At 35.2% G+C, this 72,089-nt stretch overlaps 2 protein-coding genes and 2 pseudogenes across 2 annotated transcripts; all 4 read left to right on the forward strand.

Annotated features, from left to right (window-relative positions):
- Positions 1–17,258: 17,258 nt before the first annotated feature.
- Positions 17,259–17,802, forward strand: LOC116889370 (annotated as a pseudogene).
- Positions 17,803–20,668: 2,866 nt separating this feature from the next.
- On the forward strand, positions 20,669–21,175 carry LOC116889374 (high mobility group protein B4-like). The gene has a single exon (XM_032890476.1). The coding sequence runs from the start codon at positions 20,669–20,671 to the stop codon at positions 21,173–21,175; it is 507 nt and encodes a 168-aa protein (XP_032746367.1).
- A 2,962-nt stretch (positions 21,176–24,137) lies between these two features.
- On the forward strand, positions 24,138–24,644 carry LOC116889373 (high mobility group protein B4-like). The gene has a single exon (XM_032890475.1). It carries the CDS (start codon positions 24,138–24,140, stop codon positions 24,642–24,644), a length of 507 nt encoding a protein of 168 aa, XP_032746366.1.
- A 1,972-nt stretch (positions 24,645–26,616) lies between these two features.
- LOC116888028 lies at positions 26,617–28,172 on the forward strand (annotated as a pseudogene).
- Positions 28,173–72,089: the final 43,917 nt, after the last annotated feature.

Raw genomic sequence — 72,089 nt, forward strand, 5'->3', positions numbered from 1 at the left:
TTTCAGTTTTATTCTTTCAATCTACCAGTTGAATCTGATTATTTTCAATTCATGACTCTCCAGAATTTTTTGGAAAAAAGAAAAAATTAAAAAAGCAGGTTATACAGTTAAAATAAAAATGGATACAAGATCAACCAACATTGAATTTTCTTTCTGCAGCTTTCCTTGCAGTTTCAAATCTATTTTCTTTGTCTCATCCAAGTTGATACAGAAATGTTATCAGCCAAGTTTTGAAAATGATCTTTTAAGCCACTCTTTTATAGGACATCAGAATTTCCAAGCATCTCTAATTTAAAAGTCTCACATTATTATTTCAAATAATAATTAGTACCTAACTGGGCCTTGTAACTCATACCTTTAGTCCTAGCTCTCAGGAGGCAGAGTTAGGAACACCTCTGTGTGTCTGAGGCCAGGTTGCCCTGCATGGAGAGTTCCAGGACAGCCAGAGATACATAAGACTGTCTCAGAAAGGGGAAAAAAACTAAAATAAACCAAAAACCAAACCAACCAAAACAAAGCACCTAGTCCCTAAAATAATAAATGGCACCAAGCAACCAGAGGAAATATGCAATAAATATAAAAAAAATGAGAAACATCATAAATATATTTGGCAATATTTTGGAGAGAATTATTTATTTGATATCTATCTATCTATCTATCTATCTATCTATCTATCTATCTATCTATCTATCTATCTATCTATCTATATGAATCTACTGTAGGTGTCTTCAGAAACACCAGAAGAGGGCATTTCACTGTGTCTGTTTTTTTCTGTTTCAATGACCCGTCCATTAGTGAGAGTTGGGTGTTAGTCTCCCACTATTTTTGTGTGAGGTACAATGTTTACTTTGATCTTTAGTAAAGTTTCTTTTATGAATGTGGATAGCTTTGCATTTGGGGCCTAGATATTCAGAACTGAGAGTTCCTCTTCGTAGATTTTCCTTTGATAAGTATGAAGTGGCCTTCCCCATCTCTTTTGATACCTTTTGAGTAAACGTCTGTTTTATTGGTTATTAGAATAACTCCAGCTTGTTTCTTGGGACCATTTTCTTGGAAAACTTTTTCCCATCCTTTTACTCTCAGGTAGTGCTATCTTTATTACTGAGGTGTGTTTCTTATACACAGCAAACTGTTGAGTCCTGTTTATGTATCCAGTCTGTTAGCCAATGATTATTGGTTCCTGTTATTTTTGTTGTTGCAGGTGTAATTGTTTGTATGGCTATCTTCTTTTTGGTCTGTTGTGATGTAGTTAATGTGTTTTCTTGGATGTAGTTACCCTCCTTGTGTTAGAATTTTCATTTTAGTATCTCATGTAGGGCTGAATTAATAGAAAGATATTGGTTAAATTTAATTTTGTCATGGATTATATTGGTTTCTCCATCTATGGTGATTGAGAGTTTGGCTGGGTATAGTAGACTGGACTGGCATTTATGTTCTCTTAGAGTCTGGATGACATCTGTACATGATTTTCTGGCTTTTAGAGTTTTTGTTGAGAAGGTTTGATAAGTCTGCCTTTATATGCTACTTGGCCTTTTTCCCTTATCACTTTTAATATTCTTTCTTGGTTCTGTGTATTTAGTGTTTTGATTATTATGTGACTGCAAGATTTTCTTTTTTTGATAGAATCTATTCGGTGCTCTGTAGGCTTCTCAGAAGAAAAGGGGATGAAAAAGATTTGGAATGTAAATAAATAAAATAATTAATAAAATAAAACTTAATTTTGGCAGCTAGACATATTTCTATGAAAAAAAAACCCTACCTATTTGTCCTTATGAGATAGCCAAACCCTAGATGGAGAAAAGCCTTAAAGGACTGTATGTCTAAATATTACCTCTAGACTAGTTAATTTTGAATGTTTTGCAAGAAACTGAAGTTTTTCTTTCACAAGAGTTTGTTTAGTAAACTCAGGAATATGTGAGAGCTATGTAAAACAACAAATGCATGACCTTCTCAGTGTCTCTTCTTGTATGTCTGTAAATATTTCTGAATCACTTCTTGTTTTATACCATTGTATACTTTCTTTTATTCAACCAACCCTGAGTCACACAATGATGCTTTTTTTACTTGAATTACATAACATAGTATTGGAAGGGCAAAAAGAAAGGTATAAAAAAATTATGTTCATTAAAAGACTATATCTTTAATTTTGGATGGCATTAGTAGCTATTTTATTACTAATTCATTTAACATTGATGAATTCACTATGGATGTCAGTTATCCTTTATGATATCATTTATAAAATGACTGAATAGGAGCACATTTTCTGAGTTGAAACATTTAAATAATATTATACAATTCTTTACTCACTAGGGATTTGATGAAAGTATTAGACATTAACCTCTGAGTTGTGTATTAAGAAGTGAAGGTTACATTTGCAGTGGGTTGGAGAGAGACTTAAGAATACAGTATGTAGTAGCACTTCATAAAGTAATTAATTTTGAATATTCTAAAGGACATGTATATCATGTGACCTATAGAATTAGTATTCAGAAAACATGAAAATTTTCTAGTAACATATGACATAGACATTACCTTAGACCTTAGTGTGCATCAAAAGCACAGAACATTAAAATAGATTTGTTTTCCTTAATATGTATTAGCTTTTAAACAGTTAACATTGCAAGAAAAGGGACCGTTAAGTGGAGATGATTTCTGTAGAATTGTATTTAAATTCACATACATGCATACACTTTTACATGTTCATGTACAGTCACATAAATTTTTAAAAAGCCTTCTGGCCATCTTTAAAGATGCCTACCAGTGTTTGTTGAAAATAATATAAGGCATAGTTAGTTTTCTGCCATATTCATATTAATAACATACAAATTTATATGTAAGAGGATATTTGCTCATGGCAAAATTTGGAAAAATACTTTTTTTTAATCTTCTCTTTTTTTTCTTAATTGGCCATTTTTACTATATTAATCCTGCCAATCCATGAGCATGGGAGATCTTTCCATCTTCTGAGATCTTCTTCAATTTCTTTCTTCAGAGTCTTGAAGTTCTTATCATACAGAACTTTCACTTGCTTAAGGATTAAAGTCACACGGTATTTTATATTATTTGGGACTATTATGAAGGGTTTTTCCCTAATTTCTTTCTCGCATTTTTTTTTTTGTGTTGGAAGGCTACTGATTTATTTGAGTTAATTTTATACCCAACCACTTTGCTGACGGTGTTTATCAGGTTTAGTAGTTCTTTGGTGGAACTTTTGGGATCACTTAAATATACTATCATATCATCTGCAAATAGTGATATTTGACTTCTTCTTTTCCAATCTGTATCCCCTTGATTTCCTTTTGTTGTCTGATTGCTCTGGTTAGAACTTCAAGAACTATATTGAATAAGTAGGGAGAGAGTGGGCAGCCATGTCTAGTCCCTGATTTTAATGGGATTGGTTCAAGTTTCTCTCCATTTAGTTTAATGTTAGCGACTGGTTTGCTGTATATGGCTTTTACTATGTTTAGGTATGGGCCTTGAATTCTTGTTCTTTCCAGGACTTTTATCATGAAGGGGTGTTGAGTTTTGTCAAATGCTTTCTCAGCATCTAATGAAATGATCATATGGTTTTTATCTTTCAGTTTGTTTATATAATGGATCACATTGATGGTTTTCTGTATATTAAACCATCCCTGCATGTCTGGGATGAAGCCTACTTGATCATGGCTGATGATTTTTTGATGTGTTCTTGGATTCTGTTTGCAAGAATTTTATTGAGCCTTTTTGCATCGATAACCATAAGGGAAATTGGTCTGATGTTCTTTCTTTGTTGGGTCTTTTGTGTGGTTTAGGTATAAAAATTGTGGCAACATCTTAGGACCATCTTCAGTTCCCCATATTTCACTCTCACCCAACACCACCTTTGACAACTGAAGCAATGTAGGGACAAAGGCTATACTAAGTTCTTGTGTTTTTTATTTTACCATATCTTCCTTGCTTCTTCACAAGAGAGGAAAAGGGAGGGAGATATTATGCCTTCAACAATACTATCTTGAATATCCTACATAAATTTCAAAGGTTATTGCCTCCCACAGCTGTCTTTATCATTTCTATTCACTGGTGCTCAATTATTTTACAAATTTATTTTCTGTTGCCCTTGAAACTGTACAAATAAACAAACAAACAAATCAAAAACACAATAAACAAAGGAGGGTTGTCCCTGAATCTGCTGCCTGCCTGCCCTGGATCTCTTTCCCCTTGTCTGACTTCAGTGGGAGATGATATGCATAGTCCTGGAAGTGACTTGACATAGGTAATATGTGTGTGTGTGTGTGTGTGTGTGTGTGTGTGTGTGTGTGTGTGTGTGTATGTGCGCTGCGTGTGTGTTTATATGTTTGTAAATGGGTTGAAGAGGAGTTACTGGGAGAGGGGCTGATATTGGGATGTAAAAGTGAATAAATAAATAAATTTAACAAACAAATAAGCAAGGATGTAAACAATCAAACAAAAACTTATTTAAACATGGATGGGGCTGTTAAAAAGCGGCTCCTGGATTGTAAAACATCATTTCACACACACAGCAAAACTGTCCTAGTGTCACCTTATTGCCTTGCTGCCATGCCATTTTGCCACAGATTTAGCCTGGGATCTCTCATTCCTTTGGCTATGACATGCAAAACTTTGAAATGTTAGTTTGTGGGGTAGTGAATTTCTAATGCCTTTGGATGGTCTTTCCCATGAGTCTTTAACAAATTGTGAATTGATCACCACCATCCTTTCAAAAGGCCTATTCTCACAGCTACACAGTCATTTTTTTGTTCTCTAAAGTAAATATCATATTACCACATTTGCATTTCTTCTTGACAGTACAGTGTGCACTTTTTTCTTTTAAATTCAAAAACACATACAACTATGGGTCCTTTTTATATTGAAACAATGAAACATATTAATTGATACATTAAACACATGATCTTACCTTGTGGATAGCAAAACAGTCACTATACAACAGGGCACTTGAATATAGTAGCATACAGAATGCAATTTCTGAAAGGATAGCTTCATGTGGTGTTTATATGCAACAGCATCCTTTATTAAAAAGGGCAGCTATAATAAACACAAATCAGAGTGACAGCAGGAATGGTGCTATCAGCAAACTCATCAAAATGGAATCAAACATCATGAGATGAACACCATCATGGGGATACATACAAGTACTTTTTCCCATATGGGATTCTCTGCTATTTCATTTGAAAGTGCAGAAAATAGGGCAACCATTTCTGCTATATATCTATTCATGCCATTTTTCAGTGTTATTTCTTTCTCAATAAATGGATCACAGATGTATTTTTCATGTTGTAACATGAAGTTCTTTCATATTGATCATGCCTTCATGCAGTCACACCTTAAAAAGTGCTACTGTAATTATGCAAGCTCAGCCAGTTATTTTTATATTAAGTAATTTTGCTTATGAACTACTTTAGAATGCTATGCTACTTATGTAACTAAATAATGTTTACACACTGATAGTGTTTGAGGCATATTTGTGGTTCATTATAACTAGATCGTAGGATCTGAAAGCCATACTATTGATTCATCAACATTAACTAACTTGGCGAACATTAACACAGAACTTCATACTATCCTCAAATCTTAGTATAATTAATGCATATTTTTATTGAATGTGTAATAACTAAAAGCACTCTATTTTTTTTACACTGAACTTTATAATTTTCTGCCAATTGCAACTTCTAAAACATTCCTGTTTAATTTTTATTTCCCCTGGAGGATATTTCAATGAGGATTTCCTATAAGCAAAGAATCTCTCTTATAAGGCTTTAAGCATTTTACAAAAGCATTTTTATATTTCTGTTAAGCATTCAGCTTTACTAAATTCTGCAGATAAGAAAAAATAAAGCTTGGGAAGCCAGGTGTGGTGATAAATACCTGTAATCTTGGCAAGGCAGATACAGGAGGATCTCTGCAAGTTTGAGAGATCAACCTAGGCACAGGAAGAGATCAAGATAGCTAGAGCAGATAAATTCAGACCATGTCTCAATAAATAAATAAATAAATAAATAAATAAATAAATAAATAAATAAATAAAATACCTTAGTTGTGTATTTCAAAGTACATGCTGTTCAGGAGATATTAATAATACACACACACACACACACACACACAGAAGACATGGCAGAATATAGGCCATTGTTCTATATTATATTATTAGAAATTTAAAAAAAAACATAGTCAATTCTGCAATAAATACAAATCTATGTCTGTATTTAACTTGGTATATACAATTTATTTACTCTGACTTCCATATCAGTCTCTTCTTTTAAGCTATTTTCACATCACAAAGGCAGAACAATATATATAGGTAGAGTTTGGCCAAAAGCACTAAACCCAATAAATAAACAATATTTCATTATGGGACTAATTTAACGAAATTTCAACATCTCAAAATAGCAAGTTATCATAACCTTTTCTGAAAGGAATATCAGAACTGATACGAATAATGCTATACTACCAAACAGAGTATATGCACAAAATCTAATGTACAAAATTATAGTCGTTTTTAGAAAAACCAGGTCACCTAGTATTTGCAGTATTTAGGTGCAGGTAGAAAAGTAGACACATTTGAGAAACAGACTATTTCTTCTATACCTCCACCTGCACTAACAGTGGATCAACTTTGTTCCTCTGCTCCACAGCAAAAAAGATCAAATGAAAAGGAAACATAACAAAAGTAGAAACTGAGTAAATGTTTGAAATCATCAGGTCTTATTTCCAAAGTCTATACTTGACAAAATTGGAAAATCTAAATGGAATGGATGACTTTCTAGACAGATACTATATACTAAAAAGTTAAATCGAAAGTCACATCAACTATCTAAACAGTATGGCATAACCCCTAAGGAATAAAGAAGCAGTCATTTAAAACCTCCCAAACAAAAAAAAAGTCCAGGGCTAAACGATTTTTTCATGCAGAATTTTACCAGAATTTCGGCGATGAGCTGTTTTAATAGTCCTCAAACTATTCCACAAAATAGAAATGAAGGATCACTACCTAATTCAGTCTATATTACTATATATGTTGTTCATATGTGTCTAAAATATCATAAATAATATATAAAGTATAATGAATATATATGTAAATATGCATATGCACACCTAAAACTTCTTTGTCTCTACTTGTGTTTGATAGATCCTTTATACTAGTCTTTAAGTACATGGGTCCAAGAACATTGAAAATGGCGAAAGTCTATCATTTAAGCTTTCTTAAGTTATACTTCCTGTTAATTGATTCAGACAAATAAGAAATTCAAACTATGTAATTTTAGTATAGGACAAAGTGTCATTTTCTTGGAATATTTTTCTAGTATTAGGGATGGAGGCTAGAAGTCTCACTATTACTACTATACTACTTAAGTGCTCTACTATTGATCTACATACATTAGCATATTTTCCTCATTTATTTTTTTATTTTGAGACAATGTTTCATCAAATTGTCAGGCTTACTGAAAAATATCGATCCCCCTATATGTGATATTCTGAATATCTAGTACTGTAGCCATGACACACACACTGCTAGCTATTTCTAATATATTTTACCAATGCCCTCCGAAAACGAAACATTTTACTATGTCTTGAAGGTAATCCTCCTGGGTTCCTTTATCATATTAGCCTAACTTATATATTTCAAAGTACGTGATTTCTTCCACTAAAGTATAATAGCATCCACATTACCAATTTTTAACATTTCTATTATTGTATTATGAAATAAATCAAAACTATAGCCTTGCCTAACTATGTACCAGATAATATACGATGTATATGTATAATCATAGTAAGATAATACATTATATATTATCTTAGTATATATATCTTTGTTTCCATTATTTTTCTATATATATATTTCTTCTTTGCTGAGCTCAAAAGGCATTTTAAGTTTTATTACAATTAATTAAGTCCCACTTCTCTCTGATTCTCCTTAAAAAAATGTGGAAAGCGGCTTCATAGCACGTGGGTCCAGCAAACAAATATCCTTCAAATTTATGATACAGGCACAAATCTACACAGGGGAGGAAGCACATGTGACCTCTCTTTATAGTAAATGTGAAAAAATAGTCTCAAACCTGTAATTTTTAAATTCATCTTTCTCCTGAATTGTGTTGTGACAAAAATTTAAACTTGTGAGTATTTAAGTAAGATATGAAAACATGACTTTCAAATATATTCATTTTCTTTTAACAACAAGATTCTAAATTGAGTTAGCTGGGTATGTTTATCACATAGTAGATCCATTTAGATATTACAATCAAAAGTACAAAAAAGGATACAAATAGTTCCTTCTTATCTACTAAATATAGTAATGTGAGATATATCCAATTTAAATGTTTATCTTGAAGAATCTCCCTTCAACAAAGAAACTGACAAAAACAGAACAAAACCCAGATTCAATTATAAAACTGGCCCCTTTTTATTCAAACTAAAAAGGTTTTCCTAAAGCTAGGAAGCATTCATGTCAATTAAAAATCAGGAATGGGTCTCAATTTTCACAACAAAATCTACCTCAAATTCTATCATAGTAATGCTTGTATTGATCATTTATTTGTCTAAATCACTGTAGCAATAGCAGTGTCCCCTCATTCTCTGTTTTAGTACAACATAGAGACAGAAAGAAAAAAATCAGCAAACTACAATCAACACTAAAGTAAACTGGCAGAGCTGTTGAAAGGGGTGGATACTTTCCTCACACTGGCTCTCTTTGGCCTGAGTGGGATTTTCATGAATAAAAATCTAAAGGAAAGTTGACAAATACATATTACCCGCAGATGGTCTGAAGCCTTTTTCTATATAAATCTACATTGTATAAGAAAGAAAATAGTGTTTTAGGGCGGCATCCCTGATTTTCAATCTCTACAACGGTTACTTTATTGTTTTTCCCCTGTAAAATGGAGCAATTCCACAATCAACAATTTTATATAATCTGCTAAATGCAGGTCTGAAATTTGATATGCTTTTTATGGAAATTATTTCCCACTAGACTTTTCTTACCATTCTTTTTCCTCTTATTATTTATTTTGTTTTTTCTCTATGTCAAATTTGTTAACTCATGGTCTAATAGAGGTCAAAGGTCATGAGTCTGATTTTTATATGAGCCAGTTAGTTTTGTACAAAGGAAAAGAAGTATATTTGATCGCTACTAAAGCTAGAAACTGCAACTGTAGGCAGACAGGATAAAAATTTATGTCCTTGGCAAGAATAAAAACCACAAAAGGGGCTCTGGAAAAATACCTAAAAACACTTGTCTTGATAACAACAAATTCTTACTAGAAAGGATTTCTTTTTCCTTGTCAGAAGATTACTCTTTCTAATGAATTCACACAACAAACTAGGAGATTAAAATGGAACATCAAATCATGCCAAATTATACATAGGAAATATTTTCAGAATATTAATAACACAGGTTTTGCGTGTGAAATATCTTTAATGCTTCAGAGGAAAAGAAGCAATATATACATATAGTGTAATTACATGCTCCAGTTATGTGTGGACAAAAGGTTGGTGTGTTATGCAGATAGTTATAAAATCTTAAGGATAAATAAGAGCAAAAATCTATCAATTTCAGGGACAGATGAATCAAAGTATAACAAAAAGTATTTCAGCAAATGGTGGTTTTTGCTTAGAGCACATGCTAAGTGGTGATAATAGGGAAATATTATGTAGCCCTAATGAGTTTGGAGATGCTCCAATTTTGCTTTAATGTTTCTGTTTTGTTTTTTGTTTTGGTTTTTGGTTTTGAAGAAATCTCGTTTTTCATGCAGAGATTCATCTGAGGACAGTATAGAAATGGACTGGGGCAGGGGTAGGAGAGTCTGGAGAAATTGTGTAGAAGATGACTAGTAAGCAATACAGAGAGCCTGGCATGGTAGCACATAATCATTAATCTAAGCACTTAACAATAGGGAAGCAGAGGCAGGAGCTGTTCTCTGTGAGTTAGAGGCCATCTTTTTCTACAGTGTGAGTTCCAATATAGCCAGGACTGCACAGAGAGAATCTATTATGGAAATACAACCTAATTTAATACAGAGATTGAGTCTCTATTATAAAACTAATTGTATGGATTTGAATCATAGTTCTTTCATTTACTGTCCTTTGAATTTATATACAGTTATTTAATTTACCTGCATATCCCTGGGCCCAACTTGAAACCTGAGGTCAACAACCATAATTAATAGGATGGTTCTGCGGATAATAGCCTGCCATATGCTAAGTGTTAAACAAATGGTGAAGATGGTATCACCATAGTAACGTTATCACTGAATGTGTTGATACGAAGAAGCATCAACCACTACTGAATGAAACTACATAACTCCTAAGAGTAGTGGTAGGAAGTTTAGAGGTCTAGTGGAGTGTGTGGGGTGGGGGCATCATTGTGGAGACTAGGGAGGGGAGAGGAGGTATGGGATATGGAACAGTCGGGGCGGGGGTAGCCCGGGAGGGGAATAAAATCTGTAGTGTAAAAATAAATAAATGTCCTTCAACAGAAAAATGAATACAGAAGATGTAGTACATTTTCACAATGAGTACTACTTTAAAAACAATGACTTCTTTTGTGTAGAGGAAAGATGCCCCAACATATAAAAAAGACACGTGCTCCACTATGTTCATCGCAGCCTTATTTATAATAGCCAGAAGCTGGAAAGAACCCAGATGCCCTTCAACAGAGGAATGGATACAGAAAATGTGGTACATCTACACAATGGAATATTACTCATCTATCAAAAACAATGACTTTATGAAATTCGTAGGCAAATAGTTGGAACTGGAAAATATCATCCTGGTGAGCTAACCCAATCACAGAAAGACATACATGGTATGCACTCACTGATAAGTGGCTATTAAGCCCAAATCTTGAATTACCTAGTGCCTAGAACAAATGAAACTCAAAGGCGGATGATCAAAATGTGAATGCTTCACTCCTTCTTTAAAAGGGGAACAAGAATACCCTTGGCAGGGAAGAGAGAGGCAAAGATTAAAACAGAGACTGAAGGAACACCCATTCAGAGCCTGCCCCACATATGGCCCATACATAATCTGCCACCCAATTAGACAAGATGGATGAAGCAAAAGAAATTGCAGACCGACAGGAGCGGATGTAGATCGATCCTGAGACACAGCCAGAATACAGCAAATACAGAGGCGAATGCAGCAGCAAACCACTGACACTGAGAACAGGACCCCGTTGAAGGAATCAGAAAAAAGAACTGGAAAGAGCTTGAAGGGCTTGAGACTCCATATGTACAACAATGCCAAGCAACAGAGCTTCAGGGACTAAGCCACTACTAAAGACTATACATGGACTGACCCTGGACTCTGACCTCATAGGTAGCAATGAATATCCTAGTAAGAGCACCAGTGGAAGGGGAAGCCCTGGGTCCTGCTAAGACTGAACCCCCATTTAACTAGACTGTCAGGGGGAGGCGGCAATGGGGGAGGTGGGGAGGAACACACCCATAAGGAAGGGGGAGGAAGGGGATGTTTGCCGGAAACAGGAAAGGGAATAACACTCGAAATGTACATAAGAAATACTCAAGTTAATTAAAAAAAAAAGAAAAAAAAGAAAAACAAACAAACAAACAAAAAAAACAATGACTTCATGAAATTCACAGGCAAATGGATGGAACTAGAAAATATTATCCTGAGTGAAGTAACCCAGACACAAAAGAACACACATGGTATGTACTCATTGATAGGTAGATATTAGCCACAAAGTTCAGAATACCCATGATACAACCCACAATCCACATGGAGCTTAAGAAGAAGGAGGACCAAAGTGTAGATACTTCAATTTTACATAGAAGATGGAACAAAATAGTCACAGAATGTAGTCGGAGGGATCTAGGAAGGAGAGAGGAGGGGGAGGGGAAAAGTCAGGGCAAGATCAGGTATTTGAAGGGACAGGAGAGAAGTACAAGGGTCAGGAAATTGAATGAAAAGATGTAGCAGTGGGGTTGGGGAATGGGGGGGGTACCCACTAGAAATTCTCAGACTCCAGGAAACCGAGAGGCTCCTAAAACCCAACAGTGATCACTTTAGCTGAAATATCCAACAAAGGGGCCTGTAGAGCCCACCTCCAGTAGATAGGCACAGCCCCTAGAATTTTTTTTTCTGTCCAAGGGAAAGACAAGGACAAAAAATGGAACAGAGACGGAAAGAAAGGCCATCAGGAGATGATCCTACCTAGGGATCCATCCCATCTTCAGACACCAAAACCCTACACTATTGCTGATGCCAAGAAGTTCTTGCTGATAGGAGCATGGTATGACTGTTCCCTGAGGTGTTCTACCAGCACCTGATCAATACAGATGCAAACACTCGTAGCCAACCTTTGGATGGAGTCCCAGGATCCCAGTGGAATAGTTATGGGAAAGACTGAAGAAGCCGAAGGGATTTGCTCCTTGGAAGAATAATATCAACTAACTGGACCACCCTGAGATCCCAGGGACTTAACCACCAACCAAAGAGTATATACAGAGGAATGCATGGCTCCAGATCCATATGTAGCAGAGGATGGCCTTATCTGACATTAATGGGAGGGGAGGCCCTTGGTCCTGTGGTGGCTTGGTGCTCCAGCGAAGGGGGATGCTAGAGCATTAAGACAGACATCAATGAGTGGGTGAAGGAACACCCTCATAGAGGCAAAATGGGAGGGGAAGGGGAATGAGATGGGGGTCTGTGGAGGGGTAACCAGGAAGAAGGATATCATTTGAAATGTAAACAAATAAAATGCTTTAAAAAATGAAAAAAAAAAGGAAAAAGAAAGAAAAGAGCAGTGGTAACATTCAAAGAACTGGGTTTTAGAAGGATGTAAATGATTTTATTAGTAAAATAGTGAGTTTTCAGAACTGGGTAAGTGTTGGGGGAGATGGTTGTGTTTGTATCTGTATGTGTGTGTAAATATACAGCTAGTGTTTGCGAGATCTTGTTTGTGAAGAGTTAAATAGTAAACAGGGAGATATAAATATAATAATTCTCTGGGTTGAAAGACTAATCGATATTATGAGATTGGTCTAGATGTCCAAGTGAAAGAAGGAAAAAAAGGAAAGAAGGAAATTTCAAAAGTAGATGAAGTGATTCATATCCAAAGGCAAGAGCAATAAAATTAATAGAATAAATAAAAGTCTAATGTCATATACTTGGGACCCCACAAACACCAATTGAAAATTTACTAAATTATCACAACTTTTTCTAGTTATACAATTCCAGTGTATGACCTACCTATTTTTGAGAAAACAGTATAATGATAATAATGACTAAAAAATAGTTTCAAGGTTCAATAAAGTAAGATATATCTTAGTTGTTATGTTGAGCACTATTGATTTTTTGTGTGTGGTTACCTGATATTCCTGTAATTATCTATGGGAAATAAAAGAAACTAGTCTGACCTTAGTAACTAATATGCACAATTATAAAAAATAATTTAAGGAAAATGATTTCTTAAAATGCTTATACGAAGTCGTGGAGAAACAACCTCCAATAAAATAAATATATTAAAAAATTGTTACTCACTTCTTTATGTGCCTCAATTTTTCATACATATATTAAGATCCATATGCTAGAATATTTCTGTATTTTTTATGTACTCTTAAAATGACTTTATTATCATTATAAAAACTCTTGCTTAGTCTGGCATTGGTCAGTGAAGTAAACAAAAGAAAAAGCAAAGCCATAATAAAAATACTTATGGGTAAAAACCAGCACTTTTATATGATTAAGAGTAAAGTGCACCTACCGAATTCCTTCTATGAAGCCACAATTACTCTTATACCTAAACCACAAAGACCCAACAAAAGAAAAGAGAACTTCAGACCAATTTCCCTTATGAATATCGGCAAAAATACTCAATAAAATTCTGGCAAACCGAATCCAAGAGCACATCAAAACAATCATCCACCATGATCAAGTGAAACTTCATCCCAGGCATGCAGGGATGGTTTAATATCTGAGGAAAACCATCAACGTGATCCATTATATAAACAAACTGAAAGATAAAAACCACATGATCATTTCATTAGATGCTGAAAAGCATTTGACAAAATTCAACACCCCTTCATGATAAAGTCCTGGAAAGAATAGGAATTCAAGACCCACATCTAAACATAGTAAAAGCCATATACAGTAAACCAGTGGCTAACATTAAACTAAATGGAGAGAAACTTGAAGCAATCCCACTAAAATCAGGGACTAGACAAGGCTGCCCACTCTCTCCCTACTTATTCAATATAGTTCTTGAAGTTCTAACCAGAGCAATCAGACAACAAAAAGAAATCAAGGGGATGCATATTGGAAAAGAAGAAGTCAAAATATCACTATTTGCATATGATATGCTAGTATATTTAAGTGATCCCAAAAGTTCCACCAGAGAAATACTAATGCTGATAAACAACTTCAACAAAGTGGCTGGGTATAAAATTAACTCAAATAAATCAGTAGCCTTCCTCTACACAAAGAAAACAAGCCGAGAAAAGATATTAGGGAAGCGACACCCTTCATAATAGACCCAAATAATATAAAATACCTCGGTGTGACTTTAACCAAGCAAGTAAAAGATCTGTACAATAAGAACTTCAAGACACTGAAGAAAGAAATTGAAGAAGACCTCAGAAGATGGAAAGATCTCCCATGCTCATGGATTGGCAGGATTAATATAGTAAAAATGGCCATTTTACCAAAAGCAATCTACAGATTCAATGCAATCCCCATCAAAATACCAATCCAATTCTTCAAAAAGTTAGACAGAACAATTTACAAATTCATCTGGAATAACAAAAAACCCAGGATAGCTAAAACTATCCTCAACAATAAAAAAAAAAAGGACTTCAGGGGAATCACTATCCCTGAACTCAAGCAATATTACAGAGCAATAGTGATAAAAACTGCATGGTATTGGTACAGAGACAGACAGATAGACCAATGGAATAAATTGAAGACCCAGAAATGAACCCACACCCTATGGTCATTGATTTTTTTTGACAAAGGCCAAAACCATCAATGGAAAAAAAGATAGCATTTTCAGCAAATGGTGCTGGTTCAACTGGAGGAGTCAACATGTAGAAGAATGCAAATCGATCCATACTTATCACCCTGTACAAAGCTTAAGTCCAAGTGGATCAAGGACCTCCACATCAAACCAGATACACTCAAACTAATAGAAGAAAAACTAGGGCAGCATCTGGAACACATGGGCACTGGAAAAAATTTCCTGAACAAAACACCAATGAATTATGCTCTAAGATCAAGAATCGACAAATGGGATCTCATAAAACTGCAAAGCTTCTGAAGGCAAAGGACACTGTGGTTAGGGGAAAATGGCAACCAACAGATTGGGAAAAGATCTTTACCAATCCTACAAGTGATAAAGGCCTTATATCAAAATATACAAGAACTCAAAAGAAGTTAGACGCATGGAGACAAATAACCCTATTAAAAAATGGGGTTCAGAGCTAAACAAAGAATTCACAGCTGAGGAATGCCGAATGACTGAGAAACAGCTAAAGAAATGTTCAACATCTTTAGTCATAAGGAAAATGCAAATCAAAACAACCCTGAGTTTCACCTCACACCAGTGAGAATGGCTAAGATAAAACTCAGGTGACAGGAAATGCTGGTGAGGATGTGGAGAAAGAGGAACACTCCTCCATTGTTGGTGGGATTGCAGACTGGTAAACCATTCTGGAAATCAGTCTGGAGGTTCCTCAGAAAATTGGACATTGAACTACCTGAGGATCCAGCTATACCTCTCTTGGGCATATACCCAAAAGATGCCCCAACATATAAAAAAAGACACGTGCTCCACTATGTTCATAGCATCCTTATTTATAATAGCCAGAAGCTGGAAAGAATACAGATGCCCTTCAACAGAGGAATGGATACAGAAAATGTGGTACATCTACACAATGGAATATTACTAAGCTATCAAAAACAATGACTTTATGAAATTCGTAGGCAAATGGTTGGAACTGGAAAATATCCTGAGTGAGGTAACCCAATCACAGAAAAATACACATGGTGTGTACTCATTGATAAGTGGCTATTAGCCCAAATGCTTGAATTACCCTAGATACACAGAAAACATGAAACTCAAAAGGCGGATGATCAAAATGTGAATGCTTCACTCCTTCTTTAAAAAAGGAACAAGAATACCCCTTAGGAGGAATAGAGGCAAAAGATTAAAATAGACACGAAAACACCCATTCAGAGCCACCCCCCACATGGCCCATACATATACAGCCACCCAATTAGAAAAGATGGATGAAGCAAAGACGTGCAGGCAGACAGGAGCCGGATGTAGATCGATCCTGAGAGACACAGCCAGAATACAGCAAATACATAGGTGAATGCCAGCAGCAAAGCACTGAACTGAGAACAGGACCTCCGTTGAAGGAATCAGAGAAAGAACTGGAAGAGCTTGAAGGGGCTCGAGATCCCTTATGAACAACAATGCCAAGCAACCAGAGCTTCCAGGGACTAAGCCACTACCTAAAGACTATATGGACTGACCCTGGACTCTGACCTCATAGGTAGCAATGAATATCCTAAATAAGATCACCAGTGGAAGGGAAGCCCTGGGTCCTGCTAAGACTGAACCCCAGTGAATGTGATTGTTGAGGGAGGCGGCAATGGGGGGAGGTGGGGAGGAACACCCATAAAAGAAGGGGAGGGAGGGATTAGGGGATGTTTGCCTGGAAACCTGGAAAGGAATAACATTCAAATGTAAATAAAAAAAAATACTCAAGTTAATAAAAAAATAAAAAAAAAAACCTATGCATGCCTGCATATACAATGTATATAATACATGTATTATATGTTATATATGGATTATACAGAATACATGCATTATGTATGATATATAATGTACATATGTCATATATAATACATGTATTATAAAATGTGTCAAAACATGTATAATATATATGTTATATACATATCATTATATGATGTATAAATAAAATCTTTTTTCCCCAGAAAAACTATTCTGGGAAAAATGTGAAAAAAAAAAGAAAAGAAAAAAAAAAAGAGGGCCCTCCTGTAAATGGCTGAGCTTGGCTGCCATTGGTCAGCTCAGGGATGACGTCACAATTGCCTCCTTTGACCCAACAATGCCCACCAGCACTGAAAAGGCTGGGTCCTGGCTGAGGCACACACACAGGGAACATTTCACCACATAGAGGGCACTATCTAGGTTGCTCATGCTGTGAAAGACCAATCGCTACTATCCAATCATCAGGACCGGAATTCGTGCTTTTATAAACATGGGAAAAGAAAGCAAACTAAGACCAAAGGTGAACGTCTCTCCTTACGTCCATTTTATGATGGACTTCAAAAATCAAATGAAGGAGCAACAGTCAAACACCTATTATGACTTTACCGAATTTTCTAGAAAGTGTTCTGAAAAGTGGAGGACCATCTCGAAGAAGGAAAAGAAGAAGTATGAAGCCCTAGCCAAGCGCGACAAAGATCGGTACCAACGTGAAATGAGAAACTACACCGGACCTAGAAGGGAGAGAAGAAGGAGGGATGTAGATGCACCGCGGAAGCCCCCATCCTCGTTCCTACTCTTCTCCATGGATCACTTTGACCAGATAAAAGAAGAACACCCAAACCTGACTGTGGATGAGAAGGTGGCCAAGGCTGCGGAAGGATGTGGTCCAGGTCTGAAGTGGACAAAATCCCTATGAGGAGAAGGCTGCTATTCTGTGGGCAAAGTACCTTGAAGAGCAGGAGGCCTACTACCACCAATGCCAGCGCGGGAAGTAAAACTTCAAGGGATGGGGCAAACCCAATCTGAAACAATAAACCTCATTCAACTGGAAAAAAAAAAGAGTAAAGCGCACTATTGATAATGAGGAGTGCCATATGACAAACATAAATTGTGAACCTACTCAGGATAAGAAAGAAAGGAATCCAACCAGGTAAAGGACTATAGATTGAACCTAACCAATCTGTTCTGTTCCTTCCATCAGTTTATATATAGAATTCTCTGTGCAATGGAGCTTGTATTCTACTTTTTCTCATTTGTGACAGTTTTAATTTATATAGCTTGAACATAATATTATTATAAGAAGTGTAAGGTAGCTTTGAAACTCAAATAATATTTCCTCCAGTAGCCACTCAGAACTGTAATCACCGTTTATGTACCAATTACAAACAAACTCAGAAAGACAAGAGAATAAAGAAAACATGAAACCAAGATTATTAAAAAAAAATGTTGTTTTCCTTAGAGTATAAATTAAGCCAAATGCTTAAATTACAAGAAAATAAACACCTAAATAAACTCAAACATAGTGATCCTATAAAAATAATCAAATATTTAAAACAAATATTCCAATTTAGTTGTTATATCTACTATGAACAGATAAATCTTCAAGTATTTAAAGTTCTAGTTGATACAAAGGAGTAATAATTTGAACAGAGAGAGAGAGAGAGACAGAGAGAGAGACAGAGACAGAGAGAGACAGAGAGACAGAGAGAGACAGAGAGAGAGAGAGAGACAGAGAGAGACAGAGAGAGACAGAGAGAAAGAGTTAGTTAAAACAAAAATTATTAGAGCTGACCAGGAAAGATTGTCGAGGTGTGGGAGAGGTTGAGTTAACAGAAAGGTACTATTTACCAAGTTTATAGTTGGCATTATATAGTGCCTAAAACCATACATCTTGGCTAAATATTCATATGTTCACACATGTCTTTAAATTTTTGTTTCCATCCAATCTTCTCTTTCATTTAATTAGAGATTTATCTGTTAGCTACGTACTACTTTAATACACTTGAATAGGTATGTCTGTGATATTGTTGCTTAGCCATTTAAACAATATTGTTTGACATATGTTATCAAATGGTTAATTTGTTAAGGGATATGTTTAGTATTTCCAAATATATTTAAAATATCAGAATTTATCATCAAAATTTAAATATGTCAAAATAGGACAGTCAACAACAGTAGACATCTTCTTACATGACATGAATTGGAAAAGACAGTTTTCTTTTCCTTTTTCATTTATTTATTTGATTGTTCGCTTGTTTAATAGTTCACTCCATTCTAATTTATGCTCATCACCCAAAAGAAAAAAAATCACCAAACATTCAATTTAGAAAAAAAGTCTGGTGATTACTTACTTTGATTACAAATTCTTTAGCAGAAAAGCAAATAAGTGATTCATGTAACATATTTTTAGAGCTTTCTCAGAAGAAAAAATAAACAAGTTTTCTTGCCATCTACCTAAAAAAACATGCATGGGAATCTCAATGGAGTGGTTTTAACAACAAAATAGACAATGACTTCAACTACAGTTTAGTCAAGTCTCTTTGAATGTTGCATAACTTGCTCGTTTTGAAATTTCTTTTATAAGTATTTCTTAATGATAAACCAAGAAGTATTAGTAAAGCAGACATGTATGTGTTTGACAGGCTGATTCAACCCTGTAGTTATTAACTGTGTAATTTCTGGAAAATCACTTGACTGTCCTTTTCTATAAACTAAGATCAAAATACATAATGTGTTTGCTTATGAAGGTCTTTAAATGCCACCAGGCCATTAGGAACTATTTCAGTGATTATTGTTACCATTCTTACTACAACAGTTAAAAATATAAAATCAAATGGGAGTAGATGTCATTCCTTGGGGAAAGTCCATTTTTCCTGTTCTTAGCATGCTATCTCTTTCATGATATAGCACTATCATTGGTATTCTCATTGTTCAGGTATGTTTAAGAGCCATGTTGATAATCCTACATAGAGGTAATGTTATATGGACTGGAAGATTGTATTTATGTATTTAAAAATATATATGTATACATATGTATTCTTACTTGTACACACACATACACACAGAGACATAATGTGTGTGCATATGCATGGGTGACAATTAAAAGTAAGCTATGAATATGAGAGCAAGAGGGTGCATGTTAAGGGCTGGAAGGAGCAAAGGAAATGATGTAACATATTACAATAAAAATATTATAACATTTAAGAATCAAGCACATGGGTAAACCATGTTTCCTAAAAGCAATTAACAGTACCTTGTCTCTATACACACAAATATAATTTTCTACCTTGTCATTAAAATATAAAGTTGTAATAGTTAACTCTCTCTTATATAGATCTTTCAAGGATCTCATCATTATCTTTGGGATATAGTTAAAATTTAAATATAATATATATATATATGCTGCATATTAACATAATATTCAAATGTAAATAAAAAAATACTCAAGTTAATAAAAAAAAAATAGATCAAGAAGTTAGACACCAACAATGTGTAATAATACAATTATAATATATGGGGGACACAGAATCTGTCTCTTATACACATCTAGATGTGTATAAGAGACAGATGTTATACACATATCATTATATGATGTATAAATAAAATCTTTTTTCCCCAGAAAAACTATTCTGGGAAAAATGTGAAAAAAAAAAAAAAAAAAAAAAAGAGGGCCCTCCTGTAAATGGCTGAGCTTGGCTGCCATTGGTCAGCCAGGGATGACGCCACAATGCCTCCTTTGACCCAACAATGCCCACCAGCACTGAAAAGGCTGGGTCCTGGCTGAGGCACACACACAGGGAACATTTCACCACATAGAGGGCACTATCTAGGTTGCTCATGCTGTGAAAGACCAATCGCTACTATCCAATCATCAGGACCGGAATTCGTGCTTTTATAAACATGGGAAAAGAAAGCAAACTAAGACCAAAGGTGAACGTCTCTCCTTACGTCCATTTTATGATGGACTTCAAAAATCAAATGAAGGAGCAACAGTCAAACACCTATTATGACTTTACCGAATTTTCTAGAAAGTGTTCTGAAAAGTGGAGGACCATCTCGAAGAAGGAAAAGAAGAAGTATGAAGCCCTAGCCAAGCGCGACAAAGATCGGTACCAACGTGAAATGAGAAACTACACTGGACCTAGAAGGGAGAGAAGAAGGAGGGATGTAGATGCACCGCGGAAGCCCCCATCCTCGTTCCTACTCTTCTCCATGGATCACTTTGACCAGATAAAAGAAGAACACCCAAACCTGACTGTGGCGAAGGTGGCCAAGGCTGCCGGAAGGATGTGGTCCAGGTCTGCGGAAGTGGACAAAATCCCCTATGAGGAGAAGGCTGCTATTCTGTGGGCAAAGTACCTTGAAGAGCAGGAGGCCTACTACCACCAATGCCAGCGCGGGAAGTAAAACTTCAAGGGATGGGGCAAACCCAATCTGAAACAATAAACCTCATTCAACTGGAAAAAAAAAAAGAGTAAAGCGACTATTGATAATGAGGAGTGCCATATGACAAACATAAATTGTGAACCTACTCAGGATAAGAAAGAAAGGAATCCAACCAGGTAAAGGACTATAGATTGAACCCAACCAATCTGTTCTGTTCCTTCCATCAGTTTATATATAGAATTCTCTGTGCAATGGAGCTTGTATTCTACTTTTTCTCATTTGTGACAGTTTTAATTTATATAGCTTGAACATAATATTATTATAAGAAGTGTAAGGTAGCTTTGAAACTCAAATAATATTTCCTCCAGTAGCCACTCAGAACTGTAATCACCGTTTATGTACCAATTACAAACAAACTCAGAAAGACAAGAGAATAAAGAAAACATGAAACCAAGATTATTAAAAAAAAATGTTGTTTTCCCTTAGAGTATAATTAAGCCAAATGCTTAAATTACAAGAAAATAAACACCTAAATAAACTCAAACATAGTGATCCTATAAAAATAATCAAATATTTATAAAACAAATATTCCCCAAATTTAGTTGTTATATCTACTATGAACAGATAAATCTTCAAGTATTTAAAGTTCTAGTTGATACAAAGGAGTAATAATTTGAACAGAGAGAGAGAGAGAGAGAGAGAGAGAGAGACAGAGACAGAGAGAGACAGAGATGAGAGAGAGAGAGAGAGAGAGAGACAGAGAGAGACAGAGAGACAGAAAGAGTTAGTTAAAACAAAAATTATTAGAGCTGACCAGGAAAGATTGTCGAGGTGTGGGAGAGGTTGAGTTAACAGAAAGGTACTATTTACCAAGTTTATAGTTGGCATTATATAGTGCCTAAAACCATACATCTTGGCTAAATATTCATATGTTCACACATGTCTTTAAATTTTTGTTTCCATCCAATCTTCTCTTTCATTTAATTAGAGATTTATCTGTTAGCTACGTACTACTTTAATACACTTGAATAGGTATGTCTGTGATATTGTTGCTTAGCCATTTAAGGAATATTGTTTGACATATGTTATCAAATGGTTAATTTGTTAAGCAAGGATATGTTTAGTATTTCCAAATATATTTAAAATATCAGAATTTATCATCAAAATTTAAATATGTCAAAATAGGACAGTCAACAACAGTAGACATCTTCTTACATGACATGAATTGGAAAAGACAGTTTTCTTTTCCTTTTTCATTTATTTATTTGATTGTTTGCTTGTTTAATAGTTCACTCCATTCTAATTTATGCTCATCACCCAAAAGAAAAAAAAAATCACCAAACATTCAATTTAGAAAAAAAGTCTGGTGATTACTTACTTTGATTACAAATTTTTAGCAGAAAAGCAAATAAGGATTCATGTAACATATTTTTAGAGCTTTCAGAAGAAAAAAAAATAAACAAGTTTCTAGATCTACCTAAAAAAAAAACATGCATGGGAATCTCAATGGAGGGTTTTAATAACAAAATAGACAATGACTTCAACTACAGTTTAGTCAAGTCTCTTTGAATGTTGTATAACTTGCCATTTGAAATTTCTTTTATAAGTATTTCTTAATGATAAACCAAGAAGTATTAGTAAAGCAGACATGTATGTGTCTGACAGGCTGATTCAACCCTGTAGTTATTAACTGTGTAATTTCTGGAAAATCACTTGACTGTCCTTTTCTATAAACTAAGATCAAAATACATAATGTGTTTGCTTATGAAGGTCTTTAAATGCCACCAGGCCATTAGGAACTATTTCAGTGATTATTGTTACCATTCTTACTACAACAGTTAAAAATATAAAATCAAATGGGAGAGATGTCATTCCTTGGGGAAAAGTCCATTTTTCCTGTTCTTAGCATGCTATCTCTTTCATGATATAGCACTATCATTGGTATTCTCATTGTTCAGGTATGTTTAAGTAGCCATGTTGATAATCCTACACATAGAGGTAATGTTATATGGACTGGGAAGATTGTATTTATGTATTTAAAAATATATATGTATACATATGTATTCTTACTTGTACACACACATACACACAGAGACATATGTGTGTGTGCATATGCATGGGTGACAATTAAAAGTAAGCTATGAATATGAGAGCAAGAGGGTGCATGTTAAGGGCTGGAAGGAGCAAAGGAAATGATGTAACATATTACAATAAAAATATTATAACATTTAAGAATCAAGCACATGGGTAAACCATGTTTCCTAAAAGCAATTAACAGTACCTTGTCTCTATACACACAAATATAATTTTCTACCTTGTCATTAAAATATAAAGTTGTAATAGTTAACTCTCTCTTATATAGATCTTTCAAGGATCTCATCATTATCTTTGGGATATAGTTAAAATTTAAATATAATATATATATATATATGCTGCATATTAACATAACATTCAAATGTAAATAAAAAATACTCAAGTTAATAAAAAGAAATAAAAAAAGCCTATGCATGCCTGCATATACAATGTGTATATAATACATGTATTATATGTTATATATGGATTATACAGAATACATGCATTATGTATGATATATAATGTACATATGTCATATATAATACATGTATTATAAATGTGTCAAACATGTATAATATATATGTTATATACATATCATTATATGATGTATAATAAAATCTTTTTTCCCCAGAAAAACTATTCTGGGAAAAAATGAAAAAAAAAAAAAAGAAAAAAAAAGAGGGCCCTCCTGTAAATGGCTGAGCTTGGCTGCCATTGGTCAGCTCAGGATGACGCCACAATTGCCCCTTTGACCCAACAATGCCCACCAGCACTGAAAAGGCTGGGTCCTGGCTGAGGCACACAGACAGAACATTTCACCACATAGAGGGCACTATCTAGGTTGCTCATGCTGTGAAAGACCAATCGCTACTATCCAATCATCAGGACCGGAATTCGTGCTTTTATAAACATGGGAAAAGAAAGCAAACTAAGACCAAAGGTGAACGTCTCTCCTTACGTCCATTTTATGATGGACTTCAAAAATCAAATGAAGGAGCAACAGTCAAACACCTATTATGACTTTACCGAATTTTCTAGAAAGTGTTCTGAAAAGTGGAGGACCATCTCGAAGAAGGAAAAGAAGAAGTATGAAGCCCTAGCCAAGCACGACAAAGATCGGTACCAACGTGAAATGAGAAACTACACCGGACCTAGAAGGGAGAGAAGGAGGAGGGATGTAGATGCACCGCGGAAGCCCCCATCCTCGTTCCTACTCTTCTCCATGGATCACTTTGACCAGATAAAAGAAGAACACCCAAACCTGACTGTGGAGAAGGTGGCCAAGGCTGCCGGAAGGATGTGGTCCAGGTCTGCGGAAGTGGACAAAATCCCCTATGAGGAGAAGGCTGCTATTCTGTGGGCAAAGTACCTTGAAGAGCAGGAGGCCTACTACCACCAATGCCAGCGCGGGAAGTAAAACTTCAAGGGATGGGGCAAACCCAATCTGAAACAATAAACCTCATTCAACTGGAAAAAAAAAAAGAGTAAAGCGCACTATTGATAATGAGGAGTGCCATATGACAAACATAAATTGTGAACCTACTCAGGATAAGAAAGAAAGGAATCCAACCAGGTAAAGGACTATAGATTGAACCTAACCAATCTGTTCTGTTCCTTCCATCAGTTTATATATAGAATTCTCTGTGCAATGGAGCTTGTATTCTACTTTTTCTCATTTGTGACAGTTTTAATTTATATAGCTTGAACATAATATTATTATAAGAAGTGTAAGGTAGCTTTGAAACTCAAATAATATTTCCTCCAGTAGCCACTCAGAACTGTAATCACCGTCTATGTACCAATTACAAACAAACTCAGAAAGACAAGAGAATAAAGAAAACATGAAACCAAGATTATTAAAAAAAAATGTTGTTTTCCCTTAGAGTATAATTAAGCCAAATGCTTAAATTACAAGAAAATAAACACCTAAATAAACTCAAACATAGTGATCCTATAAAAATAATCAAATATTTATAAAACAAATATTCCCCAAATTTAGTTGTTATATCTACTATGAACAGATAAATCTTCAAGTATTTAAAGTTCTAGTTGATACAAAGGAGTAATAATTTGAACAGAGAGAGAGAGAGAGAGAGAGAGAGAGAGAGAGAGACAGAGAGAGACAGAGAGACAGAGAGAGACAGAGAGAGAGAGAGAGACAGAGAGAGACAGAGAGAGACAGAGAGAAAGAGTTAGTTAAAACAAAAATTATTAGAGCTGACCAGGAAAGATTGTCGAGGTGTGGGAGAGGTTGAGTTAACAGAAAGGTACTATTTACCAAGTTTATAGTTGGCATTATATAGTGCCTAAAACCATACATCTTGGCTAAATATTCATATGTTCACACATGTCTTTAAATTTTTGTTTCCATCCAATCTTCTCTTTCATTTAATTAGAGATTTATCTGTTAGCTACGTACTACTTTAATACACTTGAATAGGTATGTCTGTGATATTGTTGTTAGCCATTTAAGGAATATTGTTTTTGACATATGTTATCAAATGGTTAATTTGTTAAGCAAGGATATGTTTAGTATTTCCAAATATATTTAAAATATCAGAATTTATCATCAAAATTTAAATATGTCAAAATAGGACAGTCAACAACAGTAGACATCTTCTTACATGACATGAATTGGAAAAGACAGTTTTTTTTTCCTTTTTCATTTATTTATTTGATTGTTTGCTTGTTTAATAGTTCACTCCATTCTAATTTATGCTCATCACCCAAAAGAAAAAAAAAATCACCAAACATTCAATTTAGAAAAAAAGTCTGGTGATTACTTACTTTGATTACAAATTCTTTAGCAGAAAAGAAAATAAGTGATTCATGTAACATATTTTTAGAGCTTTCTCAGAAGAAAAAAAAATAAACAAGTTTCTCGATCTACCTAAAAAAACATGCATGGGGAATCTCAATGGAGTGGTTTTTAATAACAAAATAGACAATGACTTCAACTACAGTTTAGTCAAGTCTCTTTGAATGTTGCATAACTTGCTCGTTTTGAAATTTCTTTTATAAGTATTTCTTAATGATAAACCAAGAAGTATTAGTAAAGCAGACATGTATGTGTTTGACAGGCTGATTCAACCCTGTAGTTATTAACTGTGTAATTTCTGGAAAATCACTTGACTGTCCTTTTCTATAAACTAAGATCAAAATACATAATGTGTTTGCTTATGAAGGTCTTTAAATGCCACCAGGCCATTAGGAACTATTTCAGTGATTATTGTTACCATTCTTACTACAACAGTTAAAAATATAAAATCAAATGGGAGTAGATGTCATTCCTTGGGGAAAGTCCATTTTTCCTGTTCTTAGCATGCTATCTCTTTCATGATATAGCACTATCATTGGTATTCTCATTGTTCAGGTATGTTTAAGTAGCCATGTTGATAATCCTACACATAGAGGTAATGTTATATGGACTGGGAAGATTGTATTTATGTATTTAAAAATATATATGTATACATATGTATTCTTACTTGTACACACACATACACACAGAGACATAATGTGTGTGCATATGCATGGGTGACAATTAAAAGTAAGCTATGAATATGAGAGCAAGAGGGTGCATGTTAAGGGCTGGAAGGAGCAAAGGAAATGATGTAACATATTACAATAAAAATATTATAACATTTAAGAATCAAGCACATGGGTAAACCATGTTTCCTAAAAGCAATTAACAGTACCTTGTCTCTATACACACAAATATAATTTTCTACCTTGTCATTAAAATATAAAGTTGTAATAGTTAACTCTCTTAGGTAGATTTTTCAAGGATCTCATCATTATCTTTGGGATATAGTTAAAATTTAAATATAATATATATATATATGCTGCATATTAACATAATATTCAAATGTAAATAAAAAATACTCAAGTTAATAAAAAGAAATAAAAAAAGCCTATGCATGCCTGCATATACAATGTGTATATAATACATGTATTATATGTTATATATGGATTATACAGAATACATGCATTATGTATGATATATAATGTACATATGTCATATATAATACATGTATTATAAAATGTGTCAAAACATGTATAATATATATGTTATATACATATCATTATATGATGTATAAATAAAATCTTTTTTCCCCAGAAAAACTATTCTGGGAAAAATGTGAAAAAAAAAAAAAAGAAAAAAAAAAAGAGGGCCCTCCTGTAAATGGCTGAGCTTGGCTGCCATTGGTCAGCTCAGGGATGACGTCACAATTGCCTCCTTTGACCCAACAATGCCCACCAGCACTGAAAAGGCTGGGTCCTGGCTGAGGCACACACACAGGGAACATTTCACCACATAGAGGGCACTATCTAGGTTGCTCATGCTGAAAAGACCAATCGCTACTATCCAATCATCAGGACGAATTGTGCTTTTATAAACATGGGAAAAAAGAAAGCAAACTAAGACCAAAGGTGAACGTCTCTCCTTACGTCCATTTTATGATGGACTTCAAAATCAAATGAAGGAGCAACAGTCAAACACCTATTATGACTTTACTCAATTTTCTAGAAAGTGTTCTGAAAAGTGGAGGACCATCTCAAGAAGGAAAAGAAGAAGTATGAAGCCCTAGCCAAGCGCGACAAAGATCGGTACCAACGTGAAATGAGAAACTACACTGGACCTAGAAGGGAGAGAAGAAGGAGGGATGTAGATGCACCGCGGAAGCCCCCATCCTCGTTCCTACTCTTCTCCATGGATCACTTTGACCAGATAAAAGAAGAACACCCAAACCTGACTGTGGCGAAGGTGGCCAAGGCTGCCGGAAGGATGTGGTCCAGGTCTGCGGAAGTGGACAAAATCCCCTATGAGGAGAAGGCTGCTATTCTGTGGGCAAAGTACCTTGAAGAGCAGGAGGCCTACTACCACCAATGCCAGCGCGGGAAGTAAAACTTCAAGGGATGGGGCAAACCCAATCTGAAACAATAAACCTCATTCAACTGGAAAAAAAAAAGAGTAAAGCGCACTATTGATAATGAGGAGTGCCATATGACAAACATAAATTGTGAACCTACTCAGGATAAGAAAGAAAGGAATCCAACCAGGTAAAGGACTATAGATTGAACCTAACCAATCTGTTCTGTTCCTTCCATCAGTTTATATATAGAATTCTCTGTGCAATGGAGCTTGTATTCTACTTTTTCTCATTTGTGACAGTTTTAATTTATATAGCTTGAACATAATATTATTATAAGAAGTGTAAGGTAGCTTTGAAACTCAAATAATATTTCCTCCAGTAGCCACTCAGAACTGTAATCACCGTTTATGTACCAATTACAAACAAACTCAGAAAGACAAGAGAATAAAGAAAACATGAAACCAAGATTATTAAAAAAAAATGTTGTTTTCCCTTAGAGTATAATTAAGCCAAATGCTTAAATTACAAGAAAATAAACACCTAAATAAACTCAAACATAGTGATCCTATAAAAATAATCAAATATTTATAAAACAAATATTCCCCAAATTTAGTTGTTATATCTACTTATGAACAGATAAATTTTCAAGTATTTAAAGTTCTAGTTGATACAAAGGAGCACTCTGAAAGAGAGAGAGAGAGAGAGAGAGAGAGAGAGAGAGAGAGAGAGACAGAGAGAGACAGAGACAGAGAGAGAGAGAGAGACAGAGAGAGACAGAGACAGAAAAAGAGTTAGTTAAAACAAAAATTATTAGAGAGCTGGACCAGGAAAGATTGTCGAGGTGTGGGGAGAGGTTGGAGTGAATAGAAAGGTACTATTTACCAAGTTTATAGTTATATTATATAAAGCCTAAAACCATACATCTTGGCTAAATATTCTATATGTTCGTTACATGTCTTTAAATATTTGTTTCATCCAATCTTTCTTTCATTTAATTAGAGATTTATCTGTTAGCTACGGTACTTCACTAATATTAATTTGAATAGGTATGTTCGTGATATTGTTGCTACGCCATTTAAGGAATATTGTTTGACATATGTTATCAAATGGTTAATTTGTTACAAGGATATGTTTAGTATTTCCAAATATATTTAAAATATCAGAATTTATCATCAAAATTTAAATATGTCAAATAGGACAGTCAACAACAGTAGACATCTTTTACATGACATGAATTGAAAAAGACAGTTTTTTTTCCTTTTTTCATTTATTTATTTGATTGTTTGCTTGTTTAATAGTTCACTCCATTCTAATTTATGCTCATCACCCAAAAGAAAAAAATCACCAAACATTCAATTTAGAAAAAAGTCTGGTGATTACTTACTTGATTACAAATTTTTAGCAGAAAAAGCAAATAAGGATTCATGTAATATATTTTTTTGAGCTTTCAGAAGAAAAAATAAAACAAGTTTTCAAGATCTACCTAAAAAAACATGCATGGAATCTCAATGGAGTGGTTTAATAACAAATAGACAATGACTTCAACTACAGTTTAGTCAAGTCTCTTTGAATGTTGCACAACTTGCTCTGTTTTTGAAATTTTTTTAAGTATTTTTAATGATAAACCAAGAAGTATTAGTAAAAGCAGACATGTATGTGTTTGACAGGCTGATTCAACCCTGTAGTTATTAACTGTGTAATTTCTGAAAAATCACTTGACTGTCCTTTTTTCTATAAACCAAGACAAAATACATAATGTGTTTGCTTATGAAGGTCTTTAAATGCCACCAGGCCATTAGGAACTATTTGGGTGATTATTGTTACCATTCTTACTAAATAAAGTTAAAAATATAAATCAATGGGGAGTAGATGTCATTCCTTGGGGAAAGTCCATTTTTCCTGTTCTTAGCATGCTATCTCTTTTCATGATATAGCACTATCATTGGTATTCTCATTGTTCAGGTATGTTTAAGTAGCCAGCGTTGATAATCCTACACATAGAGGTAATGTTATATGGACTGGGAAGATTTCAGATTATGTATTTAAAATATATATGTATACATATGTATTCTTACTTGTACACACACATACACACAGAGACATATGTGTGTGTACATATGCATAAGACAATTAAAAGTAAGCTATGAATATGAGAGCAAGAGGGTGCACAGCAAGGGCTGAAGGAGCAGGAAATGATGTAACATATTACAATAAAAATATTATAACATTTAAGAATCAAGCACATGGTAAACCATGTTTCCTAAAAGCAATTAACAGTAATTTTGTCTCTATATTACACAAATATAATTTTCACCTTGTCATTAAAATATAAAGTTGTAATAGTTAACTCTTAGGTAGATTTTTCATGATCTCATCATTATCTTTGGGATATAGTTAAAATTTAAATATAATATATATATATATATATATATATATATACTCGCACATTAACATAAGGGCCCATACTTTCAGTTGTCTTCCTGATTGATGTAGCATTTTTGTTTTGTTTTATCTCTACCATACCCTTTTGAGATATACATGGTCTTTCTATTATTTCATTGAATATGATTCTTAGCCTTATTCTTCCAAGGCGCTGGGTTTACAGGTTATATACCACCATCACTGTCTTGAAATTGTTAAGGACCTTTTAACAAGAACCGCTACACATATTGGCATCACAAATTTGTAGCTAACCGGATGAGTTTCTCCTGACAAAAATTCAATGTTTTCTTTAGTATATGGTTCTTCCTCATCACCTAATATCTTCTTGCAACTTGAGCCTCTTCTAAGGCTCCCATCAAGCCAAAGTAAGAGCTCCTTACATGCAGATTATTCTATACTGCTCTATTTTCCTGACCAAGGTTCAGATATGGTAACTGTGGTATTTGAATATGCTTGGACTGGGAAATGGAACTATTAGGAGGTGTGGCCCTGTTAGAGTAGGTATGGCCTTGTTGGAGGCAGTGTGTTACTGTGGGGGTGGGATTTGAGAGCTTCCTCCTAGCTCCTGAGGATGCCAGTCTTCTCCAGATTGCCTTCAGATCAAGATCCAAAACTTTTAGCTGCTTCTTGAGTGCTATGTCTGCCTGAAAGATGCCATGCTTCCTGCCATTATGATAAGGACTAAGCCACTGATCCTGTAAGCCAGCCCAACTAAATGTTTGCTTTTATAAGAGTTTGTTTGGTCATGGTGTTTCTTCATAGCAGTGGAGACCCTAATTAACGCAAGAACATAAAAACTACTAAGATATTATAACCATGGATGTGATGTATATTTTATGTCATTAACAAATATATGCACTATAGATAAGACTTTCAAGCAAATAGGATTTGGTAAGACTCGGAATATTGTTTTCATTGTTTCTACCTCCCACTGAATAATCTTCTGAGAAGTAATAGTCAAAGCTTAGTAACTACTGCTATGGTTCTCCGAATTCAGACTTAATGGGTCTGGAAAGGTAACTAGGCATCAGTATGTTTTAAAAGTTCCTCAGGTGATGTCAATGTCTTTCTAGGGTTGAGTTACAAGAACGTTAAAGAACATTAAGTTACATGAGATGTAGCCATTCAAGGTGTTAAAGTATAAATAAGGCAACTAATGAGCAGAGGAAGACTTCTGGGGAATACTATTAAATAGACCAGGTAAATGAAGAGATAAAGAGACTACTGAAGACAAATTAAATAGCAGGAATTCTAGGTATTAAATTTGTGAATATTTTGAATATTTCTGGGAAGACTAAAAAATATCCATCTATACTGAAAGACAAGCAGTGTGAAACTACCATTTGAACATCTGGTATTATAGAAAGATGTTACATAAATATATATTTGTTTTTATATGAGTATAGCAAGCAAGATTTTATAACCTTGCGGGCTGCTTAGATTTCCCTCCTATCTTCTAATCAAAACGCAGTGGCAGTGAGACTTATTTGCAAAATATGTAGTAGCATCCTAAAAAGATTGGCATGCTTTCAAATTATCTATGAAAAAGTTTACAATAAAGAACAGTAGTTAACAAAAAAAGAATAAAATTATTTACAAAGAAGTGCTGCTCACAAAAACGATTGAAATGGGAGACCTGCAGCAAATGGCATGTTAAATGCCTGGCTTGCTAAGTGACCAAGAATGCTTGCAGTTTGTAGCTATCTGATAAACTGGACAAACTCCTTCACTATTTGAGTCTCATTTTGAAAAACATATACAAGTATTTATCATATTCTCTGGGGCTGTGTATAGTCAATATCTTACATAATAATAGGATGAAACTAATTTATATCAGCATAGGTTAGGGTGATGATTATAAAAGAAATAAAGACAATTTCTGAGAAACCTTAAACATTAGTTATCTTTACATAAACTCTATTCCTTTCCCCCATTGATTCCATCCTGTTCCTTATATAGTATGTTACCTCTTCAATGGCAAATAATATGCCATTGCTATAGGGACTGAGGAAGATTACATATTCAACCATGTTCTACTATTCCGTTCTGACAATATAGCTCAAAGACTCATTTCACGCAATCCTATTTAAAATCAATACCCAGTACTTAAACAGGCCTGTCTTTTGTCGGCACTTTGTCATTGCCCGGATGACAAATAAATGTTTATCCTCCTCTGAAAATTTAAGCTTCCAACCCACTTCATGGCAGTGTGATCTGGTGCCCATATTTCCTATCAAAAAGAACATCTTGAGAGGTTAAAGTATTTTTGCTATAGAATCTAAGAGTAAGGCAAGGTGAAAAGAACATTATCATAAGGGGGTTGTGTAGCTCAAACTGGAGGTCAGGAAAGCATTATAGAGCCCCTGGACTGCCATTATTGACATTTGTAAGTCAAGTCATGTAGTTCTTGAAGTCAGACCTGATCCTCTGGAAGAGCCCACATGCTCTTAATCATGTTTAGCCCAAGCCCTGTATTTTCTATTTTAAATAGGCAAGTATAGCAGGCAAGAGTTTAGCATTCCAGTGTCTGCACTGAGATCGTGTTTAGAGATGGAAAACATTATCATGCTGAAATTTAGTCACTATATATTGGAAAGGCCATAGTGGTCATTTCCATACTTTCATGTGAGTTAGTAAAGAACTGTTGTAGAAGAAAATGTCAAAATTGGCCAACTGGGACCAGGCTTGCATTTGAACATAAATGTATGGAAATGGGAATAGAGTTGTAACATATTCCGCTCTAGGGAACAGTTTATCTTTGACAAGACACTTATTAACTACTTGAAAATTGGGCACAGATTTCAACATAACTCAGTAAGATTGCTTAGCTCCAAAAATATATATATTTCTATGTTCACTTGGGAAACTAGCCAAGTTTCAAACTGCTGTTTCAAAAGTGTAAAAATCCTATTCATCTCTACAGGGTTACTATTTGCCACCAGGATGGTGAGAAGCTATCCATAACGCCTATTTGTGATTAAGACATAAAAACAAATACTTCCTTGCCAGAAATTAGATAAACAGAGAGATATATGCTGAGGGGACACCTCATGTCATTTTCTGCCCATGTGCTAATTTCGCATAACTGGGTAAGGTATAATATACTGGGTCAAGAAAGCATTTATCAACTTCAGTCTACAAATACCTTTCATTTTGAAGACTAAGTCTGACATTCAGTTACATTATGACATTCTAGTATCTCAGCAGTTCCACATCTAAGAAATGTGACAGGAAGTTAAAACATGATCACACATGAAATTTCCTATATTCATCACGATCCAAGTCATAATTTTTTGCTCCATATTATTGTTGACCGTATTGTTAAGATAGAAACACACACACACACACACACACACACACACACACACACACACACACACCACAGCAAAACTATTATCAGGAAGTTAATTCAGAGAACTCTTATAATATTCAAATTATTTTTATCACACGACACCCATACTATGCCTCTGGCTAAAACTGTAAAACCAAGAACCTTAAAGTACTGACTTTCAAAGAGGACAATAAACAGGAAAGACTCAGGAATGCAGTCGGTGAAAGAATATCATTTTCTTAATTCAATTGGCTTGTTATTTGGATCTATTCTTTCAAAACCATGCTGGAAATGGTTACTGGGAATTACATTTTAGCACTTCTGCGTGTGATTCCGTTGCAGTTCTGAAGGCACAGGCACATTAAGACCAAATACAGGTGTCTTCTGTTCCATACACACAAGGGAGATTTCTAGTTTCTTGTTGAACTCACTGAGGGATAATTTGACAAATTAGTTTCCCACATTCCCTAAGCTTTACAAACTGAGTTCTTAATCAGTAAATAAAATTTTCACCCATCATTTTGTTTGAGTTCTTAAAACAACGTCCCAATGTAGGCTTCAAATCAAGAGACTTTTTCTTTTCTCAGAGTTAACAGTAGAAAGGGCAGCCTTTCTCAGGTATTATCGATTGTTTAGCATAGTTGTATTAATGCTTACTTACCTTTTGTGGATTTATAGATTACAGGGAAGAACTTGCATTATGCCTTTTTTCTACAGACTATGATGAACTCTGATGAAATGTCAATACCATGAATTATGTTTATATTAACCATTTCATTTGTTCTAACAGATTCCAATTTTCTAGATAATATACCAAAGGGATCATAAGGGCTTCAAGGCAAATGAATGAATTTCCATAAATTTCAAGAAATCCTTGAAAAAGGGACCATGGAGATCTGCTCAGTCATGAATGGATATAAACATAGTAATAATAAAAGTATTAATCCATTAAAATCAAATTCTAAAGATGAACTTGCTCTGGATGGATTTGCTATTCCAACGATGTATTTGCAGATAAAAGTATATCAATTTTCAAGAAATAATTTATCTACATGTTTTGTCCCATGTGAATCTCAGAAGCATTATTAAGTATAAAACAAACCCAAGGAGGTATAAGGCGCTTTACTCTCAGAATTAGGTTTAAGGGAATGCATTATCAGAGTGAAAGCAGAAAACATTTCAGTTTAGGAAGAACTTATACAAAGTCAAAACACATTTTTGTATTGCACGTTGCTTTTTCTATTACTGAATGCACACCTGCAAAACAGTCTTTATTCAACAGATTAGTGGCCGCTGGAAAGCTAAGGCCAAAGAGATCTGGTGGTTTAATTTTATTCATCACGTCTCAGCTCAGGGACCTGGGGAAATACAGAAGGTGCTGCATATTTATAAAGGCCTCTGGGACCTTACCAGGCTTCCAAATGCCTTGTTTGTTGCAATCTGCTTGTCAAACTATTAAAGAAGTAAAATCCACACTCTATCCCCTATTGCATATGCAGATTTTCTCTGTTAATTAAATCAAAACTATATGATTGCAAGGAGAACCGATGGAAATCTAGTGTCTCTCCAGCTTCTCCAACACCTAGAAGACATAAAATATTTCTAGCACCAGACATTCTTTTACATAAAAAAATTGACTCTCACGTTAAAAATATGTTAACCTTGATTGGTTACTAAAGCTGTTCGTTTAAAACTTTAGATTTAGCTGGTCTGCTATTAAAATGTTTTCGTGTCACTCCGTAATTATAGCTACTGTAATATAATTCTAATTTGGTATGGACTTATTCACCTCTCAGATACAAGGGTTAACCACTAAAAAGGGCCTGAGCTCTTTCTTCTTTTCAATAATATGATATTTAAGGAAAAAACATGTATTCCATGATTTTATACTTAGTTAAGTATCAGTATGAAAACAATATATATCTGTGTTTATGTCTTTGACCAATTATAATGTAGGCAAAGAGGTACTAAAAGCCCTGTAGCTTTATCCAAGAAGGGGAAGGTTGATCTTTCTTCTAACTGGAAGCTTAAGCCCCAGGTGATTTCTTTGTATTAAGTCTGTCACCTGACTAGAATACGGGAGGATAGCATATTCTTCTCCCATGCTCTCAGTAGACCTATTTTCACATGCTATCCTGGGACAGAAAAGAAACTATCCTTTAATATGGTATATTATTTGAGGCTAACCCCATCATTAGAAAGGAAAAATGCTATAAATTATTAAGTCTTCAGAACTTCAGATAGTCTTTATATTAGAAATAAGGCTGGGTGGGCATTTACTATGCAGTCAAAATTAAAGTAAGTCAGAAAATGTAGTTCCTCTCACTTTATATTTCTTATTTGTTTCTAAGCTTAGATTACATAGTCAATCAATGGCATATAAGAAAGGCAAGTTTTTATGTTAAAAACCAAAGTAAAACAATGAAAAAAATAGGGAGTAAAAGGTAGACTAATAATAGAAACTAGACTTCGAGTGCAAATAATATCAAGAATTAGCTGCATGGTTTGCTTTAGACCAGTTCATTTCTACTGTGTTTTCTCTCCTGTAAAGCCAGGGAATCCCATTTCAGAGTTTAGAGGCACCATGGAAGCTATCTGTACCTCCCTTCAACTTATAGAAGAAGAGACCAAAACCAAGAGAGTTAAGCCACTCAATAAAGTGTAGAGCAGAGATAGAAACTTCATAGTCTATCCACATTAAAAAAAAAAAAGCGACATTGCCAGAGCCTTGTTAAAATTTAGTTTTGTGTAGTCAGGCCAAGTAGTTTTCATATACCAACCAACCAGAGCTCCCAGGGACTAAACCATCATCCAAAGACTACACATAGACAGACCCAAGGCTCCAGCTGAATATGTAGCAGAGGATGGCCTTGTTGGACACCAATGGGAGGAGTAAAGCCCTTTTGGTCTTGCAAGGTTGGACCCCAGTGTAGGTGAATGTTGGGGTGGGGGAGGCAGGAGGGTAGGTGGATGGGTGGGGAACACCCCAATAAAAGAAGGGGTAAGTGGGGACAGGATAGGGGTTTGTGCATGGGAAACAGGGGAAGGGGATGGAAAGGGGATAACATTTGAAATGTATGAAAAAAAGTCCAACAAAAATGACTCATTACATATATATGAGAAACCTTGAAGTGCTGTAGGTTTAGAGGAACCGGAAACTCAGTTGAGCAGTGAGTGCCCTGCATGGCATGTGATTCTTGAGGAAAATGCCCACTCTCCTTTGTTTTCACCCCAAATATGGAGCTGTTGTATGATAGTGAATGTGCACAAGTTTGATTATGAAGTGAAATGATGGAGTTAGGTCTGTCACAGCAGGGATTCACAAAAGTGACCTGGGCTAGGTGTCATATAAATATAACCTGTGGCACACTGGTATGATGATGATATGCTTAGTGAAACACTGAAGGCAGCCAGACTGTGACACAAGCCTGCATCATTCGTTTTTGAGAGGAATGAGTCAGGGAGCCAAGCCTAAACAAATTGGAAATTCAATAGGGGAAGTGAGACCCTTCGCAATGTACCTCTGTAGAATACTTGCATAGCACATGTGATACCTGGCACTGGAACACCAGTCCTGGGGTGCCAGTGTTAATTTGTTTGAATAACTGAGGGTTGTGACCTAGCCAAAAGGATATTCCAAATCAGGTATTTGAAAATAATACAGAGAACTTTGAAAGCCTGTAGCATTAATAACGTTATGGGAATGAAAAAAAAAAGCCACTCAGCCTCAAAAAGACATGGGGGAAGAGTTACTGACAAATCTAGTTTCAGCTGACAGTTAGACATACCCCGAGTTATTTGAAAGAGTGCCAACTGGACTGTTCACCTAGATCAGAGTGGTATACAAACATGTCAGTGAGGCATTTTTCTTCATAGCTCACCGATGAGAGAGAGCCCAGCCCACTGTGGTCCTGAGTGGTATAAGAAAGCTATCTAAGCAGAGGATAGGAACCAAGCCATTACATCACTCCTTTGTGGTTTCTGTGAGCTTGCTTGGCTTCTCTTAGTGATGAGGTGAGCTGCTCACATGAAAATAAACCTTTTCTTCTTAAGTTGGTTTGGTCAGTTTACCCCAACCCCTTAGTTTTCTGGGGGGTGTTGGGTAAAAGGACAGAATGAATTGGAGAAGGTTCTGAACTGAATGATTTCAACTGTGTGGCCTTCTGAAAAAAGCAAGGAAACTATAGGGCACAGTAAAACAATCAGTAGTGGAGCTTAGCAGTGAGGAGCATAAATAGCATGCTTGAGACTCTGAATTTGGTCATTAGACTCTGATAAAGCACCTCTAAACAAAATAAAAGGTCACTGCTGCCAAAGACTCCAGGGACCACAACAGCAGTCTACTGAATGTACAACGTAAGGAATGAACTGTAATGTTAACTACAGACATTAGTTAAAAATACTACATACGTGTGTTCATCTACTCACAGAATAGTACAGCAACCTATTGCAAGGTACACCATGTACTCATTCATTCTAAGGATGCTGATTTTACTTGTCAAGTTTTCTTTTATGGTCTTTCATGCAATTTTCATATAACATTGACATTGAAAGATGAAACAATATTTTGATTCCCTAGGAAGAGAACAGAACTTGACAGAACTCAGAGTCCTGTGTAGCTCAACTTCATTTTCTGATTAGGAATCAGAAATAGGAGGACAAATGGTTTTTAAAATTGATCATGTAGGTTTTGTAGGAGGTCACAATGAATCCTTATCTCTCTGGAAAACAAAACTAAGAACATATCCATACAAAATGAGAACTAACATTAATTCAAAGCATTAGTTTTGAACTATCAAACACTGTACCAATTAGGTACTAGTTATTGCATTTCAATCTGTTTTTCTACCTTAACACTTTCTGCACCATCTGGTTCACTAAACTGTTCTTTTTCTAAGGAACATGCAAGGACACCTTACATTTGCTGAAATATATTCTCAGATAACAGTTATTATATCATAATTAACCCATTCAGATAAAAATACTTAACAGCATATGGAATTAAGGGATCAATGGCACTTCTCATCCATAAGGAGAATTAAGCAATGGGTCCACGCAGAGGATGATATCCAGGTTTTTCATCTTGTATAATGATATATATATATACTAGCAAAGATTGCATACCTAAAATGCTATTTTAAGATTCCTGAGACTCCTCTTCGGAGAGGAGTGTTAAGAATGCTAAGGTAGACAGTTTAGAAATCTAAATTGTTTTTCTGCCCTAAGTGTCATGTTAGATATTTCATCACTTCACACTAAAAACTACACGTGGCTAGAATTTTATGACTGATCAATACATATGCAGCTTAGTTGTGGAAGGGCTTCACTGTAGTGATTAGCAGGAGGACACTGCCTTTGTCGCGTTGCCTAGTATATATGGCACCAGGACTAACAATTAATCAAGAAAAAGTAAAAAGTAAAAATAAAGTCGTTTTAAAACTGCCTGAAAACATGACTGCAAAAGAAAACCAAACACTGGTATTTGACACTGAAATAACTCTCCTGATCCATCAACACCAGGATACCCTGTAGTTCTTTGCACTTTCAAGATGTGACTACCCAGTCTTACTTCTTAAGCTGTGTTTGATGAACTAATGAACTTAAAGATATACAGGTAACATCTACTTAGTGTAGGTTACATAGTTTAGACCCCCCCAAAAAATGAAAGTTTCTCTCTGCAGACACACAGCCTCCCCATCCACAGTTACATTCACCGTTTGAGTGTCAATATTCCATCTGGTTTAAATACAAGAGAAAACTGATGATGACTACAAGTCGTTCTAGCTAGCCATGATGTCAAGACCAAAACTAAGTATGTGGATTCTTTGGTATAGCAGATAACATTTTCTAAGGATCAAGTATTCACTAAAAGGCCTAAAGTAGAATAACATGTGAAACCAAGTACTGGTTCAGAAACAAAAATATTATGCTAATTCCCAAGCAGCTTAATTAGGAAAAAGGCTTCCTATAACCATATTACATGTACATCTTACCTGTGTACCAATGTACTAGACCAATTAGCTGATAATAAATCCTCCAGATCTATTTCACATATGCAGATACAAACCATATATCATGCTATAATTAGACAGTTCATACAAGTATCAGGGTTCAAATCCACCTTTACCATTAAACAGATATGAGACATGGGCGTTTTTGTAATTGTGTCTGAGTATAGTAAATCAGAGAATGCATTTAATAGGACTGGCTAGTAGTTTGTATTCAACATAAGTTATTTAGATGACATAATTAGTCATTTCTTTTCTAAACTGAAATATTTATGTGAAAAATTTATTCAGAATCCAATCACATAAGAAAGCTATTTTATGATGGAACTATTTGATGGTTGATAAGATAGCTATTTCCATGTTCCATGCTTATTTTTCTATAAATCTAAAAATGCAAAGAATATATCTTGGTGGAGTAGGACAAACATGGAGTCAATTCATGTTATAGTCCTATCTTGTAATATTTCTGGTCTCTTTGAATTATTTTCCTGTCCTCACTGGCATTTTCTAAACCCATTAATTTATTACCCATGAACTTAATTAAAGTGTTGTTTACTGATACTCCTTACAGATCATTAATGAAATGTTAATTAATTATACTCCTAGTACTATAAAAATCCCTAACACAATGAAAGAACCTCTCCCATTCCATTATGCCTTGCATTCTAAAGTCGCTTCACTGAAGTTCATGCCTAATACAATAGCAACTTATTTTTAAAATGACTTAAATGTTATGCTACAAAAGGTTTTCTATCAAAGCTAATCTCAATAAAATTAATAAATATATGATGTTAAGACTTTATAAAATGAGAGAGCAGACATGATAATGATCTATTCACAAAGACATTGGAAGTTTTCAAATGTGGGCAGGTTATTTTATTAGTTATTTTTATATATAATGAAAATAGTTATAGTTTTCAGATATAAAGTATGGTACATGCACACACACACACACACACACACACGCACACACACACACACACACACAAATATCCCAGTCATACCCCAGCAAAGTTCAGGGAAATAGTAATGCATCAGAGTTAAAATATGATCTGAACTTGACTGTGTAGTTGTGTGATGCTTTTATCTAAAAGCCAAATGAATGGTCAGAGTACAGATTCAGAAGTTTTACTGCATTCTCAACTAGGATAGACATCAGTCAGAATAACTGGCAAATTCATAGGAGCACCCCCATGGTGATAACCTAGAAAAATTCTTCCACTGGGCTCATGTGGTGGCAGACAGCTTCTCAGATGATAACAGCAAGTCTTTTCAAACAGAGCTAGGGCTGATCAATACTATAAAGGCTTATTTCTCGTTGATAAATTACTTTGCTGTCTTTCAAATACTTCATTCAGCTATTTCTGGGGGAAATTGCTAGTTCTCTGTTTTTTTTAAACTTGGCAAACGGAATGTTAAAGAAATTTAAACATATAGTAGAACAGTCGTACTGAACAGAACACATGTAGTATCAATGCTGAGGCACACCATTAATGGATATTATACTCCCATCTTTCCACCACCTATCAAGCCGCTCAATCATTCATTCAGTCAAACATTTCCATTATTCTTTATGCTCCAAAAGAACTGCGCTAGATACTTGAGAAAATCAAAGGTCATTAACAGCTTTGCACATAGATTTGTAACCTATGGTGCCTATTAACCTGGTCCTTATTAAAAACCTGACTTAAGTATATGCAACAGACCTACCCATCAATTTGTATCTTATAGATAAGGTATCTTGAGGTACCAATAAAAAGCAGAATACAGGATTTTATATATTTATATATACATATATATATATATATACATACACACATATATGCATACATACCTATAGATATAGATATAGATATAGATATAGATCTTTTTTTGTATGTACATTTTGCCTGCATTTTTGTTGCATCCCCATGGAGGCCAGATAAAAATGTCATATTTTCCAGATACTCGAATAGAGTTCCAGAGTTGTGAACCACCATGTGGGTTCTGGGAATTAAACCAGCACACACCCTGGAAGAATGTAGTACCCTTTAACTGCTTAGCCATCTCTTTTAGCCCTGTCTTCCAATTATTCTAAGTGCCCATTTTCTCCTTTATCAGGTTACATAAACCAACAGAAAAGACAATGCAGAATTCCATCACAAAACATGGGGAGATGTTTTAGGTCAATACTCAATACTCTCATAGTTATCATGTGGCACTCTAGCAATGTACATAGTTCCAAAAGAGGCAAGAAGTTAAATTCTCCCGAGTATTCTAAAATCATAATAACTACATGTGAGGACGTCATAGAAGGGATTCTAGGAGCAGCTTCAAACAAAGGAATGGATTTCTGAGTCACTGTGTGGTGGTGAAACATTTTGGCCAAGGCATACATTCTAGACCTCCCCAGGTCAAATCCAATTGTACCCACTAAGTTGAAAAACTGGTAGCTAAGATCTTTTTTTTTTACAGCTTACATTATGTAAAAAAAACATAATTATCATTCCTAGTGTAGACAGGAGCAGAATTAAAGAGTTTACTCTTAGAAAGTGGTTTAAAAAGGAGCTTAGCATATAGATATATTATATAAATGTCCATTATGAAAGTTTGTGTTTTTGAAGGAATTCCCCACAAGATTGCTTTACTCTATTTACTACCTATAACCCAACTTCAGTATCAGTTTAATACTTCCTCTTTTGTCTGTATAATTTATTTGAACTAATTACCCCACCAGGAGTATTATCACAATCATTGTGTACATTATCTTCCCTCATAAACACTGAATTCCAGAATTAGGCATTTATTTGTCTTCACTGTTGGTCATTTGTCTGATATGGCTCCAAAACGTGTTACTTGACAATTTCCACTTGCTGCACTAACAATGGGGGAAAAGAGGTCATTCATGACATTTTATAAGTTTTATTATTACCCTGTAAGATAACAGAAAAATAAACATAAACTTCTACATTTTCTCTTGAATTTAATTTTTTCAAACAGTGTTACTTCAGGGCCCACTATGCCTGAGAATATTGAAGTCCAGGCTAGCTGAAACTCAAAGCAATTTTTCCCCTGCTGGGCTTCTGGGTGCTCTGGTTATGGGCATGTGACATAACACCTGCTCTAATCCCTACATACAAACCTGGTAATCCTGAGAAAGAAAATGGCATACAACTGTCCCCCAAGACCTATTAAATTACGAACCAGATACATAACTGTAAACTCGTGTTCTTTCCCAGTGGACCGTGAGTAACTGAAACCATTTACTTAATGTATTTGCTAATTTAGCCATTTTCAGGTGGCTGATAAATGGCATAATAATCATCACAGTACCATAGCACAGCAAATGAAACAGTAATTGTTGACTATGAACGGGGCTTGGCAAATGCATTTGATGTGAATTAGAATGAGTTAAAAACTAAGCCAGAGCACATTGTTTTTGGAAGTAGGTAGGCAGTAAATAAATAAAATAAATGAATTCTTTTTGTAAATGAAATTACTCAAGCATGTGTAATACTTTAATTCAAAGTTAAGTAATTTGTTTCATTTACAAATTAATAACAATGGGGTGATAGAAAGTGGGCTACTCTCAACTTTAGGGCTGCCAAGAACAGCACTGTAAAAACTCAAATTGGCCAGAAATCAGAACTTTTGCATATTTTTCTGCTGTAACTCTTCAAATATGGTAAATTGCCAGGCCCTAGCAGTGCTTAACTCAGGACACAATGGTTTATTTTACCAGAAAATGGCCTCCTAAATGACTTAAGCTCTTTCATTTAGTAGCTTTCTAGAGTTACACATCATAAGGGACCAGGCACTCTCTCTTGTTGGGCAGAGGCTGGCCAGGGGAGGAGGTGGATTTGGGGGTTGATAAAATCTTCCCAGGCAAAAGAAACTTCATGGAGGTCAACTTCCAGGCATTATATGCTTGCGCCGTCTTCTAGGACCCATGGACATTATCTTACACAAGAAAGGTAAAAGGGTTTCATTCTCTCGTTCTATGTTCTGTCCGTGTGGAGTACCCTGTATATTCACCAGGGAATATCTTCCCCTCTAAGCAGGAATTATACACTGTGATTTTTCTATTCCATTCAGTAAAACTAAGTCCATATTTTATTCAATCATTGCTTATGAAAAAGGTTTCAGAAATGTTCAGGGCCAAAATTTATTTTAGTCTGAGAAGTTAATGGAACTTCTTAGCAGTGATTCTTAAGGAGAGGCATGTTCTTATTTCTAAGGATTGTTACTGTTCATTTTAATGAGGACACAAAGTCCCAAAATGTTATAATAAACTAAGGATACTCTAAAAGTTGGTGTCCAGAGACTTGTTCTTACAGGTCTTTCCCTGTAGACAGAGTAAGTTATGATTTTTTCTTGAAGAAAAGAGACAGGTTTAATGAATTAAAATATTATGCATAAAGTGTGTGTGACAGATGGCAAAGCTGAGCAACATTTACTGCAATATTTAACTCGGATTCAGCTGACACACCCCATTACATTTCATACACAGTATTCTTATTATTGATAACTGGGAAACTGCAGATTCTTAATGTGTACAAGTCAGATGAAACCATCGATAATTGGTGAGTTAATTTATAATACAAATCAATTCTATGTTCTGTCCAAGTGGCAGCATCCTGTGTAAGAGAATCAATTCCTTTTGTATGTGCATGTTTCTGATGAAACACATAAATTCTTGGATTGAAAGCAAATATTGGAAAGCTTATTCTTGTAAATTAGCTATACTTTGAAACCTCAAAGTAAGCAGTCTGTTCTCTGCAATGGAATCTTAACTACAGTAAAGGATGTGTCAAGAAATAAGCTGTGTTATATTTCAGGAAACCAACAGAAATCACATTTCATGTATACTGTTTTGGCTCAAAGAATTAGCCTGTCACCTTTGACAGATGCTGCAAACTGCAGTAATTTTTCTTTAAAGGTAAAGCCAAAATTGATTTGGCAATTAAAAGCTTATGCTGGTGAAAGAAAATGCCTACCAACAGGAAAACATAAAAGACCGTATTTATAATCATATTTTTATACTTCACCAAAATGTGAGATGCTTTATCAAGATAAAGGGTGAGCTCTGTCTTTCTTTGTGAATTTTCTTTTCCCTTACTCTGCTTTAAAAAAAATTGATCATGGCTGAGAATTATGTAAGTGTAGATGCTACAGGATATCTAGCATCCAAGAATCATCTGTTCAGATGGAACAGCATAGCTTGCTTTATATATATATTAAAGCTTGCCAGATGTCCCGCAATCTTCCAACAAGGATGACAGTCATTTCACAATTCTCAGGAACTGCACATAAAGATAATACTGTCCAAACTGAGAGTGAATGAAACGCACACTTTCAAGATTCATTATCAAAATAAATGCTGGCAACAGATCCTAACCAGAGAACATAATCTGGAAGAGAAAAGAAGAAAACAGCCAGAACTTGTTTTTCTAAGTTGTGGAAAGATTTGTTAATCTAGAGGATATATGGGTCAAACAGAGAAGCAAGAAAGTATTAGAAAAGAGATACAGGGAAATCAGAAGTGAATGTGAGCAAAAACCAATGAATTATGTATAGAAAAACCTGCTGAAAGTATTTTAAAAATAAAAAATATATAGCATTTGTACTGTAAATGCCTTAGGCCAAATGCTTTACCATATACGACTTAAGATCTCAAGCCGGGAGCATAATGTTTGGCTCATAAGTAACCAAATAATATTTGTGGAAAATGAACAAAAGTCATTGAGAATGATCCAAATCTTCTTGTGTGTGTGTGTGTGTGTGTGTGTGTGTGTGTGTGTGTGTGTGTGTGTGATGAGAGGTGGAACCCAGGAAATTACATTACCATTGATTTATACAATGGCTTTCATATACTGAAACACACCCACACGCACACCCACACACACATACACACCCAGCACAAAGAGAAGGAAGGGAAGAGGACGGGAAGGGGGATGGAAGGGTAGAGGGAGGGAGAGAGAGAGAGAGAGAGAGAGAGAGAGAGAGAGAGAGAGAGAGAGAGAGAGAGAGAGATCTGTTATATTAGAGAAACAAATGCTCTTTGAAAAACAACAAGGCTTATATGTATCATGTTTTTGTTTTTGGTTTGGGTTTGGATGAAAACAGTGAGCTTCAAGGAAGTCACAAGGTGAAAGCAGCAAGATACAAGATAAGTCACAAACAGTGATGCTGTTTGGCTAATTCATAAATCCTGTCGATGTGAAGTTTTGCAGCTATAGTCATATCCCTTTCCTTGACCTGCCTGCATGTACACAACCTACACACGGATATTTACATCCTATTAATCTTTTTTTGAAGAGTACCAACAATGCAAATCGCATAACTGTTTTGTTATTTCAAACCCAATTCTATCAGTAAGCAAAAGAATCGTCACACTTTTCTAAGCTCATAACTCAAAGCTATGGCCCTGTAATCCCAAAGCACATCTTTTGGTATTTAAAAAGAAGTCATCATTTTAACCCCTGAACTGCCCACAGGTAGCAGGATTGCTTTCTACAATAAGACTAGCGCATGGCAGCTGCATTTCATTTTTATTTGGAAAGACCGATCCAGTGTTTTTATAGCCCTCGATTAAGCTGTTTAAATAGAAAAGTAAATGTTGAAAGAGGAAATCATTGTAGTTAAGCTCTATATAAACTAATTATCAGCAAATCATGTGGTTTCAGAGTTAGGGGTTTTGTATAAATAGCTAAATCTATTTAACCTCTTTAGCTGAAGAATTCCAACTCCCATAGGGTTAGCAGAGCTTCAGGTTCTCCAGTGAATCTGACAGAGCTTTACAAAAATACCCACACTCAACCCCTAGCTAATAATCATAATAAAACCTTGGTCTGTGTAGGGGGGAGGGGAGTTAACAGAGCTTCTCAAATATAAATATTTTCAGTATTTGACTAAATTTGAGAGATTTCTAACTCCAACTTTAAAATTCCGTAGAAATATAAATCTAGTAAGAACATAGACAAGAAACTTCATATATTTTGGAAATGGAACTTCTAACTGCTGAGTCACCAAAATGCCAAACATTTATGTATCTGCAAACAGTCTTTACCTGCTCAGTGAAGAAACCCCATCCCCACTAAGGTGCTGCACATGTCATATATAATACTTGTATTATAAAATGTGTCAAAACATGTATAATATATATGTTATATATATCATTATATGATGTACAAATAAAATCTTTTTTCCCCAGAAAAACTATTCTGGGAAAAATGTGAAAAAAAAAAAAAAAAGAGGGCCCTCCTGTAAATGGCTGAGCTTGGCTGCCATTGGTCCAGCTCAGGATGACGTCTGGTACCTTTGACCCAACAATGCCCACCAGCACTGAAAAAGCTGGGTCATTGAGGTACACACTGGGAACATTTCACCATAGAGGGCACTATCTAGGTTGCTCATGCTGTGAAAGACCAATCGCTACTATCCAATCATCAGGACCGAATTACCGTGCTTTTATAAACATGGGAAAAGAAAGCAAACTACTAGACCAAAGGTGAACGTCTCTCCTTACGTCCAACATTTTATGATGGACTTCAAAAATCAAATGAAGGAGCAAACAGTCAAACACCTATTATGACTTTACCGAGATTTTCTAGAAAAGTGTTCTGAAAAGTGGAGGACCATCTCAAGAAGAAGGAAAAGAAGAAGTATTAAGCTAGCCAAAGAACAAAGATCGGTACCCAACGTGAAATGAGAAACCACACCGGACCCAGAAGGAGAGAAGGAGGAGGGATGTAGATGCAATGGAAGCCCCCATCCTCGTTCTACTCTTCTCCATGGATCACTTTGACCAGATAAAGAAGAACACCCAAACCTGACTGTGGAGAAGGTGGCCAAGGCTGCCGGAAGGATGGGTCAGGTTCTGCGAAGGCGGACAAAATCCCCTATGAGGAGAAGGCTGCTATTCTGTGGCAAAGTGCAATTGAAGAGCAGGGAGGCCTACTACCACCAATGCCAGCGGGAAGTAAAACTTCAAGGGATGGGGCAAACCCAATCTGGAAACAATAAACCTCATTCAACTGGAAAAAAAAAAAGTAAAGCGCACTATTGATAATGAGGTGCCATATGACAAACATAAACCAAGGACAAGGAAACCAAGGACATCAGGAATGTTAGTTAAACTCTCACTGTAGTAATATGTTATACCCCATGCAGGCATATCGATTCCACTTGAGTCTGTCTCCCCAGTCATTTAGATGACAGGGTTGTATCACTCTGCTAGGGTGAGTTAATTATCTGTATTTCACCTGTCAGCTCAAACATTAGCCCTTGGAGAAGAATCCTGGTTGATGGAAGTGGCATTATGAATCTAGTCAACATTACCTGACACATTTGTATGCTTTTTCTCAACGTTTTATTTTTTTTTTTTTTATACTGACTCTCATGTAAGGTTACTTTTGTTGTTGTTCAATACCATGTCAGATGATGTAAATTGATTTCTGTCTGGGATGAAGAAGCACTTGCAATTTTTAAGGAACATGAAGTGATATTCTGTTGATTTTTGTTAAAGGGCTAGGAAAGAAACCGTAAGCAATTTTTTTTGTTTCCTAAAAACACAGTTCATATGATGGGTTTTAATAGAACATATCAGAGCAGACTTCATAGAATAAGCTATTAAGCTGTGTTGTGTAAGCACAGATTGTCATAGCTGTGTTATGCCAGTGTGTTAACTATAGGGAGATTGACTTACAGGGACCACAAGTTGGCAGGTAGAAAAACTGATCAGTAGAATGGAAGCAGGGAAGAACGGCAATGAAACCTGCCAAATATTGATGGAAAACTTCAGACCAGCATTCCTGATTGTTTGGAACTTGGCTGGTACATATGTTGCTAATAAAAGTTACCACCCCTCATAGTCAAATGGTTAACTTGTTTTCTGAACATCTTTTCTTTTTTCTTTTATTTTTCTTTTTTTATTAAATTGACTATTTCTTATTTACATTTCGAGTGTTATTCCCTTTCCCGGTTTCCGGGCCAACATCCCCCTAACCCTTCCCCCCCCCCTTCTTTATGGGTGTTCCCCCCCCCCTTCCCCCCCCCCCCCCCCAATATCCTTTTCTCCCCCCTTTCTCTTTCCCTTCCCCCGCCTTTTTTAACTTTTTCTTTTTTTCTTTTGTTTTTTTTTTTCTTTCTTTTTTTTTTTTTAATTGACAGAGCCTTTGATCGTGTTTAGATTATCCCTTTCCCTATCTTTCTTCCAAGTTTTCACTCAAAGAGGAACTTTTGGTGTTCTGACTCATTAGTAAAATCATATTTACAGATATTATGTAGACTGAAAACTTCTGTGAATCAACTACCTTTCAGAACTAGAATGACTTGCACATAATCTATTTGCATTTAGCATATATTTATCCTGTATATTGTTGATTTTGTTTTCTAACATAAGATGCTGTGACACATCCATGCCACATTTATGTTAAATTTATATTTCCAATGCTTTATCCATGAGATATGTTCAGATATTATAAGAACAACATGTGTGCAAAAGGGAAATGAAAAGAGCAGAAGGCAAAAAATCTACATATCAATTATGTAATAATCTATGAATGCTTATGCAGATTTGTTAGATGACCTAACATATGCCTCATCATACAGTATTTTCATGTTTAGCCAATTCATAGCTTTTAACACACTTTCGAGTTTAATTATTAAATCCTATAAAATGGAAATTACAAAGTTATAGCTATACTTCTAAATTGATTGTTTTCATATCTAAATTCTGAGTTCTTCAATATAATTCAGTTAAGAATGCACCTCACAAATACTGATGATTAAATCTACAGGTTCACATACATTAGGCAAGTGTTTTACCATTGCTCCATAATCTCTTATATTCAAATCATTTTAATAGTCATTAAATTGGTAGTTGTTAACAAACTTTGGTTTATTCTACTAATGATAAATATTAAAATGAATTGAAAAGTAAATTTCCATCATATTTAGGGTGATTTGCAGAGTAGATGTAGCAAAATATTTAAAACTATGATCTTGATATGTCAATACAGGAAAACTCATGTATTGATTGGTTCATTAGTCAGAAATTTCTACTATATGCCTGGTCTGAGAATCCAGGGAGGTGATCACACAAAAGTCAACATTCTAAACATTTTTTAGTAGACTATATGCCCAGTAAGCTTTGGTGAATTTTTATTTTATTTCCTCAGGGAAGCTTTGAAAAGCACAATATCCTCTGGCTTGTTAACTTTACTAATCACTTGTAACAATGCCATACAAATGAAACTCACATGCTACTTTTTTCATTCTTGTTTTGCTCTTACCTGAGTGTTATGCTCTGTCACAGCCTGCAGAGTGCTGTGTGTACTTGCTTTGTTTGTCAGTTTTATAGTACCTAGCATATGTGCAAGGAAACTGCTGTAGCTATTTAATAAATATACGCCTGTATGACTAGTGGAAACATGGAAGAAACATATTTCTGAACCTAGAGAAATTAGTACACCAAATTCTTAATTATGTGACAAAGGGAGATAGTTAATTCACAAATAAAAGATAATATTCATTTTCATTTGTTTTTTTGGAACGTATTTCATACAGAGCTGCCATTTTAGTCTCTCTTGATTTCCTACAATATAAAGAAGTTGCGATATTAATTCTCAACTATGTTCATGGCTAGAATGCTGTATAATCAAAAAAAAAACATGGCACAGAATATTTAAAACATCTATTGTATTTTTTAGGCGGCACCACAATCACTTAGCAATTAGAGTACCTGTCTTATTTTTATGGTTAATATTGACTATAAACTGAATGGGATTTAGAGAAATCTAGGTGGCAGACCTGTAGGCATCTGTTGAGAGTTTCAACATCAGGTTATCTGATGAGGAAAGCAGCACCACAGGTGTAGGTGGGCGCTATCACATGGGCCAGACTACTGGAAGGAAACAACCTAGGATAAAGAACTGAGCAGAGTTATCCATCTCCTCTGCAGTTTGAGTAGAGGTTTGACTTCACCACCTGCCTTGACATTTCCAGCCATGATGAAATACAACTAAAATCTGTGAGTCAAATTGAACCCTTCTATCCTTAATTTGTGGTTCTGATATATTTTGTCACCCCCAAAGCAGCTGAAACACCTGCATCATTTTTTGCTACCAATTTTACCTTCCAACAGCACAGTTTGCCTTTCTATGTTATGAAAATAGTATATGTTTGAAGTTTTCTATAGGAGTATATTTGAAGAGACATGCTGATGTTACTATTATTTCCTAAAGTCTGTGTTTTTAATTACAAATTCCATAAATAATTGATACTATTTAGATTAAATTTAAAATAACATGAACAATTTCCTGATCCACAAATTTTTGCAATTTATGACCATGTAAATAAAAAAAAGGTTCATCTTTTAGTGTTTGAATAGAATATATATGTATTCTAGTATATGGAAGCACCACATAAAAAAATAACCAAGTTGGACAGTGTGTATTTCTCAAGTTTTTTATTATTTCCCTCAATGTGAATGAATCCTACAGATAGGTTCTAATCTCTTTAAATGTAGCTTCTGGTGGCAAGAATGAAAAATTGTGAGATGAGGGAACATTACTCTTTCAAACAAATTAAGTCTTGTTTCATGTTCTGAAAAGATAATTTCCCAGACAAGTCTCCTGTATTTTGAAAGGGTTTATGCCCCTTTAACCAGCGATATATTATCTTCTCCACAATTACCATCACGCTCCAAATGTCTATCAAATTCCCTGACAATCTTTGAAAAATGGAAGTTCATACTCAGTGTAATTTTAGGCTGAATTTCAAATGAGCAAGGCTCATCAAACACAGAAGTTTTGTGCACACAGACTCCCCAAAGCATAGTCTCCATTCAAAGAGTTCCTTAGAACTAGGCAATTTCTCCAGAAGAGTTCACGAAGACTTAATTTTAATACATGCACTTTAAAATCAAAACATAGTAAAAGACTAACATTAGGTAGGTATCAGGGTCCTTTCTTTGGACAGAGGCCATGGCACAATAAAAACTTAATGTTCTCTATTTCCTTGCCAGTGTGTTAAATTTCATATAATTATACAGTAAACTATAACTTATTTAAAGCAAACAAAACAAAACAAAACAAAAAAATTCACTAAGCACTTAACTTTCTAAAAAACTCATGGCACACTTCTTGCCCATTTCTTAAAGATGAAAAAGAATCCGTAGCTTAAAGGTGTTTATGAGAGCTGGTGTGCAAAACAGGTATGCACATAAACAGAACAGGCAAATGAGCAAGTCTGCTCATCAAAGTATTAAAATATTATGAGGACACAAGGGACAAGGAAATTAATTTTGATTGCTATGATTAGGAGAAAGCTTTCTGCAGTAGATGATGTAAGTGAGCAGCTAATTTTTAAATTAGTTTACAATCCTTTCAAAAAGGACATTTTTTTCCCACTTGAGAGACGTGGTAAGAAGGCAATGAAAGTTTCACAGGAAACACGTGGACTTCTTAGATTTATAAACCTCTCTGAACTCAAGCTGCATAGTGTAAAGTCATGGTTAGGACCATGGGTCTGAAAGTCAAAAATTTAGGTGGACATCTTCACTAACTACATTTTATCACTTATATGATATAACCACATGGATGATCCTTTCTAGTCCTCTCATATTTAAATGAGTTTAATTAAAAAGAGCCAAATAATAGTGCCCAGCTCAACAAATAGGATTTGCCTTGGAGATTGTCTATGGCTTACAAAAGTGTGAAGCAGAGAGGGGGGACAGGGATGGGGAGGGAAGGAGGAAGGAAGGAAGGGAGAGGGGCAATGAACATTGTTAACCTAAAAATCTGAAATAGGAAGTGCTCCAGAGTCTGAATCATTTTGAACATTGCCATGATTCCACAAGCAGAAAATTCCATACCCAATTTTGTGTGATATACCACAATCCAAATGCAGGAATATTAAAAATGCTGTGTGACTACCTCAGACACATTGTCAATCAGAAACCAAATTGAAATTCTCATCTAGACTTGGGTCCCATGTCATAGGTTATGTTATTTTGCATACACAAACATTTCCAAATCTTCAAAGTATTAGGAAACTTTAAATACATGTGATATCAAGCATTTCTTTTATATCTGTTTATTTATTTGAATTTATTTATAAGGACAGTGTTACATCTCAGAGAAACCCAGAAAAAAAAAAAAAGGGGGCTGGGTTGTCTATTTAATATTGCAAAGTGCAAACTGGCCACTAGTTTCTCCTAGCACCTGTTAGAGAGTTCAGGCTTCTCAATACTTTTCACCCCCACTCCCCACCCTAAACCTCTTTAGCTTTGCTTCCTTTCCATCAGCTTCTCTTTCCTATATCACTTTCCACGAGCTCTCTTGGCTTCTCCCTTTCTCTCTCTTCCTGTTTGTTCTCCCCATCTTTCTTTCTTCTCGTGGCCTGGTCTGTTCTATTGGCCCAGTTCAGTCTGGACTCTTCTAGGCATCCATTGGCTGTTCTCTCTCCTCTACAAACAAATAAACAACCCCTTCTGTTTAACCGTACCTCAGAGCAGTCATGTTCTCAGTTTGAACAGACAGGATCTCAACCCAGCTCAGGTCAACCTCGAATTTACTATGTAGTTGAGGGTAACTGAACTTCTGTCCTACTTCCAACCCAGGAATGTTGCCTTATGCTACTAGGAGTGGCTTTGGGCCTCATGCATGATAGACAGTCACTTATCAAGTATTATATTCCAGCCATATCATGACATTTCATTAGGATACCAAATTTTTTGTGCAATACATACATACATACATACATACATACATACATATTTATTATATAATACACAGTAATATAATATATATATAATATAAATATGAATATGAAGACACATACATATATGTCTGTGTATTGGACATAAAGGACTTTATGTACATGCAGCCCAATTGCATACTCATGTTCCATTTCTACTAATGTAATAGTTTAAATGAATACATTTTGCTTCTATAACTTTTATTTGGTTCTAGTTTTCTTGGATAATTGTTGTTATTAGTATTTACTGCCATTTTAAATTTGATTATGTATAAATTTCTTTCTGTTAATATTCTAATTTAATTTCACAATCCTCCAGACCATAATAAACAGCATGTATTTCAAACAATACTTTCTCTTTCTTATGTTGTATTGAATGAACCCAGAGTCTTTTTACTGCTCTACCATGGAACTATATCCTGACCCAAAGTATCATTCTTTTTCAAAAGTTTAAAATATTTTTGTATTTTTAAAATCCGTTTTTCCTTTCAATATAAGTTACTATATTTATGATTATCACCATCCCCTTGAAGAAAAAAAAAATACCCTACACTTTCTCTATCTTCACTTCTCCAAAGGAAAAAAAAAATCTTACTCTAAATTTCCTAATTTTCTGAGTTTGGAGAGCAGTAGGGCATAAAGGACAAGGACAAAGTGTCAGGTATGAAACCTTTCTCCAATATAGCCTGAAACTCAATTTTTCTTTGATAGACAGAAAATGACCAGGGTTACATCCTTATATTAGAAAAAGACAGAAACAGAGGGCGGAAAAAACCTTGTTCCTTCTTTTTTGTTTTGTTAATTCCATATGACATTTGCTTTACAAAGAATGGATTATCATTCTACTAAAACCTATTATTCGCTTGTGTTGAATGGCTATGATGTGATACTTCTGGCTGCATCATATCTGAGTTTTTCATCTATTTTAATATAATCTCCTAATAGAGAATAGTGTAATACGAATTCTCATAATGGTAGTATTGTGGTAACCCCAAATCTGTTCTGAATTATCTGGAAAGGACAGTTACAGTTATCAGTAACTTGATTTGTAACTACTTCAATTGACTCTCCCTCACACTATGAGAAAATCCCAGGTGTTGATAGTTAGTTGACAGGGTGTTAATGTCATTAACATTCTGTCAGCTCTTCTTGTCAATGTGTTAATGGTGCTCCTGCTGCTCAGTCACTCTCTGTCCTCCAGTTGGGAAAATGATTTAGCCAGCAGTCAATCAAAAAGCTAAGCTGATTTTGGGCCAGAGGCATCCCTGCCATTGACAAAATCTCTGTGAGTAAATATTAGTAAGAAACTTGTCAGCAGAATATAAGCAGTAAAGGTCAACACTGTGATTAATGTGCTTTGTTAGACAGTTTCAGATGCTAAGGATGGACTGCGGCACATTCTTCAGAGTAGAAGAAAGGAAGGCACTCTGATGTGCAGCCTTAATGTTAAGCACTCCAGAGGCAGAAGCAAGCAGATCTCTGTGCATTGGAGGTCAGCCTGATCCATATAGAGCCCTGGGCAGGACAGAGTTCAGTCTCAAAAACAAAAAACAAAATTAAAAACAAGCAAATACAAAAGCAGGCTGACTAAATGAACAACTAGCTCTCTTTTTTAAGAATGGGTTTTTTTCCTGCCTGAAACCATGGCACAATAAACAGTACAATCCTTTTGAGAGCCCTAGAGAAAGGAGAGGGAGAAAGGCAGGGGGGGCAGTGAGAGCAAACAGGGTTCCTGGGCAAGACGCATCTCAGGTCTCATACAACATTAACCCAAAGAGGATGCTTTTGTTCCATTTTGGCTGAAGGTAGGCCAAAAACCAGGTCTTTTAGATTTCTTCTGACTTTCCCCAGAATTCAGAGCAATGAAACTAAAATTCCTCCCTCAACCCAAAAACAAGGTTAGCTTTTGCCTTCTCCATATGTGAAAAGTCTTGCTTCATGGTGGATGGGAGCCAGGGCTGTCACATGGATAGATACATGAAAGAATCTGGTTGACCTCCTCCCATTATTAACAAATATTTCATACCACTTTATCTGATTACTTTCTCTAGAACTAGGCATTTCTTAGCATAGGTATGCAAATAGACATTGCCTCTGGAGCCTTCATGTCGAAAGGTTCCTTTGTCTAATGCAGTTAAACAAATTTCTCATGTTCTTCTTTTTGATAACCTGTCTTTGGTTACAATGATGGCAACCATCAATCATGTCACAGGGAAGGGGAAGAAAATACTAGGTTTCCTTCTCAAAGCAACCCCAAGACAACCACAATCCCCAGCTCTTTCACAATCACAGTGCTGGCAAGGTTGCAATGTTGTAAAATATCGATGTCACAGATCTTCAAAGAGAAGGCATAAATGGGTAAGGAGTTCATTCTCAGAGGGCTTTCTCATGTCACTCAAGCATGTGCTATTGTTCAAAGAACAGTACCAGGATATGATTCTGAACCTCAGCTTAGCAATGTCTGCAATAAGTTTCAAACACAGACACAGAACTCCTAGGAACTATAAAGGAGAGATGCCCTTCGAAATAAAAGAATTAAGGATATGGCACTATGGAAAGTAACTATGAGTTATTGAAACTCTCCTGACACAACTGGAGATGGCTAGACATATATAGGGATAGTTAATTTTATCATTAAAAATAGAAATTATTCCTCAAATAATAAAAAGGAGCCTTTAAAATATCAAATACATAAAATTAGGTCATTTGACAAACAGTTAATCAATGAGAGTAAATTATTAATACTATTTATTTATGTTTTCTCACTCCTAATCAAGACACTATCTGCAATTGGTAACTGCTTACAAAGGAAAAAAATGTCTTCTCCAGTGGAGTCTTACTGGGTATATTAATCTCGATGATACATTACATATGGGAATTAGATGATAAACTTCAAAACAAACTCAGGGTATTTTATAGACATTTTTTCTCATGTATAGTTATTACATAAATTTGTCTTACTGATCTTTTTGCTTTTGTATGACCTCATTTCCAATTTTGTGGTTTTGTGACATGTTTTTGTGTGGTGCCTGTGCATTGTTTGTTTTTTTTTTTAAATAAGAGAGAGAAGAAAAGAGGAGAGGGGGGCATGGAATGTAAGGTTGTATGGGTGAAGAAGTAGAGGATCTGGGGGAAAGGAAAAGCTGAAACCTGATCAGGAAAAAAAAAAAACTAAATAAAAATCTTGTAGCCTATTTATTTGAATTCACAATTAAAAGCCTAGATGTGAGCTTGGTAGAAAAGGGTTTTTAACATGCACACAGGTTAGGCTAGATACTCATTGGCTCAAGAAAACAAACAATAAAAATAACAACACATTTTCTAGGATTAGGGCTGTGATGAACATGTTAGCACTGAAGAATAATTATTTCCCTGAAAGATGACCTTTCAACTTTATGCTTATATAAATGTGTGTTCTGAATCTTTTTTTTTTTTCTCTTTTTTTGATACAGAATTTCATGCACCCTAGGCTGGCCTTGATCATCTGACCTTCCTTCCTCCACTTTCCAAATGCTAAGATTGCAGACAGAGACACTACCATGCCTGGTTCTCTGTTTTATAATCCTATAAACTTAATTTCATTTCATTTAGTTCTTTTTCCATTTTTGTGGGATGAAAAACAATTCTAACTCCAAACATGGCACATTGGGTTATTTAAGTTAACCTTAATTTTATACATAGGTAATTCATAAGTAATAGACAGATCTCATAACTCTGGAGGCTAAAATTCAGGATGAAGGCATCACCAGATTCATGTCCGGTGGTGATAGTCTGTGCCTTTCTGTTTCTGTGCTCCTGGCAGAGGCCAAAATGAACAAAGTGGCCTTCTCTCTTTTCTCCTTCTCCTCCTCCTCCCTCTCCCTGTCTCTCTCAATCTCTCTGTCTCGGTCTCTGTTCCCTCCCTCCCTCCTCCCTCCTTCCCTCCCTTTTCTCTCCCTTCCCTCTCTCCCCCCTCTGTATGTGTGTGTATTTGCAGGGTTCTAAACTCATTTTTTCTCTATAGTGCTTTTATGAGGAAAAAAATTGCATCCATCAATGAATTGTTCTTATTCTTATATCTAATTACTTCCAAAAGGCACCACTCCTTTATGCAGATGATTGGTTAACAGAAATTAGATGGTACACAGATGTTTAGGCCATAACTGGGGGAATACTGAGTGTTGTAAACTGATGGGGACTGAGGTAAAGTCAGAAGGAAGAGCCTTATGACGTAGGTCACAGAAACTATAATTGCCTAACTATTCACTTCATGAGCAGGCCATAAAAAGAAGCTACAAACATCATTCTCTTTGTCTTCTCTAGTCTTCTGACACAGGACATGTGTTTGGTCCTCTACTCAAAGGTAAAGAATGTCATACAGAGAAACTAAGAAGTATCTGAACACTGCATCTCGTTAAATCATCTCTCACCCTTGCATTTTATAGGTTGATCACATTTGTCTTTAATTCAGACTTCTACGTAACTGTCCATAAATACATACTCCTGCCCCTCTTTGGAAGGGTCTTATAACAGGTTATACATTCATTGACTTTATATGCTCTTCTTTTTTTCTGTCATGTAGCAGAAAAAGAAAGAGATTTTTCTTGTTTCCCTACACTATTTTATTGTGAGTCAGAGAAAGAGGAGAGACAAAGGTATCATACTTCAATATAAAGCTGTTGGCTTTTAGAAGCTAGAAAATGTTTTCCTATGTCCTTCAAGTTGTCGCGGAACCTATAATAATCCTATAAACTATAGTCCTAAAACCACTGAGCGTTTCAAGTTTGCATCACCTTACTTTGGCAGTGTATAGGCTACTTTCTGATTTTAAAAAACAGAACGATTACATTAGAATATATGGATCATAACTTCTAAAATTGACAGTACTTTTCTTAAGTGCAAAATCTAAAATGGTGATTCAATGTTACATAATTCCTGACAAAATTTATATGGAGAATATTTGAGAAATAACTATATGGAATGCTTACTAGCTCTTATCCTTCTAGATGGAAGAAGTCAAATAAAGGACTTGGATTACTGATTGACAATGACGTAATAAACATGCTGGGTGAATACATTGTGGTAGGAGGTGAATATTTAATAGGTACATAGCAGTTAAGACATATGATATAATGTTTGCTAAACAGTAAGATAGACAATATGTGAATGCCAGGCTGCGAGTATGTTAAAGTTGAGTTTTCCATGTGTGCACTGCAGTGCTTTAATGTCTGACAATGTCTAACATACGGTATAATAAGCAGTGAGTGTAATGCGGCAAAAGTAAGGGTAAGCATAGGATGCTATTAGACGCAACCTGACTTGGCGATGTAGTAAAGATTCAACCTGCATTCAGTAGTCCCTGCACCAACGACCATTGTTCTGTCTGCAATTGGTAGAGGCCATAACATGGGCTTATTGTCCTATTTTTTACACTCAAATTCTTACAGCTAGATTATAATTAACTAGGAAAAGCACTATCCATATTTATTTTACTTTTTCTGATTTACTTAATGTGAGGTCAGTAACCTGAAAAAAAAACCAGTTTATTGGCAAGTGATAGATATATCCCAGAGCCCTATATTACACAGGGAACATGGTATTCATTTTAAAAACAGAATCCCTGCCTAAAGGACTTTTCTAGTGGTTGAGGGATTACTTCATCTCTTTTGTTCAATAAGCTAAAAAATGCAAGAAAATGGACATACATGTGATCATTTTGCATTTTGCTCTGTTTCTCTCAAAGAGGTTAATTCTCGCTGAGCACTCATGGAGATTTCCAGAACAAGACTAATTTGAGCAATAATTTCACTAGTATAATTTATTAATTTGTAGCTCTTGAGATGGTAAATATTCCATCTTCTGTAATAAATTGTCATTTTTTCTTGCTATGAAATGCAAAGTAACAATCCTATACATTTTAATACAGCTTCCGGTCCTCTTGTGGACAAACAGTCACACTTTCGTACCACTTACACGAAGAATAGCTGTTCATCTGTAACATGCAGATACAGAAGGCTCTGGATTTCCATTTTAAAATGATTAATTACCTGCATAAAGAGAGAAACAAAATAGGGAGTCCAGGCCAAGTTCATGAGGGTTTGAAATTAGTTTTTTTTTTCCTTTTTCTTTTTCAAAATGAGCAACAAAGCCTCAATGTTGCAAGCTGTTATGTGGCCGGCCATAAGCCAACTATAAAAGAAAATACTCTACAGAACAAGGGGATCAGAAATTAAATTTAAAAACTATGAGGCAAGAGTCAAAATGAAAAAGGCGTGTTTCCAGCCAAAGAACAATATGACATATTTGAAAGAAAAATAAATCTAATTACCAATAAAGTGAAAGGTTCATGTTGAGCTTCCTACCAAAGCCTGTTACATAAACCGTGGCTAGGTGAGGATTGCCTGCTTCCGCTGGCTGACAAATGTGTTCATCCAATGTTTCTATGTACAAATGTAGCATCACTAAAGGACCACACAGCATTATTTAATGAGGCAAAACAGTAAGTATGGAAAATAATTTGTAATGCCAAGTTCCAGCCTTAAGTAATTCTTAGGTTCAGAATCATAACATCTAAGATTGGCTGGAAAAGAAAACACAGGCAAGAAGAAAAAGGTGATAGGGTTTAACTTGAAAAGGAGGTTACTCCATACAGTTATTGAAAGAATTATTATCTGATAAAGAAAATTGCAGTATTTATTCCCTCTAGAGATGAAATCTAGTGAATCAATCTGCAGTTCAAGATACTTATTTAAACCCAGAGGAGGATAAGGCTCTTACTTGAAAAATACCTTAATAAAAAATCAGCTCTAAATGTAGTTTATCTTCAGAGACCAACTGTACCAATTAAACAATTCAAACTAAATGTAATTTCTTACATTTTCCTCTTTCATACATAATATATATGTATATATATACATATATATATTTATATACATATATTGCAAGAAATTTACTGTTATCTCTATATGTATATTTCAACTGATTTAAATCCTTCAGCTACTGATCAATTTATTTCTCTTCCCATCCATATAGTGTACATTTATCTTTCAGTCTATTAATAATAGCCATCCAAAATACATGTATACCCTGAGAAAATGCATGTGAATATGTCAAAAGAAGAAAGAAATTATAACACCCATTCTAAAGGTCATTTTCTCATCCTGATTCTATCCTTTAAGCACTTGATTACTAAAGAAGATTATTTGCATTGTTCTTTGGGATATAATTGAACCTTCTAAGATTTACCTTGTATATCTTGTGGGTGTCCGAATAAAGTTTGTCCTCGAAAAATGGCAATTTTTTGATCCAGTTGTCCCCTTGCTTCTTCTATCAGATTGAAAACATCGTGAAATGAAATTTAATCTGCTAATATAAAAAAGCAGCATACAGGCAGATTCATCTAATGTAACAGAATAGTGAGCCTAGAACTAACCCCATAGTGAAAAGGTAGAAACATGCAAACACATAAATACATGCTTATATAAATAAAGGATATCGTCATCTTTTCCACGAACTTATCATGAAGAGACTCTGCTTTGGGGAAATTCTTGATGTTACTCTCCAGATGAAGAATGCTTTGCTCCATCGCTACAAGGTTGCTCTTGAGTATTTGAGCTGAAACTAAAGAACAAGGTAGAGAAACTTTAGGCTCCTTCACTTAGGTATTCCACTAAACACCTGAAAACTATCTGCGAAAGGGTTTTCTGAAATGGAGAGAATGAAGTCATTTCACATTTTTCTGAGTTACTGCTCATAAAAATTTTACTCTTTATGAAGTAAATGAAAAATGTGTAATGTAATATACCAAATCATCATATTTAATATAGGAATGTCATCATTTTACTCAGCCATTAGTTCAGACGAACCCATTCCTATTTAAATTTATTGATGGAACACCTAATATTTCATTCTTTAAAATCTAAATTGAAGATTAAAGAGAAACTAAGGTTCAAAGAGACCTTATCTTATTAATGCATTCCTTGGCTATGTAAATGATTTAAGGATAAATTACATAAAAGGATGAAATATTTGCTTTTTTGTGAAAACTCTGACTTTTATAAACCAACACCTGTGGGAAAATTCCTATCTTTAAGATTTCATACTCAGTAGAGACATAAAAAACAATTTTGATACAAAAGGTGGATATATAGGCATATTCACAGAGATTCAGCATCCCCTAGAATACTTTCATTAGTTGATTTAATTTTCCTTAACATTCTCTGCACTTTTCCTTTTCTCGTTGACAACTAATAATTTGAAATGTATTTAAACTGTGCTTCAATACATATGCACTTTCTGGATCTCTCAATGACTTCATTTAGGGAATAGAGTAAAAAATAAAAGGAAAAAAGAAACATAAGTACTTTTATACCATATTATTGTATAATTTTGAATTATGGACAAATATACTTCTATCAGTATTAACGAATCTGATGAAATTTAAATTAAGAGTTAAGGAAGGGTTACAGACTGATATTGTGACACTGGACTTACATCTGATGCTCTAAACACTGATTCTACTAAAGACTATGAAACACAATTGAAAAATGCATTTTTATTTTTTATTTTTATCTTTATTAACTTGAGTATTTCTTATTTACATTTTATTATTATTCCTTCGTTTCCAACAGCATCCCCTAACTCCTCTGTAGGCCCCTCTCATTCCCATTACCACCTCCCCACAACAATCACGCTCACTGGGGTTCTCGGGTCTTGGGACCGCAGGGCCCCTTCCACTGGTCCTCTTATTGCTATTCAACAAGTTACCTATATGAGGGTTGGAGCCCAGAGTCAGTTCATGTATAGTCTTTGGGGTGGGTTTAATCCTGGAAGATCTGGTTGGTTGGCATTGTTGTTCATATGGGGTCTCGAGCCCCTTCAAGCTCTTCCAGTTCTTTCTCTGATTCCTTCAACGGGGGTCAAGTTCTTAGTTCAGTGGATTGCTGCTGGCATTCGCCTATGTATTTGCTGTATTCTGGCTGTGTCTCTCAGGAGAGATGTACATCTTATCTAGTTTGCTGGCTGTATATGTATGGGCAACATGTGGGGCAGTCTCTGAATGGGTGTTCCTTCTGCCTCTGTTTCAATCTTTGCCTCCCTATTCCCTGCCAAGGGTATTCTTGTTCCCCTTTTAAAGAAGGAGTGAAGCATTCACATTTTGGTCATCCTTCTTGAGTTTCATGTGTTCTGTGCATCTAGGGTAATTCAAGCTTTTGGGCTAATAGCCATTTATCAATGAGTGCATACCATGTGTGTATTTCTGTGATTGGATTACCTCACTCAGGATGATATTTTCCAGTTCATCTATTTGCCTATGAATTTCAAAGAGTCGTTGATTTTGATAGCTGAGTAATACTCCATTGTGCAGATATACCACATTTCTGTATCCATTCCTCTGTTGAAGGGCATCTGGGTTCTTTCTTGCTTCTGGCTATTATAAATAAGGCTGCTATGAACATAGTGGAGCACGTGTCTTTTTTATATGTTGGGGCATCTTTTGGGTATATGCCCAAAAGAGGTATAGCTGGGTCATCAGTTAATTCAATGTCCAATTTGATGAGGAACCTCCAGACAGATTTCCAGAATGGTTGTACCAGTCTGTAATCCAACCAACAATGGAGGAGTGTTCCTCTTTCTCCACATCCTCGCCAGCATCTGCTGTCACCTGAGTTTTTGATCTTAGCCATTCTCACTGGTGTGAGGTGAAATTTCAGGGTTGTTTTGATTTGCATTTCCACTAAGGACTAAAGATGTTGAACATTACTTTTAGGAATTTCTCAGCCATTCAGCATTCCTCGGCGTGTGAATTCTTTTGTTTAGCGCTCTGAACCCCATTTTTTTTAGGGTTATTATTTCTCCCCGCGGCTATGGTCCTTGACTTTTGAGAAAGAACCAAATCATCCAATGGAAAATTATAGCATTTTCAGCAAATGGTACTGGTTCAACAGAAATTCAGCATGTAGAAGAATGCAGATTGATCCATGCTTTATCACCCTGTACAAAGCTTAAGTCCAAGTGGATCAAGGACCTCAACATCAAACCAGATACTCAAACTAATAGAAGAAAACTAGGAAGCATCTGAACACATGGGCACTGGAGAAATTTCCTGAACAAAACACCAATGGCTTATGCTCTAAGATCAAGAATGGAACAAATGGGATCTCATAAAACTGCAAAGCTTCTGTAAGGCAAAGGACACTGTTGTTAGAGGAAACGGCAACCAACAGATTGGGAAAAGATCTTTACCAATCCCACAACATAGAGGGCTTATCCAAAATATACAAAGAACTGAAAATACATTTTTTATATTTCCAGTACATTTTGTAGCTTTCAGAGTCATATCAACATCACAATAAAATTTTAACATACTGGATTAAATCATCCCCTCTGGCAAATTTCAGCCATTATTCTGATTCAAATTCATCACCCTTACAGAAAACTTTTTTATATTCAATAAGGAAAAAATCACTAATATATACATGGAGTTCAAGAGGCTGAAAGTTGAACATTAACACTGAAGATACTTTTTTTTTCTATTAATATGTCAGTATAAATGGTTCTGTCCAAAACATCTCCATTTGTGTAGCTCTGACAAGTTTGGAAAATATTCTTTATTGGAAAAGTTGAAGAGCTGTTCTGCCCTGCCAAAACTTTCCTAACGCCACAGTAATCACTGTCTAAAACAGGCCAAGCTTCCTGTGAAGGAAATCCCTGATTTTTAAAACTGAGGTTTTGTCATTCAGGTTCTTTCTCTATAGCCTTCCCAACTAATCCAAAAGGTTTCTCCTTTCCCATTGTAATTACTGGAAAAACAAAAGAAGTGAAATTGACTAGATATTGAGTCACTTGGGTTACAAGAACATGACGGGAGGGCTGAAGACAAGAGTAGAATATACGATAGGACAGGTACCTTCATTTGAGCAGAGCAAAAGAGCATATTAATCTCTGAAGAAAAGAAAGGAGAGAATATAGGTCTGTATTTCATCATTCCACTACACTGAGAATCACCATTTCTTTCCTCCTCCCCTCCACAGATCTTTATAATTCTTTTATTCTTTCACCAAATCAATTAAAATTAATACTGAGGTTTAGACTCTCAGTCTTAAGAAATATTCCCTATCATAAAAATTTGAACAAGTTTGCAATATTTCATTAACCTATATTTTCGTACTAATCTGTGAATAAAGCAACATCGCTCGTCTCATCCTAATTTTACATGTCAGATCCTCAGTTCTACATAAACTCGTACAGATCAGGTCTCTAAATTCTGTATGATTTCATTATCGTCTTCTACATCATGTCTTAATTTGTCTTAAAGCCTTACAAAATCTTGATCTGTGGTTAGGGTTTAGAATTTACATAGTTGGCATGCTGAGTACTGTGACCTTAGGAGATTGAAAGGCCCCAGAAACCACTACTTTTTGATCTCCTGTACTGATATATCCAGCATGACCTTTACTTACTAACTTTCCGTCTTCTAATGTAGCTAGCTCAGAGAAAGTAGATTCTCAACCCTGAAATAAGGCATAGTATCTAGAAAGGTCCCTCTCTTCTTTCTTGAAAACTTTCACTTGGAAAAAATGATGCTTCATAAGTGGGAGGAAGGATTACTACAAAAGCAGCCTAGTAGATTTTTGAGGGTCTTGATGTGTTGCCTTCTCTATTCTATTAGCATTACATTGTCCAAATAAACATTAAGCCTCTTTATCTGAAAGTTTCCATGCTTGCAGTGTATTAATTACATTAGCTATGCTTTCCCTTTGTTAAGCCTATCTTGTGTATATAGGTGTTGATCATTACCCTTAGAATGGATGAGCTAAAGGTCACCTTATTGTGTGCTATGCAGGATGGCAATGGCAATGATAATGGTAAGACAAATGCTTAAGTCTTTGCTCTTCTTTAAGTACTTTTTTGTGTAATTTATATAAGACACACTAAGTGGTTATTGAATTAAAATGTACACTTTAAAAATATTGTTTCATTTATATATTTATGTCCATTTCTATAATTAACATTGCAGGAGAGGTTAGATATAATAACTATTAGCGATTATATCAACTGTTTATGTGATATAAAAAAGTAAAATTGAAACCTGCCTAGAATACATATAAAGATGGAGGGCAGGACATACTTTTGACAGTGTGAAAGCAAGGAAAGGAGAAAGAAGGAAAGTAATGGCAAACATTAGTTCCTTTAATGAATTATTACTGTAAGTAAACAAAAGGATAAAATGCTCAAGACAGAATAACGAGAATTCTTACCTTACCCATGCAAACCTTTTGTAACATTTACATATCTATCTTTGTTGGTTGAAAATCATCATGACTTTGACTTTGGTGATGATATTAAATGGAAATCAGACAACAGTCCATTTTTACTCGAGGTCCCTGTAAACAGGGCTTATGATAATTGCTTACTAGAATTTTATTGGGTTTAGAGGTGAGAGTAGATAATTCCAGAGAAACAGGCATGAAGAATGAAAGAAAGAAAGTAAATAAAGGATGCTTAGGTTACAGAACTGCCCATAATTTTACAGCAGCTTCAGTTCACTGTTTAGTGTCTCAAAAATCGCTCCATTATTCATGACTTCATGAGCATGAGACATCCACCATCAGTTGGCGGGGACAACCTTAAAAGACAACAGGATTAGTTTAACGCTTTGATGTTACTACTTTTGAGATTAATAACATTTGCAATTCCAGCCCACACTGCAATTTCACCTTGGGTCTTCCAATTATGGAGTTGACTTTTGTGGTTTAGTCCCTGGGAGCTTTGGGGCAGGAGGTTCCTGGTTGGTTGATATAATCTTAAGAATTAATGGCTGGAGTCAATGAGTTAGCTGAATGAGTAAAAAACCTGACAAGTTGACTTCAATTTCTGTGTGCCACAGAAAAATCCAAATTAGAAAGCAGGAATCTCAGATTGTAATCCCAGCAATGACCATGGCAAGACAAGACAATAACCCAGTTTACACGCAAGATAAATGCGAAGGCTTCAGAACAACAGAAAAGAAGCAAAGGTCTGTAGTGAGTATTTATGTAGCTCCCACCCTACAAGAAAGAGAAAGGGGTGAGGTACTTTTACTGGCGGTGGCAGTACCTGATGCTCCAAAACTATGTACTACAGTGGCTTTTGAATGCTTGTCTTCTGAATAGCCTCAGGCTGAGGGTGTATTTTTGTGCCTGTCATTATATTAGTTCACTAATATAAATTAGGGAGTCTTTTATGACAGTACAAACATTTTCTATCCAAGTAAATCCCCACTACAGACATTTTTAATGACTGATTAGTTAGTCTGGTGGCAATTCGGCTATTCATATTTTTTTCTCATTTCATTTTCTACACTTGCTCCTGAATTACTGAATCTGAATTATAACACTAAAATTTAAATTATAGCCACCATGTTCTTTCTTATAGCTTTCTTTCATGTACTCTATAAATAACCTTTTAAGCATAGTATACTCTTTTGAGTTATATGTAGGAGAAACTTTCCTTTCAAATTTTATTTATCTACTTGCTGGAGTTGAAAAATATATGCAGGCATTTTCTTGGCGTCTGGTAAATATACGATAGTAGCCTGATCTTTAATCAAAGTATTTTAATTTATGACTTTAAGACAAGCAAAATATAAGGTAAATATTTTAACTGACAAATTGGATGGAAAGACTCTTCAATTACATAGTTTAAAGGAGAACTAATTCACATTTAAAGAAATAAAACCACAGTACTTTGATGACATTCTCTAGACTGTATTTAGAATGTACTATATTATACAAACAAAGGCTTTTCCTATGAACTTGTTTTTTTTCCTTCTATATTAATTTCAAACACTGACAAAGTAACAAGGCCCTTCTTACATCTGAGCTCAAAGAAAGGCCAAGTAAAAATTTCCCTTTGTAAGACTATGAGTGAACAGGCTCAAAAGTGACTACAAGCCTTTTCTAATTTTCCATAACTGAATACATTCAGTTGAATTACTATCAGCTGAACCACACGCCATTAAAATGACTCATACAGAAAGCATGCATGAGATATTAAAAGCACTCTGAACAATAAGCATTGTTGTATTCTTTCTCAAATGCATGTATAAGCTAATAGTTTCATTTTATATGAACACTACACATGGAAATGAAGTGAATATGTTTATACAATGACAATGGCAAAATCTCATCACAATGGGCTTATTTGGACTTAAAGAAAATAAATGGGAAATAGGACCCAGGTATGAAATTCCTAACCCCTATCACTCCAAAATGAAATACAAAAGTGGCACACAGTTAGGAGAAAATGTCTGTTTAAAACTTTAAGAGAATATGCAACTTAGCTACCATTCCTTAGCATACTTTTTCCCATTATGGGATGGGGCAGGGTATTGCTATATAGACAACACTGCACCTTTCTCAGGCTGGGAATATACATGTGTGCTATGCCAGTTTAAGAGCCTTCTTTGTAACTATAGTTTAAAAAATGTGTTCCTTCTACACATTCACACACCCCTATTGCATGCCTCTCGAATGGAAAGTCGTTTTCTAAACAGAGCTCATAACATTGTCTGAACCGAAACTGAGGGTGAAAGAACTACAGTAAGGAAACACAACCACTATCATCACGTTGTTTAACTCTTAAAAATCCAGTAAGTACATTTCAGTATCTGGGTTCATCCATGTGCTGAGTTTCTAGGCCTGGAAAACCACAGTCTGAACACATTATTTTTCAATAAAGAAACTAAACTTTGAATAGAGAATAGAAAGAAAATTTACCAATAGCCAGTGGAAAGTAACTAGATAACCAAATGGTTAGCTAGATTGAGGAAGAAGGGGAAAAAGGAAGAAACTTTCTAAAAAATGATTTTTAGACAAAAAAAAAAAAAAAAAAACCTCTATCCTGACTACAAATCAACAGCAGTGGACAGCTGCCCAGAAGAACTCCACTTCCACCACCTGCTGACTCCCCTGCAAGGATTATTCTGCCTACAGCAAACACTATGTGTGAATTTTCCAATCAAAGGCAGAAACAAACTGAAATCTCCTGCTTTTGCTGACAGTATTAGCTCAAGGCCGAGATTGGGAAGTACATAGCAAGTGGAAACTTCTTGAAACTCTCATTATCAGACGAGCAAAATGTATTAGGGAGAATGTTTCTATTAAGACAGCAGCACTCAGAATGTGGGAAGAAAGGAAGCCACCTTACTCAGCTTGTGTTATGTCAGAGAAATAAAATAAATAAAAATAAAAAAAAAGACAAACAAGAATCATCATTTTCCTTGAAAAAGGAAGATTTCTGACCACCTACATCTCAATTTTTAATGGTCTAAATAGAGCCTTTATTGAGTGGGTATTGACCTATTTTGAACTATACTCCTATAGAGAGTTAATTTAAGTAATGGAAGTGCTATTCTTATTTTTAAAATTCACTTTTATAAATTTGAGATAGGGTTCCTCTATTATGTTGTCTTGGCTATCCTGGAACCTTCCATGTAGACTAGATATTTACCTGCTTCTGTCTTTTGAATGCTGGCATTAAAGGTGTGTGCCACCATGACAAGTTTGTTATTCTCAATTTTTCCTCAACTTACTTTGCTTTCTAAGAAAAATCATAAGTGTTTAATATTAGTACATATTTTTAAATTCATTTTCTTTATAGCTGTAGAATACTTCAGGGGATAAGCCCATCTCCCAGTATATGAATGTTAGTATAGTGAATAGTGTGGTATTCATGTCTCTTCGTATTTGCCGAAATCAAATTCCAGAAAAACAAATTTGCTTTCAAAGCATAAAGGTTATGAGAGTCATGGAGATTTGGAAAGTAACAGATTCTAAACTAGAGGAGCACCATATATGAAAATGTTAATGATGTAAAGGCAAGTGAAAGAATATAATCATAATTAGAATATATACATCTTTTGTTTTTATTTTTAATTATTGCTTTATTTGAGGTGATTTTAATAAAATTACATCAATTTCCCTTTCCTTTGGTCCATTAAAACTGCAGGTATTCTCAACTTCTAAGAAAAACCAAAAACCAAACCAAACCAAACCAAAAGAACACAAAACTTTGCTGGTATTATGTGGCAATTTCCTCATAAGAGAAAGTCTTCCATCTCTGAGTGAAGTTTCTTAAGACACAAGACATCTTAAAAGGAGTATAAATATTCATGTGGATTACTAAGTTTGTCCAATACTATATCAACTAAAAATATTTTATACGCAAGGTACATCAAAAGTATTTTTTATAATTTGAGAAAAATTAAAACATAAAATATATATTCATTCTACAGAGGAACCTTGTTCTACCTAGGGAATACAGAACTTAAAAGTTTCAGGAAGTCCTTGAAACTGATCAGATTTAGGATAATCCTCCTTAGCCAAATATATATATATATATATATATATATATATATATATATATATATATATATATATATGCATGGATGTGTTTGTAAAAAGATAAAGAGAGGGGAGTTATGTTCTATAGAGGTGTGGGGGGAAGGTGGTACCTCGGTGGGCCCATGCTGAGACACCCCTTCCCTCTGATGAATCAGCTGCAGGACCCTGTTATAGAATATAGAGTTTATTCAGGACATGGGGAGGGGAGTTAAGAGGGTAGTAGGGGCAAAGAAAGGCAGAGAGAAGGAGAGAGAGGGAGAGGGAGAGGGAAAGGGAGAGGGAGAGGGAGAGGGAGAGGGAGAGAAATAGAGGCTGATCATGAGCATGTGGAGAGAAAGGAGGAGGGGAATGGGAAGAGAAGGGACAAAGGGGGAAGAGGGTAAGAGTAAGAGAGCAAGAGAGAACAAGAGAGCAAGAGAGTGAGGAGGGGGCAAGAAGCCCCTTTTATAGTATCAGGCATACCTGGCTGTTGCCAGGTAACTGTGGGGCAGAGCACACCTGGCTATTGCCAGGTAACTGTCAGGGTGGAGCTTAGAATGCTAACAGGCACTAAGGACCACTGGTTCTCAAACCACGTTAGCCACCTAAAAGGCAATTGAGCTAACTAGATGGGGTTCAGATTAGTTGAGCTGTTCCTCCACATAGCTCTCCAAGACCCTCTCCAACCAGTTGAGGTACCTGCAAATTGTGCAATGAGCAGAATGTTTCCTCCTTTCATAAGCTGTCGCCCATGCTCAGGTGGGCTTTGGTGACATAGCTGTTGTTGAGTAATTTCTACTCCTGCTAGTAACCTCTCCTCTAAATATTTGTAAATGATCTACATCAAAACTTATTGCTTCAGCAAGTTGCACTTGGGTGGTGTCTGTACTTTAGTCTGGGGTGACTAGATAGTTGTGCAAGTAACACACAACAATAGCCAGAATCTTCAAATTCTGATAAATCCTTCACGATGTCTTATATTACTATTTCACTTGTAAATTGTATGTAATGTGCTATTCCTTTACTGTAGAATCAGAAAACTAATAACAAAAGCAAACAATGTCAACAGAAACTATGAAATATGACAAGAGAAGGCCATAAAATGATGAGTAAAGTTATAAAATAACAAAGATCATATAAAGTGAGGGCATGTTGACTAGGCCTAGAAGGAAAAAAAATCAAAGACTAAGAAATTTAAAATTTTAAATTTGTAAAATCTGAACGTTTTCAATATAAAATTATTTGTAAGCTTCATTCAGTAGTCTAAAACTAAGTAATTATTACAAAAAATCAAAGACAAGAAAATTACATGGAAAAGAGGCTTATATTTAATAGTGCTAAAATTGTGATAATCTAGGTTTATAAAATAAGGACTGTTTCTCACCAAGACACTGCCAAACTATCTTCTTTGGTTTTGGTTATATACTTATTTGTTTTGAAATTGAGATTCACTGTGTAACCCAGGGTAGGCCAAAATCCCAAATCACTGCCTGCCTCCAGGACGGAGACCATAGAGTACTGCTACAAAGTCACTCTTAAAGTCTTACTCTTTGTGTGTGCATTCATGATGCTTTCATGGGAGTAGTCATTTAATAGCAACTTTCTTCCAGTATATTATATGCTTAGTAAGGTGTGAAAAGAGCAGATGGATTAGTAAACAAGTTCAATGTTTTCTCAGCAAGAACTAAATATATATAAAGTATCTTTATAAAGCTAAAATGCTACATAGAAAAAGATCATATTCTTTGCTCTACTGATTGTGATCATGGTCAAATTTTTCAGGAACTATATTCTTGAACTCATTAGGGAAATTACTAGAATTATATGATATAGCGTAGTTATTCTTGTACTTGACCCAATTTTGGGGGGGGATGTTTAATGTATGAAGTCTCCAGGTAAGCATAAGCACAAAGCCATCAATTTTACTTAAATTGAACAGGGGTTGTCATGGCATCATAATGTCCAGGTCATAATGCTGGAGCCATTTCAGTCTATTCCACATTTCTGCTTCCTGGATTAGCATTTGTTCTGCTGGATAATAGGGTTATAGGTCAGACAGAAGATGCTTGCAGGGGTCTATTAACTCTATGGCTGCATTGTCCTCCTTCATTAACTAACTATAGA

This window comes from Rattus rattus, chromosome X (assembly GCF_011064425.1).
Source record: "Rattus rattus isolate New Zealand chromosome X, Rrattus_CSIRO_v1, whole genome shotgun sequence".
Classification (NCBI taxonomy): domain Eukaryota; kingdom Metazoa; phylum Chordata; class Mammalia; order Rodentia; family Muridae; genus Rattus; species Rattus rattus.

What these genes read in the sequence shown, in the direction of transcription:
- LOC116889374 (XM_032890476.1), top strand. Translation starts at nt 20,669, where the DNA reads ATGGGAAAAGAAAGCAAACTAAGACCAAAGGTGAACGTCTCTCCTTAC.
- LOC116889373 (XM_032890475.1), top strand. Translation starts at nt 24,138, where the DNA reads ATGGGAAAAGAAAGCAAACTAAGACCAAAGGTGAACGTCTCTCCTTAC.